Source organism: Balaenoptera musculus, chromosome 2, assembly GCF_009873245.2.
Source record: "Balaenoptera musculus isolate JJ_BM4_2016_0621 chromosome 2, mBalMus1.pri.v3, whole genome shotgun sequence".
Classification (NCBI taxonomy): Eukaryota; Metazoa; Chordata; class Mammalia; order Artiodactyla; family Balaenopteridae; genus Balaenoptera; species Balaenoptera musculus.
The window spans coordinates 167,196,073-167,257,020 of record NC_045786.1 but is presented as its reverse complement, the minus strand read 5'-3'; the positions used below and the strand labels follow the sequence as shown (position 1 = coordinate 167,257,020).

The following is a 60,948-nucleotide window of genomic DNA, read 5'->3' as shown; positions in this document are numbered from 1 at the left end:
TGGCCAAACCAAGTTTACAGTGTGGGTGTCTCAACTCCCTGCCCACCCTGCACACAACTTCGAGACCCTCTGGATATTCTCCCCAGGGCAGCTGAGAAGGCAGGAATCTGCTCAAGACAGTGTTCAGTTGGGGCAGAGAGAGCCCAGAACTGATGGTCAGGAAATGTCCCTCCTGCTCTGACTCCTGCCTTTACATGCCCTGGGACCACAGGCAAACCACGTCCCCCTCCCTCCCACCCGCCAATCGATGAGGTACACACACCACATCCCTAAAATTCCGTGATTTCTCAGGGAGGAAAGAGCATCTTCAGTGGGTGATCTAAAGAGTTAACTGCCGGGCAGATCTAATTTTTAAAGGCACCTTCTCCTCTTTTCGCAAAGAAGAGAAAGTCCATCCAGCAGATAAAAACCACCACCACTACCACCCCTGAAATCCACGTCACCAGGAATCCCCCATCCTTGGGTTTCGTAAGGGGCCGGGTGTCTGGTAACAAAGATGCCATTTCCAAGTCAAATGAGGAACGTTCTATGACCCTTCAAGTGACCACCACCAATATTCCGAGGGGCTGACTGGGAAACCAGATTGGGGTGGGAACACTCAAGTTCTGAGGGCTGCCCTTGCCCTCAGGTAAGCTGGCAGAAAAACAAGACACAGAAGTGATTATTTAGTGCCAGCAAGGGATCATCCAACCATGTCTGTATTTTAAACTGACTGGCTTCCCTCTGGTCTCATGTTCGTGGAATGCTGTTTCAAGACCTCCCCAGTCTACTCCTCGAAGGCTCTGCCCCGGCGTGCCTCCGGAAGCTGGAAGCCCAGGCTCCCATATTTTCTGGATCAGCTGGACCCCAGCCTGGAGTATCTGAGATCAAGGCCGCTTGGGGAAATCCCAGACGCATGGTGGCTCCCCTTGGAGAGACCGCGCACCTGGTCAGAACTCCTGGTTCTAGAACGCGGGTGCAGCCAAAGGCCAGCAGCGCCAGTGCCCCGCTGTGAGCCCAGCGCGGGGGGCGGGGGGGGGGGGCGTCCCGGAGCTCCCGCGGCTCAGAAGGTGAAAGCATACACCACCCCCACCACGACAATGTTCCCCAGCGTCGCTATGATGGCGATCCAGAGCAGGACGGCGTCGTTGGAGGACCTTGGCGGCTCCTCTGGCTGACCTTGGCCGTTGGAGGCCGCGTGCACGTTGGTGGAGGAGTTAAAGAGGGAGTACTCGGCGCTGAAGTCCTCGTTGGGCGAGTCCATGAAGGCGCCTCCCATCATGGGCAGCTGGGAAGAAGGAGAGAGAATTAAGCAGAGCCCGCGGGAGCTGGGAGGCTGCCCGCGGAGGGGCAGCAGGCTGGTAAAGCAGCCCCCTCGAAGATACAGCCCCGAACTGGGCTTTGCTTTGGGTCTTTTAAATAAATGACAGTGCATATTTTCACCTAGAAAAATTAGCATTCACAGCAACCTTCTGAGGCAGACACTCACGCCCACTTTGCAGATGAAGAGGTTAAGGCCCCGAGCAGCTCAGCAGACTATCTCAAGGCTAGTTGGCAGCTCACTGGGACTTACAGACCCTCCCTCTTTAAATGCCAGGCCCTCCATGACAGCACACATCGTCAAATGTCTTTATTCTTCTAATTGTAAAAATAATATCGGCTCAGCATAGAACATTAAGAAAATACAAAAGAGGAGGAAAAAAAAGAGAATCAGAATCTCACGACTTTGGGATAATCACTATTCACATCTTCCTTTCTTTGTGTGTGTGTGTGTGTGTGTGTGTGTGTGTGAGAGAGAGAGAGAGAGAACTTTTAAACATGTGGTTTTATATTCCTGTATTTAAAAGCCTATCAAGATACTGTTTTACAGTTGTATAATACTCTATCATAAATACAAACCATAATTTAACTGTTCCTCTAGAATTGGAGATTTAGGAATTTTGATGCTTTCCTATTATAAATAATGTACTGGTAAACATCCTTGTACATACACTTGGGTATGCATACATGCTTGCACATGCATTATTTTTTTAATATCAGTTGCTTATCTTTATTTTATTTTATATTTTTTATTATTTTATTTATTTAATTTTTGGCTGTGTTGGGTCTTCATTGCTGCACGCGGGCTTTCTCTGCTTGTGGCGAGCGGGGGCTACTCTTTGCGGTGTGCTGGCTTCTCATTGCGGTGGCTTCTCTTGTTGCGGAGCATGGGCTCTAAGAGCGTGGGCTTCAGTAGTTGTGGCACATGGGCTCAGCAGTTGTGGCTCGCGGGCTCTAGAGCGCAGGCTCAGTAGTTGTGGCGCACGGGCTTAGTTGCTCCATGGCATGTGAGATCTTCCCGGACCAGGGCTCGAACCCGTGTCTCCTGCATTGGCAGGCGGATTCTTAACCACTGCGCCACCAGGGAAGCCCTGCACGTGCATTTTTATTTATTAGGCAGACCCAGATACAGAACTTCCCAGTCAGCGGGTATAATGCTTCAGAGCTTCTAATGCACAAGGACAAACTCCCCAGAAGATTGACTAATTCCCAAGGCCTTGCTTTGCTGCACAAGAAGCAGCTGGTTTGCACTCCAGGGACCAGGGTTTCCTCTTTGCGTTTGTAAAGCCCCTTATTCCTGAGACTCAGGTGCGCAGGCGGGGGTGAGTTGGGCTGTTCAAAGGGAGGGCCTGGCCCTGGATACAGTCCAGAAGACCAATGTCCAGGCCATCCAGGCCCATCCAGGCCCATCCAGACCCATCCAGAGGCTGACACGACTTAAGCCCCAGGGTTGGCTCTGGCAAGTATGAGGCCCATAATAAACGTGTTTTTATTAATGGTACATGAATGAATGAGCACTAAACAGTTACGCCTTCCTTCAATACACATTTATTGAGCTACTACTACTACTACCAGCATGGAGGCCCAGCTATGGTCATGGAATGTGCTAGAGATTTTAAAATAGTCTCATTTAATCATTCAACTATCCTGCTGGAGCATACCACGGTACCCCCATTTCAGATGGGTAAGCAAAGGTCAAGGCCACTGTACTCGTCTGTGCCGGGGTCAGGGCAGAGAGTCGGGTGCGTCCGACTGTGGAGCCAGGGTGCTTCCCGTTCTGCCCACAGCCTCTCCGACTCCCAGGTCAGACTCAGTACTGGGACCCAGAGATGCACCAGCCACTACCCCCAGGGGCCACGCTCTGGCCGGGCCTATGTGCACTGCCCCGGGGGGTGGTGGGAGCAGAGCGGGGTCCACCTCACTCAGCCGCCCGTCTGACTTGTATTAGGGATGGTTAACTAGGGGCCTAAGTCCTAGACTCTGCAGACAGTGGTGAGCCAGACGGGTGAGGGCCACGCTCCAGGTGGGGATGAGAGCAAGGAAGGAGAAGGAGCGAGAAAGAGGGGAGGGAGGGAGGGAGGGAGGGAAGGAAGGAGTAAAAAAGAAAGAGTATCTGAAGGGAACACGAACTATCAGAGAATTCACACAGAGAGGCTACTTTCAGGCAGCGCCATGTGTGGCCTGCTCTGAATCTCAATGGCCTCTTTTGAAAGGATGCCCATGACTGTGTCAACGGGTGCTTCCGAGCACCTGCTTGGGCTGAGAAGAGCAGCCTTTGACAGACTCGTGCTGAGAGGAGCTTGGCATTTCATCAGTAACACAGCTTGGTCCTTTAGTTCAGTGGGGACCTGGCAGATGTCATCTGGGGCTGTAGTAACAGGAAGAGGCCAACAGGGGGCGCTGAGGATAGGCCACGTGCAGATCCTCGATGGGGCTGCTGGTTACAGGGGTGAGTTCACTTTGTGAGACTTCATCCAGGGCTGCATTTATATATGGGTCCTTCCTATATGTTTATTATAGTAAATAGTATATTAACATATGTAGTATATATTAAGAGATATGATGACAAGCACAAATGAGAATGACAATTAACATATATTCTATTAAAAATACAATTGAAAGTTTAAATAGGAGAACTGTGACCTCCTTTTGTCCCCCCCGCTGGTGATGCAGATGAGATGGGTTGCAGATGAATCAGGCACATCCGTCCTAAGGGGGCAGCAGAGGCAGCTATGCTCTGGCCTGCAGGGAGGGGCCCGGGCTTTCCCATTAGACCTACTCATCCTTCGAATCTCAGCCAATGGTCCTGTCCACTGTAGCCTTCCCTCCCAAGCACCCCCAAGACCACATCCTTTCCTTGGGGGCACCCACCCCAAGATGCAGTTCCCATCTGCGTCCCCCTGGAAGCTCTGCGCGGGGAGCAGATGAGTTTATTCTCATCGTGGAACTCCTAGAGCCTTGCCCAGGTCGGGAGCACAGTCGTGCCTGATAAATCCCTGTTGAGTGACGGATGAATGACACCCACCCTCAACTTGGACCAACAACATTGTTGGCTGATTCTGCCTCTCCAGCAGCCCCCCACTGACCCCACCCCTACCTGGCGGGTACCCTTTCCTCCTGCTGCCCTGAGACGGCACCGCCCTTCTCTAGGGGAAATCGGCAGAATCTTCATCTGACCCACCCACAGCGAAAGCGTCACTCAGGTGAGCGCATGGAGACTATCTGTCAGAGAGCGGGGATCAGGCCAGACAGGAAGCTGCCCTTCTCCCTCCCCTGCTGGTTCCACAGCCCCCTCCCCTGGCGCCCCTGCTGCACTCCCCCTCCCCGGAATTAATCACATGCCCGTTGTTCTCTGCCCAGTGGCCCGCCTCAGCCTCTCCTCCCTCCCCCAGGGCACCGGGGTTTTGGACAGATGCCCCCGCCTCGACTTCACTCTTCCGTCCTGTTGAGATCTCTGGACGAAAGCCTGCTCCGCCCTCTCCTTTCTTCAGGACATATGTGGGTTCGATGAGCATTTTCATCCAATTCATTGGGGGGAAAAAAAGGGGGCACTGGACAGAGCCTTTGGTGGGGGGAGGAGAGAGCGGCCCCCAGGCTGACACAGCCCTACTGCCAACCTGCACGGGGGCAGCTGCCCTCCCCCTGCGCCCCTCTCCTGTTCTCTGCTTCCCTGTGGGTAGTTAATACCCTGCGTCAGTTTCCTATGGCTGCTATAATAAATTGCCACACACTCAGTGGCTTAAAATGACACACATTTGTTATCTTACCGTTCTGGAGGTCAGAGGTCTGACTGCGCTCATTCTATTGGGCTCACTTGGATCGTCTCCCATCTCCAGATCCTACACCTTCATCACGTCTGCAAGGTCTCTGGCCACATAAGGTGACAACCACAGGCTCGGTTAACTGGAGGTAGGTCTCCCACCACACAGGGAACTCTTGAAGGCAAAGCCATGGCCCACTCATCTCATGCTCCCTCAACACCATTTGTAACACAGAAAGAGTGACAAGTACGACCGTGTGGAATTAATGAACTTGAAATCAGCAGACAGCCTCCCCATCGGCTGCACTTCATACACCGGCTCTCAGAGCTCCCCGGCGCTGAGCCCCTCTCTGCCCTGCACCTCACTGACAGGCAGCCCAGCACTGCCAGAGGTCACAGCCAGTGGCGTCCAATTCTGCCGCCTCAGTGTGAGGGATGGAGTGGGTTCTAGTGTCAGAAAGACTCGGGGGTGAATCCTGCTTCATTACAGATAGTACAGCCAAGCGAATCATTTAACCAACCTGCTTCCATTTCTGTCCCTGTAAGTAATGAAGATGATACCGTGGAACCAGCAGGACCCTCGCAAGGAGGGAATCAGATCATATGTGATAAATCAAACGTGGCACCAGTCGCTCAGTCATTCCTAATGTTCTTTCCTCTTGTTCGTGTAGTAATTCAAACCCGAGAGACATGCATCTCTTATCCAATTGCTTAAGCTAAAGTGAGGGAATCGGGAACCTGGCATTTCCAGTTGTGTGCTTTTGTGCAATCAATTAATCAGACACTCATCTGCATACAGGCGGCCCTCCACTCCCACCAAGTTCTGTTGAGTTCAGCCAGCACTGTCGCTCAATCCAACCCCTCAGGTTTGTTGGTTTTGATGTTTTTTCCTTTGTAAAACAGATTCTACTTCAAAGTGCCGGGTTACACATGAAAATAACTTTACACGGCAAAATCCCACGAATAGAAAACCAAAAAAGGTCAGCCTCAATTCTGCCATTTGGAAGTTGGGAAGACTTGATCAGAAACTGACTCATGGTAAGAACAAAGGAATGATGGCTGAAGTCACTTCAGAAGCAGGTGATGGCAGAAGCCTCTGGAAGGTCTTTCCGAAAGGCCCTCCAGCCGGCCAGGTCTAATTTTAAGACATTTTTGGAAATGACCTCCGGGTGTCACGCCCTTACTGAGATGAGCAACTGGGCCTTCTCAACCCCGTGGGCAGGTGTAGTCACTGGACCCCTGAGAATGGGGATGAGTGGCTTGGATGAGGTTACGGCTCAGAGCAGATTTGAGGGCGATGATTCCTAACTTCAAACACTAGGAGGTCCACCATGCAGAAGAGAGTGTGACCCGAGGAGGCAGAACAAGAAAGAAGTCTCCTCTTGCTCAGTTAGACATTAACAATCAGAAGGACACAGGGTGGGGGACTCGTCTCCTCATCAGAGATGATCTTGTCAAGATCAGAAAAACTCTTGTTGGCTTGTTGAAGAGGGGACACGAGGAGAGAGTGTCAAGGTCAATGGCCAGTGTTCAAGGTCAATGTTACCTATACAGGCCTCCCGACTGTAACTGCCAGGAAGGCAGGGACCTTCCCTCTTTCCCACAGTATCCTCGAGCCTACAAGAGAGCCAACACTCAAAACATACTTGGTGAGCTTCCCTGGTGGCGCAGTGGTTGAGAATCTGCCTGCCAATGCAGGGGACATGGGTTCGAGCCCTGGTCTGGGAAGATCCCACATGCCGTGGAGCAGCTGGGCCCGTGAGCCACAATTACTGAGCCTGCGCGTCTGGAGCCTGTGCTCCGCAACGGGAAAGGCCGCGATAGTGAGAGGCCCGCGCACCGCGATGAAGAGTGGCCCCCGCTTGCCACAACTAGAGAAAGCCCCCGCACAGAAACGAAGACTCAACACAGCCAAAAATAAATAAATTAAAAAAACAAAAAAAACCAAAAGGACAAAAAGCATACTTGGTGAATGAATGAATTCTTGGACCATCAGCCAAGAATCCTGAGGGCAAGCTGAGATTTGGGCCCAGAGCCAACATTTCCCCTCTGTGGGACCGAGACCCATTTCTTAGTTTGTCATTTAAAAATGGGGAAAATAATATAGACTGCTTCAGAGAAGAAGGGAGATGCTGGGAGACCCTTACACTACATAAAAAACACTTTCTGGGGAGAAAGGCGAGTCACAAAATAAACTCAGTTGCCATCCCTGAAATTAAAAACACGCCTAACAGTAATATTATATATTATGCATGGATCCACATATATGTAAACGCACAGACATGGATTGTAAATACATCAGCCAGATTTACAACAGCAGCTGCCTCTGAGAAAGGGGGAGATGGGGGGAAAGAGACTGATTTTGTTTGTAATATTTTATTATAAGAGAAGATGAATAAACATGATAAAATATTAAAAAGTGGTCTATTCCGGTTAGTGGGCATATGGATGTCTGTCACTTTTTGGTGTTTTAAACTTTGTAACATTAAGAGCAACTCTTTGAACACTGGAGAGCATCACACACGAGACGGTAGGACCAGCCACCCTTGGAAGCAAAGATGGTACCCAGAGATCCGGGTCCCCATCCTTCAGTGTTGGGGTCACCTCATGGCATGTGTGGCCAAGCGTGATGTGGAGGGGCTCCAGGAGGGCGTGGCTGTCATGGACACTGCGGAACCATCCTCCAGGGTGCCCACCCTGCCCCCCACAGAAGCGCCGCTCCATGGAGGTGGGCCCTCCAGGTCCCCATCTGTTCCCACTGAGGAGACGGAGGTTACATAAATCTCCCCTAAGCTGGGCCCCTCCAGGGAAAGGAACAGAAGATGCTTTCAAAAGGAAATCTTCAAAGCACGGTCACCGGAGGTGGCCCAGCCAGACACTTTCCTGAGTAATGAGCACCTTTCAGAGGAGGGGAAATGAGAGAGGATGGGCATTTGTTGGTGGCGGCTCTGTGAAGGGGAGCTTGTTGGCTGTACCCTGGGCTCCACCAGACTCTTTTCCCTAGAAGGCTGTCCTCAGGTCCCTGGCACTGCAGGATCCTGGCCGAGCCACAGCTACATTCACTGCTCCTGGGCTGTGGATTTCAAAGTTGTACCGCAGTAAAAACATTCGTATTGTCCCCTGTCCCTTTGGGGCCAGGAGACTTGGGTTCTGGCCCTGCTGGAGCCCTGCCTCCCTCTCTGAGCCTTACTTACCAGGGAGCAGCTCAGATGAGTGACCGCCAAGGTCAAGCCCAGTGCTCAGAAGTCTTGCCAGATACTAACTGACCAGAGTCAGTTATAAATGGCCCTAAAGTGAGAGCCTGAGTGGTGAGGATTGTCAGATAAGCCCTTAGATAAAATCCTCAGAACTAATAAGGACCTACTGTACAGCACAGGGAACTCTACTATGTACTCTGTAATGGCCTATATGGGAAAAGAATCTAAAAAGAGTGGATATACGTATATGTATAACTGATTCACTTTGCTGTACACCTGAAACTAACACAACATTGTAAATCAACTCTACTCCAATAAAAATTAAAAAAAAGAAAATCCAGGCTTCCCTGGTGGCGCAGTGGTTGAGAGTCCGCCTGCCAGTGCAGGGGACACAGGTTCGAGCCCTGGTCTGGGAAGATCCCACATGCCGCGGAGCAACTGGGCCCGTGAGCCACAACTACAGAGCCTGCGCGTCTGGAGCCTGTGCTCCGCAACAAGAGAGGCCGCGATAATGAGGGGCCCGCGCACCACGATGAAGAGTGGCCCCCACTTGCCGCAACCTGAGAAAGCCCTCGCACAGAAACGAAGACCCAACACAGCCAAAAAGTAAAAAAATAAAAAAATAAAAGATCCTTAATTAAAAAAAAAAAAAGAAAATCCTCAGATAAAATACAGGACACCCAGTTAAATGTGAATTTCAGATAAACAACAAAATAATTTTTAGTATAATAATAGTAAAGTAATTTTATATAAGTATATCCCAAATATTGCATTGGACATACAGCAAAAATTTATATTTATACTAAAAAATTATCTGACATTCAAATTTAATTGGGCCTCTGTCTTGTGTTTTTATTTGCTAAATCTGGCACCTCCATGGAATCTGAGACAGAGCTGCAATTTCAGAATTTGTACAAAGAATCATCCCCTCGGTTTTGTCTCTGCAGAAGCCTGCCATCTGTGGCCCAGGCTCCTGCGTGACCTCGTTCATCGGAAAATTCCAGGGACGCCTCCAGCCAGACTACAAACATTATAAAGATAATTTCTCTCATCTCTAAATTCTTGAGGGGTCTCTGTGTTCCAAATATAAAGGCTGGATAGATACAGAGGGTCATTCACCCATTCATTATTCATTCAACATGTGCTGAAGCCCACTCTGCTCCAGGAGGTGTGGGACAGACATGAGGGATGCCAAGGGGTAACCCGTGACCTCGGACCTTGCAGGGCTCACACTTTAGAGGAATACAGACTCAAACACACTGTCATAAAATGGAATTACCTGCACTTTAACAGAGGTAAGAACAAGGCAAGTTGAGGTCAATTCCGTGGGCTGAAGAATCAGGCATGAGGTAGAGCCCCAGCTCTGTTCCTTCCTGGCTGTGTGACACACGCAAGTGGCAGACTCTCTCTGGACCTCAGTTTCTTTATCTGTAAAATAGGCTAATAGTGGGACTCCCTACGCCCACCCCAGGGTGCTCGTGTCTGAAATATGCAATGTCCCAGCTGTCCGTACCCAATGCTCACGAGCCATAATTGTGTCATCCTTGTTGTCATGGCTGGGTGGACCCCAAGGGCCCAGGGCAGAAAGCCGGGCCTGCTGTCCTCTCACTGTCCTCGCCACAGTGAATCTCTTTTGATTTTCTCCATTTTGTGCTTTTGGATCTGGTTAATTTCCAGTGAATTCCATTGGGAACGTGAGAAAGGGAATTCAAGGCCCACTGCAGGATAAACCATGATCCCCTTCCAATGCATTCTGAAGGTGAGGCTTAAAGGCCCATAAGGGCAGGAGAGAGAAAGGGGCCAAGTTTCCGTTTCCTGCCTGTGGATATTACTAATCATAACGACTCCCAGGAGGTCTGGGTTGAAGGGTGCACCACGCTGGCCACAAGGGCGCTTTGCCTCCAGACCCGGGGAGGGGAGTAACCACGCGGCCGTGACTGGGCAGGGATGCCTGGAGATGCCCCAGGAAGACATGCCATCCTGGTTCCAGGCCCAGCTGGGCCACTTCTACTGCTGGGTACATTTCCTGTCTGAACAATAAGGATTCTAGCCCCGGACCCAGGGAACCCTTATAAAAACATTAAACTACAAATGAAAGGCTTCTGCTGCCAAGACACAGCACAACTAGGAACTCTGGGCCCCAGGACTCTGCCGAGGAAGCACAGCAGGTGGCCTGGGCGAGGGGACCCTGAAGGCAGACAGCAGGGGATGCTTTCTGGGGCTTTCCCTCCTTCCTTTCTGGCTTCCACAGAAAAGCCCTGGGAGAAACCCCTCTTTCTAGATGGAGGACTGAGAGGAGGGGGCTCCTGGGAGCCGGGGGTTCTGGCAGAATCTCCAATTTCTTTCTTTTTTTCTCTTTTCTCTCTCCTGGACTTGCCCCAGGGCCGGTCTCAGTCGCTGGACTGTGCTTGGATGGCAGTGACGGTGGCGGCTGTGACATGGGACCTAAAACACAAGAGAAAACCCTTCTTTCTGGCCAGCAGGACAGAGAAAAGGGTCCCCATAGTCTGAAGAGTGTGGGGAGATCCCCTTATCTTTTCTTTCTCTTTTCTCACCTGCTTTGCAGAGCAGGCATCCTGGCTGTGCAGAGCTGGGTGACAGCACAGGAGGAGAAAGTTGACAGAAACATTGACTTTCTAGCTAGAGGGTTAGGAAAGACCATTCCTGGAGCCAAAGAGCATCCCAGGGGGTAAATTTCATGGGGGAGAGAGTGGAGAAGGGGTCCCCTAATTCCGTGTGTAAACCTCACACATTCTGGGCTCGCTCCAAGCTGTGCATGCACAGAAACGAACCAAGGAATCGTAATAAAGGCTTTGAGAACAGAACTAAGACCCTTGCCCAAGCCCAGACTCACCCCTGAGTCTGAACAACACTGCAAAGGCGTCACAGTCAGAACTGACATCAGGACCATTGCTTACATAAAATGAGGCAAGATTTCCAAAAAAAGGAATCTCTAAATGGTTTCACTGACAAATTCTATCAAAACGTGTAAGGAAGAATAATACCAGTTCTATACAATCTCTTCCAGAAAACAGAAGAGAAGACACTTTCCAGTTTATTTTTTGGAACACTTCCCAAATTATGTTTATGACGCTAGCATTATCCTGCTACAAAAATCAAAGATATGACAAGAAGAGAAGATGGAAGATCAATTTCCTAATTGAACACAAACAAAAAGTAGACAACAGATATTAGCAAATTGAATCCAGCAACATATAAGAAAGGATAATGCAAGACTGGGTCAACATTCGAAAATCAATTAATGTAATTCACTATACTGACAGAAGTAAGAAGAAACAAAACATAATCATATTAATAGATGCAGGAAAAGCGTTTGACAAAACTAAACATATATTAGTGGTAAAAACTCTTAGCAAAATAGAAATAGAAGGGAACTCCCTAAATCTGATAAAGAGCACCTACAAAAAACAAACAAACAAACAATCTAGAGCTAATATCATACTTAATGGTGAGAAACTGAATGCTTTCCCTCTAAGATCTAAGGAATAGGCAAGGATGTCATACTGGAAGTTCTAGGCAGTGCAATAAAGCAAGAAAAAGAAATAAAAGGTACATAGATGGGAAAGGAAGAAATAAAATTGTCTCTAATTGCAGATGACATGATTGTCTACATAGAAAATCCCAAAGAATTTACAAAACGATCATATAACTCATAAGTGAGCTTAACAAGGTCACAGAATACAAGGTGAATATTAAAAATTAATTATATCTCTATATTCAAGCAATTGAATATGGAACAATTGGAATTCAAAATTTTTAAAGTTTCATTTACAAAAGTACCATAAAACAGAACACTACTATAAATCTAACAAAATATGTACGTGATCTGGCACACAGGAAAGAAGGGAGGGAGGGAGGGACAGAGGAAGGAAGGAGGGAAGGAAGGGAGGAAGAAAACATAGACTTTGATTCGAGGGCTGGCAAGTTTAACATCCAAATCCTGCCACCTTGGTCAACACATAACATGGGTCAGAAGAACATTCTGATCAAGGAAAGTGACAATCATGTGAAAAGTCATCAGAATGGGAACTGCTGCCCGTCACCCTCCCGCCAGGGCCCATCTTGGAGTACAGCATCCCAAGGTTGAGTGGTCCCATCCCCTGGGGCTACAGGGCTGGTCAACAGGCTTCCCCCAGACCCCATCAGGAGAGAGCACTCAGTTGTGGTGATGAGTTGGCCAGAGGCTGGGGGGTCCCTGCTGGGCAGTGTGGTGAGTGTTAGTGGCTTAACTGGAGTGATGCACCAGCTGTGATGGAAATCAGAACACCGGAGTTTATGCCACCAGGTCCAGGAGAAGGCTGAAGGGGGCAGGGGTTTAGCCAGGGCATTTCACCATATGAGGAAGTTCCCTTGTGATGGAGGCATGGAAGCCACATGGGGGCTGGCAGGAGAGGCAAAAAGACAGCACAAAACAGACTATACACCTAACAGAAAGGTGTACATGTGCTCAACACCTGTACACAAATGTCCATAGCGACACCATCCAGAACAGCCCCAAGCTGGAAATAATCCAAGTGCCCATCAGCAGTAGAAGGATACATAAATTGCGGCATATTTACACAATGGAATTCTACACAGCAATGATTATGAACCACAATTATACACAGCAGCATGGATGAATCTCACAAACACGATGATGACAAAAACAAAACAAAATACCCAGACACAAATAAGAACACATAATGTGATTCCATTTCTATCAGTGGTTCTCAACTGGGAGTGATTCCGTCCCTTAGGGGACTTTTGGTGATGTCTGCAGACATTTTTGATTGTCTCAGCTGGCGGAGAGGGGGTGCTACTGGCATCTAGTGGGATGCGGGCAGGGGTGCTGCTCCACACGCTATAGTGCACAGGGCAGCCCCTGACAACACAGACTCATCCAGCCCTAGGCGTCAATAGTGTCCAGGCTGGGAAATTGTGGCTTTTATAAAGGTCAAAAACAGGCAAAACTAATGTCCTGTGTCAGAGTGAGAATTGCTCCTGCGTTGGGGGTGAGGGCTGGCTGTGTTCTGATCTGGGTGCTGGTCACGTGGGCGTGACTGTGAAAGCTGCCCACTTTCCTGCGTGTCTATCTTACTTCAAAAGTTGTCCTTTAACACATATATATGGAATCTAAGGGAAAATAAAGGTCATGAAGAACCTAGTGGCAAGACGGGAATAAAGACACAGACCTACTAGAGAATGGACTTGAGGATATGGGGAGGGGGAAGGGTAAGATGTGACAGGGTGAGAGAGTGGCATAGACATATATACACTACCAAATGTAAAATAGATAGCTAGTGGGAAGCAACCGCATAGCACAGGGAGATCAGCTCCGTGCTTTGTGACCACCTAGAGGGGTGGGATGGGGGGGTGGGATAGGGAGGGTGGGAGGGAGGGAGACGCAAGAGGGAAGAGATATGGGAACATATGTATATGTATAAGTGATTCACTTTGTTATAAAGCAGAAACTAACACACCATTGTAAAGCAATTATACTCCAATAAAGATGTTTAAAAAAGAAAAAGTTGTCCTTTAAGAAGGTGGGAAGAGTGAAGTTCGTACACGAATCTTGAATTTGATTCAAATGACTTTTGAGATGGAACCTCTATTCAGACAATTCACACTTCATGGGATGTTGTTTCCCTTTCTCAACAGATCAGAGGACGCTCAGAATGAGCTCGCCCGTCCCTGCAAACCGCCCGTCCCTGCAAACCGCAGGCAGAGAGCATCGCGGGATGGCAGTCATTCACCCACACCCGTTCGGCTGCCTGCCAGGGACCTGCGGGCCGGTGGAGAGGCCAAGATGACACGGGGGCATCCTGAGCGCAGAGGCTAGAGCCGGGTGTGGGGTGTGCGGCCACTTCCCCGCACGCCTTCAGTCTGGATCTTCAAACTGCTAATGGGCCTGGCGCGGGTCACTTTTATTAAGGCCTTCAACAAAAACGGATGCAGAAACCGCCTCCGGAAAGGGTTAAGGAGTTTGCCCGAGGTCGGTCCCTTAGCTCGCAAGAGGCAGGAGTCAGAAGTGTGTGTGTGTGTGTGTGTGTGTGTGTGAGAGAGAGAGAGAAAGAGAGAGGGAATGGCTTCCAGGCCTCTGGACCACCAATCCTGAAGGCCTTCTCATGAAGTCACGTGATACCTGGGGATGATATCCTGGCAGAGAACTGGCCTGAAAACTTGGCTATTTTGTTGAAAAAGCACAAGGAGAAAAACAGTTCTGCCCTTTTATCAAACTTGACAGCACACAGCCAGCTACCCACCTTCCTGTGTGTTTCTTCCATGGAGGCTGAAGTTAACAGCAATATTTGCTTCCTAATGTCAATACCTGCCACTCTTGTTGGCTGAAGAGTTTTTAATTAAAAACAAAATGAAGGAACTAAAAATAGAAGCTAATATTTACTGAGAGCCTGCTCTATGCCAGGTATGCACTGGGCATCTTATGCGCACGATCATATTTTGTCATGAACAATCCCTCGGGTTGGGTACCATCATCACAGTTGTTGGACAGGCGGGGAGAGGAAACGGAGGCACGTGCTGAGAGGGGGAGAGTGTGGTGAGGCATCGCCCCACAACCATCTCCATAGCTGCTATATGTGGATGCCTTCGTGTGCCAATGCTGCGCTGGACCAAGAGGAGAGATGCTTCATTCCCTCAAAGAGAGAGGCGGAGATCACGCCTGCAGCACCCCCAAATGTGACAAGGCACAATGCCATCAGGACCAGTGCTGAGTGCACACCGAGAACTGTTAGCACAGCTCCTGTGTTTATTTTGGTACCTCCCTCAGTAGCATGGAACCACTGTGACATCAGTCTTGTGCAACGGTGACTCTCAAAAAGCTTCCTGACCAGGGATGGTGACGGGTCAGATCCCCTCACCTGCATGGGCCACACTGCCCTTCTTACCTCCCCCTGAGCTCTACTCGCCAGGCAGTTTCACAAAGCCACCTCGCGGCTCAGGCTGCTCACCTGCCCCTCTACTGCCTGTGGGTCCTCCACCTCCGGTGTCCTCTCCTGAGGCTCTCCTGAGCACCCAGGGGCCCAGCAGGGATGAGCAGGAAGTCCCAAGGAAGAGCTGCTCTGGGCTGGTGGGTGCTCTTTCACCCTCACACCAGCCCAGCACCAGGGGGATGACAGGGGGCTCAGAGAGGGGCGGTCATTTCCCTGAGCTTGCACAGCTATAAGTAACTGATCAGAAATCAACATTCATGTCTGCCAGCTCCTAACCCTTGTTGTCATTCTAGGCTGAACGGCTTTCTCCACTAATTTATTCCTACAACTGATGAAATATTTATTATATTACATTACATTTCTTATGTTACATCGCATTATATTATATCATATTGCATTACATTATATTGTTACGTCATATTATAGTTCACTATGTACTAACATTACATCATGTCATGTTACATTATATTATAGTTAGCTATGTACTAGTGTTATATTAGAGTATATAATGTTAAGTTACATTATATTACATTGCATTATGGCTAGCTGTGTACTTGTTTATCTTTTTTAGGGGCTGTGAGCTTTTTAAGGACAAGAGCTGAGTTTAATTTCTCTTTGTATCCCTGATGCTTAGCACATCAACTCACACAAAGTAGATGCTAAAAGTATATATATTTTTTAAATGTTTTCTCAATTACTTGCTGCACCTTGCACTCTTTGACACAATATCTACATAGTGGATGAGGTGGTCCTACTTGCTGTGGCAGAATATTTCTAGACCCACATAAGGCCCAGAAAAATAAGGATATTTTTGGAAAGCCTGAGAGCATTACAGAAGGAAGAGGAAAAATCAAATTCACCATCTTTGAAACCGTTGCCATAGGAACTCAGCAGGAGAAAATGCTGTCTCGTCAGAACACATCATCTTTGATTACCAGGAATAAAGGGAACACTTGCCTTGGAGAGAGAAAGGCCAGACATCATTGTGGTGGTCCCGGGCTCCTAGGACCCTATCCTTCACAGGGCATCCACATGGACCGCAGTGAGAATTCAGGGGCCATCACTTGTTTTTAGAGGACTGAGGCTGAGAACCTCAAGGAGAAACAGCCAAGACCAGTTCGGGATGATGCCACCTTCACTGGCTATTTGCAGTTGAGCAAACACAAAACAAAGGGGAGTTTTGAAGTTCTCCCTTAGGGAATAGTTGGCAAAGCTTGTCATAAATTAGTACCTATTCTGCCCCAATGAATTCAGTAGCATCTTTGGAGTGATTCAATAGCATCACTGTAACCAAATGAGTGTCCCCTGTGGGGACCCATGGACTGAGGGTGATGGTGGGAAATTTGTTCCGCTGTTCACTCATTGGCTAAACAGGCATCTACTACATGGGGGCAGGGGGTAAGGAGCGGGGGCGGTGTGGAAGCCAGAGGTGCAAAAAGAAAAACCATGTGATCTTTATTTTGGAGGAAGAGAGAGGGAGAAAGGGAAAGGGAGAGAAGGAGGGAGAGAGAGAGAGGAAGGGAGGGGGTGGGGACAGAATTAACCAATGAAATAAAATTAAAACAGAGTGCGTTTTACATCTGCGAGTGTGTGCATCCCAGAGAGAAGGCAGGATGGAGTGACGGCACACCCAGCATCTTTACCCCCTAAGTGGATCCTTTTGGGTCATTTTTAAAATCTCCCCTCCTCTATAGGACAAAATGACAAAATCATTTTCAGTAGTAATCATGACATGAAACAAATAACAACACTGGAGAGAGACACTGGGGTCTCCACGGAACGTTTCTAAGACACCAGTCTCCTCCAACCTATAAAGGTCCCAGTGAATCGCCACACCCCTCCTCCCCAGGGAAACCTGTGTGTGCAGGAAGAAGAAGGGGCAGACACAGCACAAGGCAGGGTATGACAAGGAAGCTTCCAGGTTTCCATGGGGATGAGAAATGGACTATTTCTTGCCATATCAGTAAACAAAGGATGTCACAGTCGTCAACGATTGCAGCCCTCCAACGTGAGCCAGTGAGCCGAGGAAACTCAGGGCTGAAAAGAACGCCTGTCATCTAGCAGCCGTCAGGCTGCAGCCACTCCCTGCGGTGAGCCCTGAGGGAACTCAGGATCTGTCAGGATGCTGGCCCAGAGAGCTGAGGCGCACATCTGAGGAACGATTTCAATGAGCCCAGACTCTTGCATCCTCCCACACACAGAAAAGCGCTAAGTTCCTGCACTTGAGATGTCTGGTTTTCTTTAACTAACAACAACCTCTTGACGTTCCCGACTACCTGCCCTTTGTTGCAAAAACTCCTATATATCCTCCCCTCGCCTCGCCCGCTCAGAGCAGGTTCTCAGCGTTATCTGAAATGCCGTCTCCCGCGCTGCGGTCCTCATTTTGCCCAGATAAAACTTAACTCGCAACTCTCATGCTGTGGATATATATTTTTTAAGTCGACAAGGAGCTGTCCCTTGAGAAGGGTCTTGATAGATGAACAGGAAGGAGTCTGTCAGGCAGAGAGAGGGGGTTGGTCTGTCCAACTCCTTCTGACATTATGAGCTGGGACCTGGTTAGTAGCAATCTCGCCCCATCCTTCATTGGCTGTGCCGGGTACCATCTTGGAAAGCTGGCTCTGGCTCACATAAGCCCACTCAGGACACGTACAGCCGCGCTGACAGGTGTTTCTGGTCAGAATCCAAAGACCGTTCTCGCCCATTGAGAAGCCGTGTCAAAGCCCCCGCCTGAGCACGGGAGGGAAAGAGAGCCCAGTGTGTTGTGAAGAAAACAGGGCACAGAAGAGACAGAAGGCCAGTGCCATATACGTAATCCCTGCCAGAGAGCACAGTGGTTCCAGAGTCGGCCCAAACAGTATCTCAGTGTGCCAGGAAAGCAAATAAAGACCGGGCCATGACTTCTGTTATCCCCCAAAAGCCCCACAGTCCTGTTCTTGGGTCAAGAGGACTTTTAAAGAAGTAACTGCTTACAAGGAACCTCAATTCCTTTTCAGCTGGCATGGCCAGTGAGAGCTACTCCTTCTTCTGTCCCCGAGGGTAACCATCAACCGTCGGGGGTCTTGCAGGGACCAGGAGGGCTGAGACCTTGTCTGCAGCTGCAAATCAACAGCTGCTTAAGAACCTCTCTGGCCTCAGCTTACCAAACAAACATCTCCCACCTCCTGATCTCTGCCTCATCTACCTCCCAGGGTTTTTTCACGCATCAGATGAAAAGATTTTTCTTTTCATTCGATAAGAGTCATGGTTTTACTGTGTACTGACACCCTCTTGTTTTGAGGTTCAGGGCAGGAGCACTTGTGCTATTTTTGATCCTGAGTGTTTTGAAACACAGCAGGAACTCAATAAATGCTCACTGGCTTGTTTGGGCAAAATCAAATCTGTATTATGCACCATAGGAAACCTGCCTGTTGGAGAGAAATCATCTTAGAAACAAGGTTGTAGTCTTCCCAAGAGTATTTAAAAACACTCGAGGACAAACGAGGCCCAGGGCACCCCAAGAGAGGGTGTGTTTGACAGCCAAGAGCAAAGAAAGCACTTCAATCCTCTTTGGAAAGACCCTGGTCCAGTTTAAGCTGAAAAGGCATCTGGGCCTATTCCCTAAGGGGTCTGACAATGATGCCGGGGCGGAGGACTGGTGTTAAGGGTATCTGATTGTTACCAGCAGCTGGAGGGAACAGGGTGGGGATGGGGGAGGAGGAATTTGCTCTAAGAAGAGGCAGAAAACGCCTCCTTCCCAATCGAAAAAGACAGTCCTGTTGTTTCAAATAATTAATGTAAAGACACACGTGGGTGGCTGTAAACTCCACATCAGCTTTTGCAACACGCAGGCAAGAAAGAAGAGCAGATAAATGAAGGGGTAAGAGAGACAAAGATCCATTGGTCCTTTTGGCTTTCTGTCCTGATGAATCCGGAGCAATCAAAGACCATGATGCTCATCCCATAAGTGAAGTGGAAAGAAGGGCTGGGGTTCAGGTCAGGGTGCAAATTCAGTCTCTGTCTCCCACGGATGGTGTGGCCACAGGCATGCCACTTCACCCCAAGCTCAATTGCTTCACCTGACCTGCGGGGCAACACCCCGACTTCCAGACCGTGGGGAAGTTCAGAGATGATGTGTACACAGCAGGCACTCAATAAGTGAAGCGACTTGCTGGAGAAACGCAGCGAGCAGATAAGAAAGCTGCCTGCAAGGGCTTTTGACTTCAAAACGTGCCAAAGGTCCAGGCTCCTTGGATAGAGGATTTGTCATCAGGAATTTTGATTAACTCCTCATTAAGGAGGGATGTGGTTACCGAGAGAGAGACTCAGTATTAGAGGAATTATCTCACTGAGAACTAGTGAGAAAGCTAGGGAATTAGGCTGAGGCGTTTCTTTAAATGTTGCTCACCCGCAGTTGTCATCTGTTACATACTGGTTCTACTGTGGCTAACGAGCTCTACTTAAAAGAAAACACAGGAAATGAAACAGCACCCACAAACATCATATTTGCTACTGTAGCTTCGATGTTCATCACACCCAGCGCCAGCAACCAGCAACCGCTCTGGGCTCTCCTGGTGGCCCTGTTTGCTATTTGTCAAACACTTTTAACCAAAAAACAGGCAGCTCTTTGAGGGAATTTACGGACTGAAATCTGGGGCAACAAATACACATGCCCAACGGCAACAAGTTATACCAAACCCCAGCTACTCCAACAGAGAGAAAGCGCAGGACAAGGAGCTGGGCCATCTGATGTCAACATCTGATTTGGCTACCAAGCAGCTGTGTGACCACGGACGAATCCCTCACCCTCTCTGAGCCTTACTTTTCTCACTTGTAAAATGGGACCAATGAGAGCACTTCCCTCCTTGTGGTGCTGTGAGGACTTCATGAGCCCACAGATATAAAGACCTGAGCTCAATGCTTGCAACAGGGTGTTAAGCACAGGGCCTGGAACTGCGTGAACAAGCATTTAATAGTAACCATATTTCTACCATATTTCTAGTAACCAGTGCTACTACTATTATTATTAGCAGTAGTAGTTGGTGGTTCTTTCCACTTTATTTTTACTACTTTAAGGTGGTGCATCTCTGAAGAGAACCTTTTCAAACTCTGGAATTAGGAGCTCAGCATTTTCCTTCCAACTCAATCATCTGTAGCAAACAATGAGCTGGGGAAATGGGCTGGAGGGGTGTGTAGGGGGATCAGGGAATCCTTTGCCCACCCCCTTCCCAGATGGCATCTTGGACCCTCTGATGTTTGGTGGGACGGATGGGATGTAGGGCTTACCCCTCTTTGGACAGATATGTGTTTGTTGATTGGCTGGTGGTGAGTGGAGGGAAGAGGCGCCTGGCCAAGGAGGAAAGCAAGTGAGTGGGTGAGACAGGCGGAGGGTGAGTCCCCAGCTAAGAGCGAGAGAAAGAGAGCATGGGGAACGCAAACCATCTGCTGGGATAAGCTCAACCTATTGGTTATCCACGGGCCCAAGAAACACGCACAACGCTGGAAACTTCTACACCCCACGAAGCACATCTCCACTGGCTCTGCTCATTCAGCGCTCGCTGTGTACACAGGGCCACTATCCATCCATACCGGCCAAGAGACTGCAGCTCTGGGGGGTGAGAACTTGCCTGAGGTCCCGCACCGAGTGTGGGGGTCCAGCTCAGACCTGGGCAGTCCCACCTGCCTTCATGCCAGCCCCATGTTCCACGCTGCGGAGGCTGGGAAGAATGAAACAGTTTGGGCCACAGGAGATGCACCTGACATCCCTCTGCACCAACGCCAGCCCAGTGATGGGAGGGAGCAGTGCCGAGATATTGGTACAGAAGAAGAGCACTGCCTTGGAATGAGAGGTCTAAGGCATCTGGCTTCCCAGAGGGGGTTCTGAACCTGGCCTTGAAGGAGGGGAGGGGGCATTCCGGGGAAAGCACGGAGGATTCGGGCGGCACCTGGCGGAAGCGGGGACCAGGAAGGTGCACATGGGGCCCCAGGTCTGGAGAGGACGCCTGGGTCTGCTCACGGGGATGGAGAGTCAGCCCAAGAATTGGGATGTTATCCCATGGGCCGGGGGCGGGGGTGGGGGTGGGGTGGGGAGGGTCACTGAGGAACCTTAGCAGGATAAAGCTCCTCTGGCAGGGGTGAGGAAAGGAAAGTGGATCAGGAAGGAACCAGACACAACCCATCAGTTGAGAGGCACCTGCAATGGTCCCAGGAAGAGACGAGGCTTGGCCAAGAGCTGCGGCAGCCTCATGGGAATTTGGGGATGAATGTTCCCATGTCAGGAAACATCCCACTCTGCTAGCGCCCCCTCAGCAGAGGCCGCCCCCAGGCAGACAGTATCCTACAAGTTATGCTGCGGTTGACAGGTGAGGATGGCACAGGGGTTGAGAGCTAGGAAGTCCAACTGCAGACCTTCAAACCCCCTCTGCCACTCATTCATTGTAGGACTTCGGCAAGTGATGTAACCTTTGAGTCTCAATTTCCTCACCCGCAGAATGGGAATGATGGTAAAAGCACTTCCTGCTCCAGGGTGTTGTGAAGATGAACACATATAAAGTGCTTAGAGTAGTACTGGGCACTTAGTAAGTGCTCAATAAATGCCAGGCTGCATCCTTACTGCCACTGTTATATCTGCAAAGCTGTTTGCGTACATTAGTGCATCAATGTTCAGAATAAAGTGGGATGGCAGGTAGTACTGAGCCCGTTTTCAGACATATGAATGGACTCAACTTGCCCAGGTACCCAAGGATCGTGGCTGAGCTGGGACTGTGGGCTTGGGGCTCCCTGAGCAACCTGTGGCCACTCCGCATGCAGGATGCATGCTGCTAGCAGCGTTGCGGCTGCACTCCAGAGGCGCCCAGAACCCTGGGAAGGCTGGTCCTTCCGGCTCCGTTTTATGTCCATTCTCTCTGATCCATCATGTGTCTGGATGAGCCAGGCGGCTGTTGGTCCTCACCCCACAAACCTCTCTGCCTGAGAGGACAGACTCACTTGGCATTCCCCAGTGTCACACGCAAACCTCTGCAATGTGCTTGAGTGTCTGGCTGTGTGGGAAAAACCACAAAGTTAACTTCAATTAAAAACTGTTCGGATAAATCCTGCTCTGCTTTAAAATGTTCTCAGAGCAGGTGAAGGATTAGAGCCTTTTAAGAAGCCTCAAGCAAGAAGGCAAACTTTTAAAACCCCTGACGGCATTTTAATAAGGTGCATCATTTTCCATAAACCAATATTCACAAGGTTTTGAGAAAGTCAGAAGGGGGAGTTAAGGGCTGGGGGTCAGGGGAGAGGCAGGCAGAAATGGTGTCATTAAGAAACATTCTTCCAGTGGATAATATGTTCTGGTATAATGTTATAAGTCATAATTCTAGTTATTACTTTAAAATGTATATCTCAGAAATAACTAAATTTCCTTGTCAATTGCATTATTATGAACTTTCATCAAATCTTTAACCGTGGTCATTTTTAAGTCTTTTGTCATTTACAGACAGTTCTGGGTGTACTCTGATGTAAATATGTTCCTATAAAAGGGTTTCATCTTCAAGGAATTCATGGAAAAGACTCTGACAAGTACAGGTTCCTGGTAACTGACTGTACTGCTGAACTGAATGAATAAGCATTTTCAGAACTCTAATGGAAAACTGATGAATTCATAAAAGTGCTAACAAAAGATCAAGATGAAAAACAAATTAATTACATGGGACTGAGTGAACTGATGAGGAGGATTGTAATTTTTGTGACTTTCTGTTTGAATTAAAAAAAAAAAATCCCACAAGGACTCAGAGGCAAAGAATATACAAATCAATTTTCACTGCAAAGTAAAGGAGCTGTTACAGTGGAGGATTACTGGACTGAATATCAGTATTATGACATAGTATGAGTGTGTTTCATGTTTGGTAATTGCAATCATTGTTGCTTTTGTTGTGGTCATCCATTTACAATGCTTGGTGTCATTCTATCTCTTGTAAAAATAAAATACAGTGTGTGTGTGTGAAAAAAAAAAAAAAGAAACATTCTTCCAGTGGATAATGGGACAGGGCACAGCTATTTCCAGGAGACAAAAGATGCGCCCCAAGAACTACTGGCAGGGATGGGGGGATGGTCAGAGCAGTGGGTGACAAGGGTCAAGTCCTTGAGGACACTGGCTGGGGGAGGACATAAGGAAATCTTCCACTTCTTGATCTGGGTGGTAGTTATTGGGGTGGCTACATATGTATGTTGGGGTCCCCAAGACCACCCCAGGTTCGGAGATTCTCTGGGAGGACTCATGGTTCCCACAGCACAGGACACAAAGCCAAACCAGCAAAGGGAAAAGGCATGTGGGGTGAAGAGGCCACAGGAAACCAAGGACAAGCTTCCAAGATCCCTCCCAGTGGAGTCACACAGGATGCACTTAATTCCCCAGCAATAGGTTGTGATGCAACGTCTAAGATGTAGCCAACTCAGGTTACTCAGCGCCCAGGGTTTTTACTGGGGGCTAGTCAGTAGGTACCCTCTGCCCAGCACATACCCAATGCCAGACTCCCAGAAGGAAAGCAGGTGCTCCACATAAACTGTACTGTTTGCGTGAACAGCGTAGGCACAGAGAACCATCCTTATCAGTCAGGATAGAGGGGACCCCAGCCAAGGGCCAACCTTGTAAGCAGGGCTTTTCCAGGACAGCAGTCAGGCTTGTTATGTAAATTATCTGCACAATATGTAGGTTCATTGGGCTGGGCGCTTAAGATCTGTGCTCTGTATTGCCTGTAAGTTATCCTTTGATTAAAATAATAAACCCAGAAACAAACAATAAAATAAAATTCACAGTATGTCTGCGTGAAACTTGAGACACACTTGGGCTTTTTATCTTCGTTTAAACAGATAAAAGATTATTGAGTATTTACATAAGAGTTACCATAACATTTAAGTTAAAGCTGTACCAATTCTGCATCTGTCCTCAAAAGGTCAAGCTTCTATTTGCCAAGGAAAGCCACCAGCTTTGCTGTTATAATGACTACTTTAACAATTCTAAGGGCTGCTGACTTATAACCTTGAGTCTATGAATGTTTGTTATCATTTGTTAGAATATCTGCTGTAGAAAACTCTTTGGCCACCCAAGGTTATGAACTGTTTGCTTCGGAAGGATTTTCTCCACCACCCTGGCTGTAAGTAGCCTGATAATGGCCAATTCTCTAAACTGATGGGAATCAGCTCAATAGCGCTGGCGCTGATTTTCTTAAAAACCAGGATCACAGCTAAAGGCTTTTTGCTTCCTTGCACACAACTGTTTTGCAAGTAAAACAATGTGGCTGACAGATGAGCTTCTAAATGCAATGCGATTCTTACCCTACCACCCAGCACCACCTTTGACCTGCAGAAGGAGCTCAAAAAATGGGAACAGATCATCATATTTGAGACGAAGTCCTGGGAGAAGGGGCTGGCCTGGGTGAGGAGCCTTCGCCAGCTGGCGCCAGGCTGGTCAGAGGGAGCACAGGGCAGTCAGAACACCCAAGTATGGGCGACAGGCAAGCCCAATGCCATGGGCTTGTGTCCTTGAACCAGTGACGGCACACAGCCTTTCCCCTCCCTGGGCCTCCCTTCCTTGCATCTAGATAAGGCTCAGTGCCAGGCCTGTGCCAGGCACTGTACGCCCGATCTTCCTCATCTTCGCCCAATCTTCCAGACCAAGGTCATTCGCTCGGTTTTGCAGGCAAGGAAACAGTTCTGGAGCGCCAGGTGGCTGGCTCAAGTCACGCGCCAGCCTGGATGACGGAATTTGAAGGCAGGTATGTCTTCCTCCAAAGGCAGAATCACAGCTGAGGTAGGGGTCACAGGTGAGCAGCTTGTTTCCCCGAACTGGAGGCTTTTTAGGGGATTGTGAGGATGGGACAGTTGCTAAAGCTGGTGAAAGGAAGGTAGCAAACAGCAGGTGGCCTAAGAGGGCACCTCTTCTAGAGGCCAGCTCCAACCCAGGGCGCAGACCTTGCCCCGGGTTCATTCCCGCACCCCCAACGCTGTCGCACGCAGGACTTGCACTGGCTCTGTGCGGACGCAGGCCCAGCACCTCAGGCCAAGGCCCTGCTAAGGGCGGCAGGATGCAAGTGTGTGACTGGCGGTCTGAGCCCGACTCACTTTCCCTTGTAGCGTCTCCTGCCTGAACGGAGAACCAACGTTCCCAGGTGGCAGATGCCCCAGGGCAGACACCCCGAGACCAAGCATCCACACAGGGGTCTCAGGGAGGAGCCAGGCCAAGTCCAGAGTGAACCTGGCAGGCATGGGGCCCCCTGGGCTCAAAGCTGGCCTCTGACAGTGGGCCTTGTATATTACGGGGGGTGGGGAATGAGGAGCGGGGTACAGGCAGGGGTTCTGAGCCTCACTGGGTGGGAGAAGATGGGAGAGACAACCCAGACTTCACTTCTGCCCCAGCCTGCCTTCCTTCCTGAGGGGCCCTCACCGCCCCAATGTCAAAATGTGGGTGCCCCAAGCCAGACTGGCTGGAAACCAGAATACAGAACTCAGGGACCTGCCAGCCTGTTCCCTCCAGAGCCCTGGCCACACCAGAGCTGCCGCGACCTACGAGGAGGGCTCAAGTGTGCAGAAGCAGAGCAGCAGGAGAGGAAGCCCTGTAATGGCAGGCTTGAGATGACACCTCCTCCAGGAAGGTCTCCTACAAAGCCTGCCCCTGCCAGCTGCCTGAGGTGCCCCCTCTGTGGCCCAGCCCCACCCTTCTCTCCGAGTACTGTCGGTTCTCTCGGCTCCTCTGCTATCCCTCCAGATGGCTGGCCCCTGGGTGTCAGGGGCTGTCCTTGTCACCTCTTCTTCCAATACCCAGCACAGAACCAGGCCCAGGGGACCACTGTTGAATGAATTAAGTGGCTTAAGGAATGAAAACAAGGCTTGGCAGGAAGCCCTGAGTGGCACGGTCGGCTCATGCTGTGGTCTGGGGGGCTCATCCCCAGTGAGCCCTGAAGCCAAAGGATCCAGCACGTGTCCTGCGTTCGGTCCATCAGTGCAGCTCTCTCCCACCAGCCCCCGCTGCCCCCTCACCGCAGGGCTCTTCTCTGCAGGCAGAGAGCACCCTTCAGATGCGGCTCGGGAACCTCCCTGAGCCACTCACCAGCCGTTTCCTCAGCTCCCACGGAGCAGCTCCCTGCACATCCCACTTGCTTCCCTTTCTATCCCTGTCTGCCCCCTTTGGAATGGCCGGGATCCAGCCTGGCATGGAGGTGGCATCCCGTGTGGCTAGACGGTGCCCGTTTCTCCCCTCTGCACCTTGGTCTCTGCTTTGAAAACGAAGGCGGTAACCCCTGCTCCCCTCTCAGACTTGCTGGACTCAAAGCTCTGTGTTGCAAATCACGGTGGAAATGTAAGGGTGGCCAATTATTGCCACTCTCCGATTCCCTGCTCAGGTTGAGTTCAGATCGAAGAACCAAGCAGCCCAACTGCAGAGCCACTGAGTCCAGAGAGGAAGCCACGAGAAAGAGTCCGTGGGTGCCTGGCGGCCGGTTCAAAACGCAACCGTGCTACTTATTTCACCTCTTCGAGCCTCAGTTGCTTCATCTGAAAAATGGGCAGAATTGGAATTTCTACTTCAGAGTGTGGTGGTGAGGCTTGGCTGTGTTGATGCAGGTAAAGCACTCAGAAGAGAGCCTGGCACCCAGCAAATGGTGGGAGTTATCGTGGTCGGCACTGTCACAGTGACCCAAGGGACTGCCAGCCCCTAGAAGGTCCATTCCTCCAATCCACATGACGTGAACTGAGAGGCAGAAGGAGCTCCTCTCTGCAATGGAGCCGCGTGCTCCCCTCCCCCGGAACACGCATGAGCGCCACTTAATTTTCCTGACCAGAAGTATAAAAAATGGACTTCACTCCCTGAGAGCCCAGTAAACATCATTTGTCAGGAGAAGGCTGAGCAGATTTTCCTTTTGCAAAAGATGCCGCTCCTCCCCGTCTGCCCATGGGATGGTCCACCCTGCTTGCCACTGGGGTGCCACAAGCTGCAGGGACCATCAGCCTAAGCCACTCCAGTGGCTCCAAAAAACATCCCAAGGACTAATCCTTGGGTAAGGACAGAGCAACGGGCAGCTCCAGCCATTGGGACCTGCCTGTAGCCCACTTTAACAACCCTGTGTGCTCCTCTGGCCCACCCCATTGTCCCGTGTGTGTTACCTTCCTGCTCGGTACATCCTAAATACACAGGATGCTCTCTGAAGCTGGCAGCCTTGCAGATTGACAAGATCAGAGCTGAGAGGGGCCCTGAGCACTGACCAGGGTCCCAGGCCAGGCATGGTGACTAGTGTTTTCACCATACATGGTGGAAGGAGACGTGATGAGCTGGACCCATGGATGGTGCGGTGCAGAGACGTAAAGCGACTTGTTCAGGTCACACACAACCAGAAAGAGGCTAAAGAGAATTTGGACCAGGATTCTCTGACCTTGATTCCAGGAGTCTTCCATTGCTCCAAGCAGTAAGAGATTCTGTGCTCCCACCCTCCCACTCCATACTGTAGACCAAGGAACAGAAAATAATGCAGCATCATGGTAGGCACCATCTCCTGGGCAGGCTCTGCACACGCATGGCCTTGTCGGATCCTCTCAACAGCTCTGCGAGGCGGGAAAGGTCATTACCCCACTTTAGAGATGAGGAAACTGAGGCTTAGGAAGTTGTATGACATGCTGGAGTCTTCCAGCTGGTTTCCAACTCAGGATTCAAAGCCAGGTCTGTCTGACTCTGCATCTCAAACATTTAACCATCAAGCTACACTGAGTTCCTAAATGGAGCCCGGAGAGGGTATATTAATCACCCCGTCCCAAGGTCAAACAGTAAGTAAACAGCCATTGCCAAGGCCAGAGAGAAGATCTGCAGAGTTCCAAGCTCCTCATCTCTGGACCCCAAAGAAGGATGCGTTGGGCAGTTCAATCTGTATTCCCTGCAGGAGGCAGAACACAGAGGGTCCTGCCATGCGAATGCCCATAAACTGCTACTGAGTGCCGCCAGCATGCTGAGCGGATCTGCAAGAAGCTTGCAAAACAAGCTCACACCCCACAGCCTTCTTTCTTTTGCTTTTCCTAATCAGCTCCCTCCAGGGAGCAGCTAGAATGGCCACTTTTCCTCACCAGGCAGCAAGCTCCTGTCTTCAACCCCACACTGCATTCAGGAGTCTCAGGCTACCGAAAGGAAAAGGCATAAAAGGCATCATAATGGCTTTGCTGACCATCTGTCACATGCGTTCCAAACAGTCTCTGTTTATCATCTCCTTTCATTCTTCCTTAAATCCTAGGAGGTGGGTTCTGTGTTACAGATGAGGAAGCTGAGGCTCAGAAACTAACTCATCCGGGTCCCGGAGCCCCGATGTGAACCAGGCTCTGCTCTCTGTGCTCTGGGCTTCCCGACACCAGCTTCCCAGGTCCTCGCCACTGGCTGGTGGGCTCGGGGCCAGGATGGCAACTCTACTCCATTTGACAGGAGCCACGAGGACTAGGTCGGGGAGGGATGATGACAGACGGGAGAGAATCAAGTATCGGAAGGATGACCTCCAGATCATGGTGACTGCGGTTCTGCTGCCTTCTCTCTGTGGTCTGCTCTATACCAGGCACAGTGAGGATGCTTCAAGGACACGACTACAAAGAACTCCTTATAGCACTTTGCGAAAGTAGGAATTATGCCTTTTGCAGGCTGCAGAAACTGAGGATCAGAGAGGCTAGGAGTTTGCCCAAGGTGGCACAGCTCTGGAATGGCCAAGGGAGATGCAAGCCCAGATCTGTGCAGTTTCGAAGGATAAGTATAAACACATTGTTGGGAGACAATTCTTCATGTGTCTTTGTGTTCTGCACGCCTTCTGAGTAAAGGCATAACAGCGCTTGTTCCGGACTAGCTTTTCAACGTTTGTACAACAATGATGTTTGTACAGCAAACTGTGTCTCCTAAGAAAGAGACAGCGTCCCCTCTGGGGCAGAGGGCACATTTATTTCCCAACCAGGATGATTATCTCCCTCTGAGACAAAGGTTGGGCAGGTTTGCTAGCAGCTCCCTTTGAAAGAGCGGAGTTTCCTAACTGTGGGGTTCCTCACTGGTACACAAACCCACTGAGCTCACAGAATCCACCCGGGCTGCTCTTCCTGGCCCCCGTGGGACCTGTGGGGTCAGAGGCACTGATGTGAACACGAAGTTCATGCTGCTGACGGTGCTGTGAGCAATAAAGCCCTCTGTCTGTGAGTCTAGGGTCTTTGGTCAGCATCTTCTACGTCACGGCAGGCTAGCCTGCAAGCAGGTAAAATTTCACACCCTTCACCGTTCTTGACATATCTGTGCTAAGGTTCACAAAAATCAGCTGCACCAGTCCTGGAAGGGAGAACTGGTTGAACAGCAGCACTCAGGAAAGAGGGACCTCTCATTAGCATGAGGCAAGGTACGGCATTACACAGGGCAAGATTCAGCTCCCAGTGGCCATATTAATGGGTATATCAGGGCTAGATCCAAGGAGGTGATAGGTTCTTCTGGAGCATCATGTCTTGTTCTGAGAAAAGCGATCAACAAGAAGACTGACAGACCAGAGCCTGACCTGGTTCTAGAGAGAAGAGTCATTTGGAAAAACAGTTGAAGGAAATGGCCACATTTAATCCCAAAAAAAGGGATGACGCAGGAGGATGCAGAATGATGGTTCAAACGTAATAATTGTTACCGGCATTTGTGCAGTCCTGTACAGTGGGTACTTTTACATCCATCATTTCATTTTATTCTCCTGCCCATGCTGTGAGCTAGGTGTTACTATTCCCATTTAACAGACAGAGAAACTGAGGCTCTAAAAAGTTAAGTATCTTGCTCCAAGTCACGAGGGGCAGAGCCAGGCCTGGGACTTGGGCATCCGGCTTCCCCATCTCAGGTGCTCTCTGCAGCCCCAGGCAATTACAGCCCCAGGCTACCACATGCAAGCAGGATTAGACTCGCTTCCGAGGACCAATGGGCAGAGTTAAAGGGAAGATGATTTTTGACTCAAGAGAGGAAGCTCATAATGAGTAATTCCCATTTACTGACCCCTTACAAGGTGCCACGTTACCATATTTAAGCCTCAAGATCCTGACATCGTAAGTTACCACAACGACCATCATCCCATTGCACAGGTACGAATGCCGAGGCTTGGAGAGATGGAGTGATTTCCCCAGATGCACAGTGGCAGGGCCATGTCTGAGCCCAAGGCTACCTGCCTCTACTGGAAGTCACTGCCTTGCGAGGTGGTGTGAGCTCCCCACCGGTAAAGATACACAGAGAGTGACTCAACCTTCATAGGAATACTGGAGAGGGATTCTGGCATTTCAGGGTAGATCTGCCCAGGTGATCTGGCCAGGGTTCGAAAGCAATGCAAACACATGAGTCAGAATTCACATGCACACAGGTGAGGCAGAAGCCACCCTTAGGTGGTAGAAGAAGGAGGCAGATGGTGTAGACGAACTCGAGCACCTGCTGAGGGGCGGGCTCTGTGCTGCACGCCCCCCTGTGAGGGCAGCGCTGTTACACACCCATTTTTCAGAGGGGCAAAGCGAGGCTCAGAGAGCCTGAGGGTCTGGCCCGAAGTCACCCAGGCAGGAAGGGCTAAGACAGGCTGTCTTGTGCTGAATGGAAAGCCCTAGCCCTGGGTACCACATGTGGCAGATACCCTGCAGAGGGCAAGGGAGTGCGCTGGGGCCTGGGAGTTTGAGGGACAGGATGCGGGGTGCGGTGGCAGGACTCGGTGTAACTGGTGCCTTCGGGGAAGGTACGACGCAGGCGAAGGAGGAAGGGCCGGCAAGGTGACGTAGCCCATGGTTTTCTATCCAGCTTTTCCCATGCTTTTATCGATTCCCTGCTCTCCTTTGATCCCTTTATTAATGGTTTACCAGCTCTGGCCCTGGACTGGGCAGCAGCAATGCTGGCATAAATGAGACACGAACCTTTGCCTTCGGGGACCCTCAGACACACGGGCGCTCTGAGAGAGAGCAGGACGGAGCGTCAGGGGCTCCGAGGAGGAGGGAGGGCCAAGCACTTCCAGAGGGAGCGAGCCTCCACTCCCCCAGACCCCTCCCCGCTTCTTTGTACCTCCTGTGGACTCTGCCTCTGCCTCCGGCGACCGCCTGTCTGAGCTTTGGAACAACTTGCTTCAGCCGCAATCCGCTCTGCCCACACAGGCCCAGGGAGGGAGACGCAGGCTAACAGAGGGCTGGGCCGCGGAGGTCTGTGACACAGAATCACACCTGCTTGGGGCTCAGGTCCCCCTCCACTCCCACTTCAACGCTCTGCAATCTGTCAGCTGTTATTCAGCTTTGGTATCCGGGCCCTGGGCACAGACCCAGCCTGTCTTAGCCCCTCCTGCCTGGGTGACTTCGGGCCAGACGCTCAGGGTCTCCAAGCCTCGCTCTCCTCTTCTCTAAAATGGGCGTGCGAGAGCACCGCCCTCACAGGGGGGTCGTGCGGCACAGAACCTGCCCCTCAGCAGGTGCTCGAGTTCATCTACACCATCCGCCCCCTTCTTCTTCCACCCGAGGATGTCTCCTGCCTCACCCGTGTGCTTGAGGTTGATATTCTGTATGTAATCTGTGCTCACATGATGCTGGTGAGGGTGACAAAGATGACGAAGGCTGGTGATAGCTTCTTTCTGGTTCCTTGACATCCCCCAACACAGCACAGGGGGTGTCCCACGGCATGGTGCCTCCATGGCCCTCCCTGCCGGATTGATTTGGTTACTGGGATACACAGCGGGGCCTAGGTGGGATCTCCAGTGGGAGGGAAGTTGGCAGGATGTCAGAGAGGGGGCAGGAGATGCAGGCAGCAGAGCCGCGGCTCAGCCAAGAGAGGGGAGGGTGCAGGGGGCCCGGGGAGCGCATTAGTCACCTCCCTCAGGTCTCCCTCAAAGCTGCCGGAAGCCAAGTCTTAATACATTGCTAGTCAGCTGCCAGAGCTCCGTGCTGAGGAGATGGATGAGGGGCTGTAACGGGGTCTGGAGAGGACAAACGGGGCCCCAGCTGTTGGCTGCCACCCTGGGTGGGCCTGAGGCTGGAACAGCCTGCTTCCCACCCCCTCACTTTCATCCCCCTGGGGAATGAGGCTCCCCCGAGCCCAGGTGCCTGGGATGGAGGCCCAAGGAAGCCAGCCCTGCTCAACAGGCTGCCCAACGTCTGGCTGCCAAACCTGGCACCCGGATCACTCCCTGGCTCTCACGATGTCCCATGGAGCATCTTGTCACAAGACTCTCTGAAGGAACGCAAGTGACAATGGCAGCGCAGAAAGGAATTTGGGCAGTCCACGCACTGTTTGGCTTTCTAAGTCTGGTATCAGAGACTCACCTGTGAGCTTCCATACATTACCCACATTTTATGACATTCAGAAGAGGCAGAGAAATGCCAGATCAAGGTTCCACAGAGGGGAGGGAGAGGCCGTGGGCCAGGTTCAGACTTAATGTTATATTCCTTTTCCCACAACGGGAGGAAAGGAGTAGGGGTGGAAGCATACTTCTGAAAAACACAGGGTTAAGAAAATTCTGCTTCCAGCCAAGATGGAGTAACAAGGACTGGATCTACCCTCCCAACGGAACCAATAAAAAAATGGACAAAACATAGGGAAATGGTTTTCAAGACGTTGGACATCAGGCAGTGAGGGACAGTGACCTTTGAGAGATGGGAAACAAGTAACTGACTCTGTTTACTGCCTGGGAAGAGTTTCCAGGCTGTGGAGCAGGAAAGGGGAACCCAGACAGAGCCCAGTGGACTCTGGGGTTGAAGAGATGGGACTGAGAGTCTGGGGAGACCAAGGCAGCTGGAGACCATGAGGGAGAGGATGCAGAGGAGAGAGCTAAACAGAGATCTGCAGAAGGACCGTTCAAATATTCAGCAGAGGACTGGTGAGCACATGTGCGTGAGGAAAACAGCTGAGGCAGCAAAGAATCACCCTGAAGGATGACAGGGAATAGTACCTGGCATCCATACAGGCCAGAAATAGTACCTGTTTCCACCAGCCATTCTGAAAAATCTCATAATTCACAGGGCATTGGGTAGAATACTCAGAGCAGTCTTGCCTCGGTAGTGGGAAAATATTACTCTTAGACTAAAGATGGCTCTGGTCCTGCCTAACAGATCTTAAAAGCAAGACCCAAAAGGATCAAACTGTTTCCAAGTAACATAACTGCATCTCAGAACAAAGCTTGAGACTATTTATAAGAACACAGAAATATCTAACATCCAACAAGGTAAAATTCACGATGTCTGGCATCCAATCAAAAATTATCAGGCATGCAAAGCAGCAGGAAAATATGATTCATAATGAGGAGAAAAAGCAATCCATCAAAACCAGCCCAGAGCTGATGCACATTTAGAATTAGTATATGAGGACTTTTGAACAGTTGTTATAACTGTATTCCATATGTTAAAAAGCTAGAGGAAACACTGAACATGTTAAGAAGAGGACTGAAAATATAAGAAAGACCCAAATTAAACTTCTAGATATGAAAACTACAATGTCTGAGGTCGAAAATACACTGGATGGGATTAGCAGAGATTAGATATTCAAAAAAATATTGCTGAGTTTGAAGATATGTCAATAATAACTATCCAAAATGAAAAAAAAAAAGCCTCAAAAAAATGAACAAGCATCAGTAAGCATCAGGAAGCTGTGAGACAATGTCAGGCAGCCTGATATACATGCAAATAGAATCTCCAAAGGAGCGGAGAGAGACAGGGGAAGAGAGAATCTGTAAAGAAATAATGGAAAACTCACAGAACTCAACAATAAAAAATAATCTAATTAAAAATGGGCAGAGGACCTGAATAGGCACTTTTCCAAAGAAGATATTCAAATGACCAACAGGTACATGAAAAGGTGCTCAACATCACAACTCATCAGGGAAAAATACAAATCAGAACCACAGTAAGATATCATCTCATGCCTGTTAGAATGACTACTATCAAAAAGACAGAGATAACAAGTGTTGGAGAAGATGTGGAGAAAAAGGATCCCTTGTGCATTGTTGATGGGAATGTAAATTGGTGCATCCACTATGGAAAACAGTATGGGGGTTCAAAAATTAAATTAAATAATTAAAAACAGAACTAACGTATGATCCAGCAATTCCACTTCTTGGTATGTATCTGAAGGAAAAGAAATCACTGTCCTGAAGAGACATCCACACACACAGTACAATAACCAGGACACTGAAACAAACTAAGTGTCTATTAACAGATGAATACTTAAGGAAAATGTGGTATATTAATATCTACATACATGTATATATGTGTATATATAAAAGTCAGTCATGAAAAAGAAGGAAATCTTGTCATTTGAGACATACTAGATGGACCTTGAGGGCATAATGCTAGGTGAAATAAGTCAGAGAAAGATACTCTCACTTATACGTGGAATCTAAAAAAAATAAACTCATAGGAACAGACCAGATTGGTGTTTTCCAGAGGCAGGAGGTGGGGAACTGGGTGAAAGTAGTCAAAAAGTACAAACTTTCAGTTATAAGATAAATAGGTTCTGGGGATATAATGTACAGCATGGTGATTATAGCTAAATACTGTATTTTATATATGAAAGTTGCTAAGAGAGTACATCTTAAAAGTTCTCATCCCAAGAAAAAAAGAATTGTAACTATGTGAGGTGACAGATGTCAACTAAACTTATTGTGGTAATCTTTTTTGCAGTATATACATGTATGAAATCATTGTGTTGTACACCTTACACTTATACAATGTTATGTCAACTATATCTCAATAAAACTGGAGGGGGGAGAAAGAATGGCAGAGAATTTTCCGAATGTGATGAAAAGTATAAACTCACAGATACAGGAAGCTCCCAAACCCTAAGGACGAGAAGCAGGAAGAAAACTACACTAAGGTACATTATAATCAAAGTGCTCAAAAATCAATACGGAAAAAACTGTAAACATAGCCAAAGGAAAAAAAAGACACATTATGTTCGAAGGAACAAGATAAGGACGGCAGCAGATTTCTCAGTGGAAACAAGGGAAGCAGGAAGATGGTTGAATAATACCTTTAAAGTATTGAAAAACAGTCAATCTAGAATTCTATGCCAAGTAAAAAATAAACATTCAAAAGTGAAAGCCAAAAAAAAAAAAACTTTTTCCTCAGACATACAAAAACTGAAAGAATTCATCACCAGCACTTTTGAACTACTAGAAATGTTAAAGTCCTTTAGACAGAAAGAAAATGATAACACATAGAAATATGGACCTACACAAAGGAATAAAGAGCACTGGAAATAGTACCCATATGGGAAAATATTTAAGTTTTTCCCTTACTATTTAAATCTCTTTAAAAGGTAATTAACTTTTAACAAAAATGATAACAATACAATGTGAGGTTTAAAACACACATAGAAGTGAAATGTGCAACAATAATAGCACAAAAGTTTAGAGGGGAGAAATAGAAGTGTATTGTTATAAGGTTCTTACACTGAATGTGAAGTGGCATAATATCATTTGTAGATAGGCTGTGCTAAGCTAAAGATATACACTATAAATCCTAAAGCAACCACTAAAATAACAAAACAGTTATAGCCAATAAGCCAAGAGAGGAGACAACATGAGACAATAAAAAATTCTCAACGAATCCAAAAGAAGGTAGAAAAAGAAGAAAAGGGGAACAAAGAACAGGTGGGACCAATAGGAAACAGTGAGATAGTAAATTTAAACCCAACTATTAAAAAAACACATTAAACATAAATGGTTTAAACACTCCAGTCAGAAAGCAGAGATTGTAAAATTGGATTTAAAAAATAAGCTGAAGAGGCACAGAGATCTGGGTTTGAATCCCAGCCTATGTGCCCTGGGGCAAGTGACTTTGCCTCTCTAAGCCTCAGTTTTTTCATCTGTAAAATGGATCTTAAAATTGCCTATTCCATGGGGGTGTCATAGGATTTAGAAGTGAGATTCTATGTATTATTCAACCCAGGGCCTGCCTGGTACCTCCTAAACATTTGATAAAAGGCAGCTATGATGGGAAGGTACAAGGACATCTTGAGGGGACAGAACCGGGAGGGAGTAAACAGAGATGGGTTTCCATCATCTCAGAGTAGAGAAGCTGGAGTTTGGACCCCCAAAGTTGGGCTGAGTTCACAGCAGGTGCTCCACAAACACTCAAGTGTTCAATTGGAGATTTGCAATCCACTTCCAGACGACCTGGTTCTCTTAGCTCTGTGAGATATAATTGTTTCAAGTCAGATGGAATGTCTTGACTCTTAAAACACTATCTAGAAATTTGGTCTACAAAATGTACTACAGATTTTTATTTCTTCTTTAACTTCTCATTACACCCCTGCAAAAATGTAGTCTATATGCTCTCCCGAGGCAGGTCTAATTAGAATGATAAAATATTTAAATCTTTAAAATCGGAATTCAAAGTTCAAGACAAGCCCTTTGGTTGAAAACATCTGAGATAACAGACAATTTGTATTTTAATAATTCTTGCTTAAAGAAAAAGGAGCAGGGCTTCCCTGGTGGTGCAATGGTTGAGAGTCTGCCTGCCAGTGCAGGAGGAACGGGTTCGAGCCCTGGTCTGGGAAGATCCCACATGCCGCGGAGCAACTAGGCCCGTGAGCCACAACTACTGAGCCTGCGCGTCTGGAGCCTGTGCTCCGCAACAAGAGAGGCCGCGATAGTGAGAGGCCCGCGCACCGTGATGAAGAGTAGCCCCCACTTGCCGCAGCTAGAGAAAGCCCTCGCACAGAAACGAAGACCCAACACAGCCATAAATAAATAAATAAATAAATTTTAAAAAAAGAAAAAGGAGCAGTTGCTGGCTGGGGAAAACAGTCTCGAAGTAGCAGATTGCCAGACTCCCTAGAATTCTCTTTCTCTGGGAAGCGCTGTGTTCCTCTGGGGAGGGAAAACTGCTGCTAGTTTCTTGCAAATCTTCGGGAATGCTCCCACTGGCCCTTGAGAATAGCTACGACCATTTCAAGAGATAACAGAATCGCCTCTTCAACTTGACCAGAAGTCTTTTGTGGATTTTCCCCCTCCACGAAAAATGATTAAAATGCAAATTAACCGTGAGAATCCCAAGGCCCAGGGGGAGGGAGGGTGGGAGAAGGGAGACGAGCAGTGGATGTTATCAGCATCTCAGCTATGATTAGACCATGCATCTTATCTTCCAGAAAGACCCACTCAGTGGGACATAATATTCCAGGTGGGACTGTGTCCTCCCACCAGCAAGGCCAAGGTTCTAAGAGCTGGGCTGAAGGGGGAAGTCAGGGGAGGGCCCTGCTCCTTAAACCCACGAAGCCTCCTCAGATCTCCCCCCAGCAGGTAGTGATCCCCCTTCCCACGTCTCCTCACCCCATCCCGTGTCCCACAGCTCTTCTTCCCTCCATAACTCAAGGAACCTACTGTCTTTCCAGTTAGTACCTATTAGGCTGAACTCTATGAAATTTTCATTTTGTAGGTCAAAATGGTCCAACATCAGCAACTTCGTATGGTTCAGTCTAGTAAAGTTATGGTGCAGCTCCTTAGGAATAATTTACTTCTCTCCTGGGCTTGGAAATTTTTTATAAGGTTTTGTCAAGCTCCACACACATCTGTCTAGTCTAGAAATACTTATCACAGTGGCAGTCCCAGGATGAATCCAGCCCACATACCTATTCTGTTTGGACCAGGTGTAGCCTGTGTCCAAAGATGTTTGCCATTCATCCCTCCCTCCCCCTTGGACATGCATGCTGTTTCCTGCATCAAGAGGTAGAATCTGGTTCCCTCGTCCTTAAATCTGAGCTGGCCTTCGGATTTTCTTGACCAAACGATTGTGGAGTTAGTGACATTCTGGGACTTCCCAGTCTGGTTCATAAGAAGCTTCGCAGCGTCTACCTAGGAATGCTGATTCGAGAGGGAAGGCGGTGCTACACAAGAAGTTCGATGACCCTGATACCACCATAATGGGAGGAAGCCCCACTTGCCTAAAGAAACATCTGCAGGATGTTTCACTGAAGATGAAACATTTGCATCTTCAGACACGTGTGTGAAGCTGTGAGACCCCAGCCCCAAGGCCCCAGCTGATGCCATCAGGGCAGAAACAAACTGCTTAGCCCACTTCTTCCTAAATTCTGGTCCCACAAAAGAAATTATTGCTACCACGGAGTAACTGAAATGGTAAGCAATAAGTAATTATTAAAACAGCCCACATTAGTTAGTTTAAAATTTTTGATTAGTTGCCAACATTTGAAAATCCAGACTGCTTATAAGCATCGGAGTTTTCAGTTTTCTTAAAAACCCACAAGCACCCGCAGCCCTGGGCCTGTGAGTTTGCACAGCATGGGCAAGTTGCTGGAGCTCAGAGACACTGTCTGTGCCCCCTCCAGGCCACAGCCCTGCTCTCCGGGTCACCGCAGCCCCCCACCCCACCCTGCTCCACTCCATGAGGCCACCTGCCTGGCCCTGGGCCCTCCAGCTTCATCTCCGCTCCCTCCCACCTGCCCCTGGGCCCAACCAAATGGTCACTTGCAACCTTCATTCCCAGTAAGAGACACTATTCCATTTCAAGCCATTTCATGTCATTCCCCCCCGCCTGGAGTGTCCTCCTTCGTCTATATAACAGCTATGCATCCTTCAAACTCAGCTCAATTCAAACCTCCGGAAGCCTTCCCCGACCTCCAGAGCTGGATGAGGTGCCTCTTCTGCCGTACCAGGGCACCTATGTTTACCTCCACCCTGTCACATATCACACAGCAGGGCCTGTGACCCTCTGCCCCCCAGCGCTCCACGTAGGGAGGGCCTAGCACACAGGAAATGATTGTTAAATGACTAGATGAACAGTTCCACGAGGTAGGCCATTTGTCCCCATTTCACAGATGATGAAACTGAGGTTTAGAGAAGTGATCTCTCCACTGCCTCTCAAAGACCAGTGACCACCAACACAAAAACCAAGATCCTTATTCTTCAGGGATCTTCAGACCCTATTATAGGTTGAGCTGTGTCTCCCCAAAAGATATACTGAAGTCCTAATTCCCAGTACCTGTGAATGTGACCTTATTTGAAAATAAGATCTCTGCAGACGTCATCAAAAGAAGATGAGGTCAATAGGGTGGGCCCTAATCCAATATGACTGGTGTCCTGATAGGAAGAGAAGAACAGACAAGCTACAGAACACCAATGATTGCAGACCACACCCACGAGGCTAAGAGAGAGTCACGGGCTTGTCCTCCCCAGAGCCTTCGGAGAGACCACAGCCCTGTCGACTTTGGACTTGGAGCCTCCAGAACTGGGAGAGATTACATTTCTGCTGTTTTAAGTCACCCAGTTTTTGGTAATTTGTTATGGCAGCCGTAGGAAATGAATACAGATTTCTTTAAAAACTTGTTTCAAAATGTACGTAAACATGCTACTTTGTGTACCTCGGGGGCTCAACGATTCCCTGAAGCTGATCCGTGGAAGGGTCCCGGGTCCTCCCACCGTCCCCCAGCACTTGGACTGCTCTGGGAGGTGGTATGACGACGTGAAGGGTGCTCCTGTGTCAGCCCCACTCATGGCTCCCCAGCCTGTCAGCCGAACCACCTGGGCTCTCCATTTCCTCCCTGTCTGTACCATGATAGTAATATGGGCACCCATTCCAACTCTAGGTTTCCCACCTGTGCCAGGTGTGGTCTGGAGGAAGGGAGAACCTCAATTTTCTTTCTTTTTTTTAAAATTTATTTTATGGATGTATATAGTTGATTTACAATGTTGCGTTAGTTTCTGGTGTACAGCAAAGTGATTCAGTTATACACACACACACACACACACACACGTATTTTTTCACATTCTTTTCCATTATGGTTTATCACAAGATATTGAATATAGTTCCTTGCGTTATATAGTAGGACCTCGTTGTTTATCCATTCCATATTATATATTATATATATTCCATATATATTATATAGTTTGCATCTGCTAATCCCAAACAAGAACCTCAATTTTGGAGCAAGCTCCCAGGTTACATTATTTTGGGCCTGAATATTTTAATTTGCTGAATTGGTATTGGAGTGACTTCCAGGGACGACATGACTTTTTATGACCTAAAAGGGACCAAGGACCGGCTCCATGCAAAGACGGGGGAGGGGAACAGCCCCACAGTGTGGGTTTAGGGTCCGGGTCTCAACCTTGATCGCACACTGGAATCAATTAGGGGATGAAAAGAAAACACTGATGCTGGCTCCCAGCTCCAGACTCAGATGGGAGTGTCTGGGGCAGGACCTGGACCGCAAGACCCTTAAAAGCTCCCAGGTGACTCTAGTGGGAGCAACATTTGGGAACTACTGGGTTTAAACTAATCACCGCAAGGACAATGCAAGACAAAAATGAGAGCGAGCTCTTATGCCATAGGCATGCTTCTTCTACAGGGAGTTACAACCTAGAAACATGTAAACGGGGCTCCTTGTCCCTCTAGCTCATTCCATGCGCTGGCCCAGCACACAGTAGGTCTCTTAAATGTTCATTCCCTTCCCGAGGTCTCAGGGTCTCTGAATTTCACGCATGATGCTGGGCTTCCCCCAGAGCAAGCGCTCCAAGAGTCCCAGGTGGAAGCTGCAGGCCTCTTACAAACCAATCTCAGAATGTCAAGCTAATCTCAGAATGTCACTCACACTGCGTTGCCTTGGACAGAAAAATCACTAAGGCCAGCTCACATTAAGGGGAGGGGAATCAGATCTTAAACTCCCTCATGGGGGGGCCAACATGTACCTCCAGGAGGTAGGGAAGGAATGGATGGGGCCGTCTTTGGAGACAGGCTAGCCCACCGACAACGAAGGGATTTGAGGATCAGTCTTCAAGATCTGTGACTCTCCCCTCCCCTCCAGCTCCTAGGGGGTCCGGGTAGCCTTGCCCTCCTGGCCATCCCTGGCCATAGGGAAATGCATGCCCCTGTTTACTATTCAACCCTCCAGAATCTCCAGGGACTCAGGGACTGTGTAGAGCGGGGCTGGGGTGTTTCCAGGGTGGGGGAAAGAGAGGCCGAGTGCCTCCAGGGCTCAGGGTCGAGCTGAGTCTTTACATCTTCAGCGACCACAGCCTCTTCTAAGCCCAAACCCACAGCCCGGTGTACCTGCACCAGGGAGGGCACATCTGCATAAGAGGATTTGTTGGATAACTGATGTCCACTCTGTACATCCAAGAAGAGTGTCTTTTTGATGCTTAGCTTTTGAGAGGGAAACCTATCTAAAATGGCATGTATCCTCCAGGTCTTTTTAAGCCATGTAGAGGAATCATATTTCACAACTTGGTGAAGGGGAAGAGACTTGGGTTTTGGAGCCACAAGAATATGGTTTTTTTTCACTCCATCAGTGAATCAAACAGGTGTGCACTTCCGACTCCATCCATCCCTCCAGCTTCTGGCCTCTACGGGGTCTGGGGTTTTCCCAGGGCACTGCTTCAATTATAAACTATTCTTGCTCAGTCACCTACAGTGGCTCCCACCGTCTACTGATTAAACGTGAACTTCTCATCCTGGGCAGTTAGTACCTTACAACCAGGCCCTGGCCTCTGTCTCCCAGTTCTACTGTGCTCCCTACCCTCCAGTTTCCTGAAGGATTCTGTGAACATATTCTGGGCTTTCCTACCTCCATGCCTCTCTGCTCATTTTTTATTTTTTTGGCCGCTCCGTGTGGCTTTCGGGATCTTAGCTCCCCGACCAGGAATTGAACTCGGGGCCATGGCAGTGAAAGCGCCAAGCCCCAACCACTGGACCACCAGGGAAGTTCCGTACCTCTCTGCTTAGAATGCCCTTATTCCCAGGCCCGCTAGGGGAAATCTGCCTCTAGTTCCCACCCATCAGAACCCCCAGCCTCAAGTACCGATGAACAGGTGTTTGGGGGGGGAGCGGCATGTGACACCTCAAACTCACTATCTTTTCCTGTTAATGGCTTTTCCTGCACATACATCTTGTCTTATCCTCATCCAATCATCTAACAGATGCTTGTGGAGGGCCTACTTTATACCAGGCATTTTGGTCGCCCTTTCTAGGAATGGCCTGGTCCATCATTTCTCCACTACTCTCCAAGCATCCAGAAAGAAAATCTACATCCCATTCAACTTTGTCCCCCAGCATCCCTGTCCCAGTGCCTGACACAGAGCTTGGCACAAGGCAGGCACTCAACATTAGCTGAATAAGTGGATGGAGTCCTTCACATGTCTCTATCAACCTGCCTTCTGCTGACACGTGGGGACATCGACTTGGTCACATGCAGCAGTCACTGTACACCCACAGCATATGCTGCGCACTCACTGTGCCCAAGCACTGCTAAGTGCTACAGACAAAGACGTAAAAGTTCCCACCCTTGTGAGGATAAGAGGGACAGAGCAACACCAGAATGAAATCCATTAGATCACGACGCACCACGAGGAGAGCACTTCCTGGGGGAAGGAGGAGAGATGAGTCATCTTTAAATATGTCCTTCCTGTCCCTTATTTTGTGTCTTTCTCAGGGGGAAGCAATAAGGTGGAAACCCAGCAGCTTTGCAGATCCTCAGACCCAGATCTGAAACCCATTTTCCTCCTTGCTAATGGTGTGTCCTGGGCAAATTGTTTCATTTCACTGAAGTTTGGTGTCCTGATCTGTAAAATGGGGATAACAGTGCCAATGTCACAGACATGTAAGGATTTACTGTAACCAAGTGTGTAAGCGCCCGCGTCTGGCACATAGCAGATGCTCAGCAAAACGTCAGCATCTCTCCCCGTTTGGTGGCACTTCACGTTTCTGTCCCTGCAGCTAACCCAGGACTGAGTGTGTAATCAATGCCCAAACATCTGTCCACAGTAATAAATTGACCACATTAAACTTGAATCGTAAACAAAAAAGAAAAAAAAAAACAAAAAAAACAGAACTCCATCTCTGCGCAGGCTCTGCCTATAGGTGCTGAAAAGCCCTACGTTTATTTTGTCAAGTTACCATAGCAACTCCTGATGCTCCAGCCAGCCCCAGGATTAGCAGTAATCAATTTATCTTGTAACCATGGAAATGCCAGCGGTTTGGTGGGATCCAGAGCTGGGAGGCAGAGGTAGATGTTGTGTGAGCTCTTCTCCCCTCTAGAAATAAATCCGGTGAAGCCTCCTCAGTCATCACGCAGTTACAGTCAGCACTATCTAAAATGATGTCCATATGACAATATTTATAAACATGGGTTTAGGAACAGGAGACAGAAAATTAGGCAAAAAAAAAGACCAGCATGGCTCATGGGAGCAATTAGCATTATGGAAAACCTGTTAAGAGACTGCCAAGAGCTGGAATCTGGGTTCCCTTGAGCCAACCTGGGGATCCTGCACCCATTCCTGCTTGCGCTGGGAGCTCACTGTCCTTACAGCCTAGATTTTGCTGTTACTTTTTAAACAGATTTCCACCATGGTGAAGTTTGGGGGAAAAGGAAAGTGTCCCCTGAAACTCCACTCCCTGGAAAAGTAAACAGCAGCCAGTGGAGCCCCTGCCACATGCCCAGGGGACAGAGGGAACCTGGGGGGCCTTCCTACCACTGGGCTCCCAACATAACCAACTCGATAGAAGGTGCAAGGTCTGAATTTGGTACATGGGGACTTACTTCCCTAGCCCAAATGCGGTGGCCCTTCCCTGGAGCCAGACTGTAACTCCAAAAGGCCACAGACAGCTCCAGCTCCGGAAAGCAGGCGTCTGCCTTTGTTCTGGCTCTAGAGTTAAGGCACCGAACATAAAGATCACTCCACGCGCAGAGCTTCAGGGGATTCCCCTGGAGAAAAAATCCAAGCGATGAGAGGTCATCTGTTTTGTCTGCCACTGGGAACCTGTTTTGTGTCGAGAGAAGAGTTATGGTCGCGCCAGGCACTGATGGCTACAGACTCAGCACAAAGCAGAAAAAGGAGAAAGCGACTGCTGCGCTCTGGCGCTCGGCTGGTCACAGAGCGGGTCTCGCCGCCTTCCTCGGGCTACAGAGTCTGTGGTCTCCACCACACGGGAGAAAAGTGAGGGGGGAGGCGCCCGAGGTCGGCAGCAAGTGACAGATTACCCGGCGCCTCGGGAAGATACAGAATGGGGAAGAGCGAGGTTGCCTGCCCAGCCGGGTACGCACGGATCTGGGCTGCCCCGCCTTGGAGGGCTGCGGGGCAACGGAGGGAGGACCGCAGGTGGGGGATGGGCAGGGAGTGGACCCCTGCCGAGGCCCCTCGCACAGGTCGATCCGGGGAACACTGGGCGCACAGCCTGCCCCACCCCCGGGAGCCATGCTCGCCGCCCCAGACGCGCGCACCCAGTGGGGATGCCAGCTCCGGACAAAGGACCGGCGCTCGGATCCCCGGCGGGCGCCACCGCCCGACCTGAACCCTCCCGGTGCGCTCAGCCCCGGCGGGGAAGGCGAGACCGTGGCCCCGAACCTGCCCAAACTTGGCGGCCCGGGGCGCGCGTGGAAGGAGCCCCATTACCTGTGCGGCCATAAAGGACAGATCCATGGTGTCGCTGCTGCCGCCGGCGCTCGAGTCCTCCCTGCCGCTGCTGGTCCAGCCGCCCGCACAGCTGCCCGGGAGAAGGCCACGCAGCGAGCAGGCCTCCCCGAAACCCCGCGGCGGCGACGCCGACCTCGGCAACCGGGTGGGGGCGGCAGGTCCGGCCGCGCGGCGCCCTCAGCTCCCTCTGCGCGCACAGGGATGAGGGCTTGGAGCCTGGGGGCGGGGCGGGGCGGGGCTCGGGGCGGGGAGGGGGCAAGGCGCCCCTTCACGTGACCACTCCCTGTGCCACCCCCGAGGGCGGGGCTCGGTGGAACCCCGGAAGGCTCGCAGTCGCTTCTCTTCGCGTGCTGGAGGGAGGAACTGAGGCACGAGGTCGCCTGTCTGGTGGGTGCAAGAACCAGCCCTGAACCCAAGTCCAGTGCTGTTGGCGCCCTGCCCCGTGCTGTTGAGCCTAGTTCCCTGGGGGGTGCCAGCGGTGCTTTCGCGGGGCTGGCCTGCCAGGGTCAGGGTTAACAGGCTTTTTGTGCCGACACTGCGCCCAGAGTCCGGTGTCCTCGGGGCTCTGGAACTGGGCAGAAGAAGGTTTAAATCCTAGCTCTGCTCTTGCGGCTTGGGCAAGGTAGTGGCTCTCTGAGCCTGGGTTTTGTCATCTGTAAAATGAAGAAAACAGAACCAGAGAGTTTAATGAGATCATGAATCTGGTACATAGTGTCTTCAATAAATGTGAGCTCTAACATGGCTAATAACGTAACAGAGACTAAGCTGTGAATGGTGCCTTCTAGAATTGCACAGTGCACAACTTCCACAGCTGGTACCTTATGGCCCTGTTTTAATCTTTCCGTACCTCCAACAAGTATCCCAAACGTGCGGCTGCAATATCTAAAATGAGGACAATGGCAGAGATGCCGGAAGGAGCCCATTCCCATGTGTGCATGTGTGTGTGTGTGTGTGTGACACCCCAGACCTGGTGACTGGCCCACAGGAGAGCAGGTGGGAGCTTTGTCCATCGTGAAGGGCTCACTGGTAGGGACTGGGTTGTGCGTTACCTGTGCGGCCATAAAGGACAGGTCCATATATGTCCCTACTGCTGCCTGTGCCGGAAACCTCGCTGCACAGCTGACGGGGAGAAGGCCATGCAGCGAGCAGGCGTTCCCGAATCCCCTGCGGCGGCAGCGCTGACCTCAGCGAATTGGGACCAGTGCCTTACTGACAATGCTTGTGTCCCCTCAAAATTCATATGTTGAAACCAGTCTGATAGTATTTGGAGGTGGGACCTTGGAGAAGTAATTAGGTCACTAGGTCATGAGGGTGGAGCTCTCGTAAGGGGATTAATGCCCTTTTAAGAAGAGACGCCAGAACAGAAGTTCATTTTAATTGAGTCAAAGTTTATTAATATTTAACTATACACTTAGCCCTTGTTGAAGAAATCCTTTCTCAACTTGAGACCATAGAGATAGTCTCCTGTAGTTTTTAATTTTTATTTTATTTTTTCATATTTCGGCCCTTTTCTTACTGATTATTGTTTTGGTACGGGTTAAGGAAGAAATTTCATCTTTTCCATATTAATAATCCATTATCCCATCCCTTTTATTGACCAGTCCAGCCCTTTTTGTTTGGTGTTGATTAGCAACATGAAATTTGTCAAGCTTCAATCTAGGTGTGGGCCTGTTGATGGGTTGTCTATTCTAGTCCATTGATTGTTCCTCTATTTCTACAGTAATGCTATTCTGACTTAGTTACCATGGTGGTTAATTTTATCTGTCAAGTTGGCTGGGCCACAGGATGCCCAGATAGCTGGTTAAACATTATTCTGTATCAAATTGGGGAGAAATTACATCTTTACTATGTTGAGTCTTCCAATCCAGTATGTTCAGAGACATACTGAAGACAATATGTTCCTCCATTTATTTAGATCTTTTTCGATTTTTTTTTTTTTTTATAATCAGTGTTGTGTAGTTTACAGCATACAAGGCCTGGACATGTTTGTTAAATGCTCACCTAAACATTTCTTTCTTTTCTTTTCCTCTTTTTTTTTAGTGATTATACATTTTTAGGTATTACACTTTTAATTTTGATGTCCATGTGTTCATTACTAGTATATAAAAATATCATTGATTTTGTATGTGTGTCTTGCATTCTATGACCTAGAACTTACTAGTTCTTGGAATTTTTTGGTAGATTCCTTGGGATTTTCTATGTGGGCAATCATGTCATCTGCAAATAGGGACCATTTTATTTATTCCTTTCTGATCTGTTTTTTCTTTACATCCTTGCTTTGCCTTATTGCAGTGACCAGACGTCTAGGTTCAGTAAGAGTGCTGGGAACAGGCACCCATGTTTTCATGTTCGCACATGGACCCTGGGAGGCAGGGAGGGCAATGATGAAGGTGGGGAGACCAGTACGAGGTGGTGTCAGCTGAAAAGCAGGGCTCACGGTCCTGTACCCTCACTGCTTCATGATGACGGTGTTCTCGGATGGGGTGGCTCTTCTCTGCAGAAGAGCAGAGAAGAAGAAGATGCTCTTGTGCTGGCTGGTTTGTGCAGTTACCAGCCTGTAGACCTTTACCAGCCTGTAGACCTGGCCTTCCTCAGGGGAATCCAGACCTCTCCCAGAGCTCGGCTCTGAAGAAAAAGAGAGACGGGACCAATGCAAACTGTCTGATGGCTTGTTTTGTTTTTATGTTTTAAACCCAAACGTCCCCAAGCGACACGTTGTAGTCAAAACCTATATAACGCTGTGTGTCCTTGGATGAGTCTCTCTTACTCTCTGGGCCCCAGTTCCCTCATCTCTAAATAAAGGGGCAGGCATGGACCCCCGCCAATCTTTTTTTTTTTTCCTTTGGCTGTGTTGAGTCTTCGTTGCTGCATGCAGGCTTTCTCTACTTGTGGTGAGTGGGGGCCACTCTTTGTTGCGGTGCACGGGCTTCACATTACGGTGGCTTCTCTTGTTGTGGAGCACGGGCTGTAGGCGCGAGGGCTTCAGTAGTTGTAGCACACAAGCTCGGTAGTTGTGGCGCATGGGCTTAGTTGCTCCGCGGCATGTGGGATCTTCCCGGACCAGAGATCGCACCCACGTCCCCTGCATTGGCAGGCGGATTCTTAACCACTGCACCACCAAGGAAGTCCCGACCCGCCAATCTTGAGTCCATTTTTTTTTTTATAAGTATATGACTTTATTTATTTTGGCTGCACTGGGTCTTAGTTGCAGCACACGGGATCTTCGTTGCTGCATTGCTGCATGCGAGATCTTCATTGCAGCATGTGGAATCTTTAGTTGTGGCACGTGGGCTCTTAATTTTGGCATTCAGGATCTAGTTCCCTGACCAGGGATCGAACCCAGGCCCCCTGCGTTGGGAGCAGAGTCCTAACTGCTGGACCACCAGGGAAGTCCCCTGAGTCCATTTTTTAACACCCACCATGTCCTGCAGGTGGACAGAACTATTTAATCATCACGTCCTGAAGAAAGAAAACATTCTTACCACACTCAGAGTGACAAGGAGGACCAGAGGACTGGTTGTCAGCTGAAGCCTGAACTGAGGTATTTTTAAGTCACTCTATTGATGCATAATTTACATAAATGTACCCATTTTACATATACAGGTTGATGAGTCTTGATACACATGGACACCTGTGTAACCAAAACTATAATCAAGGTATAGAGCATTCCACTCACCCATAAAAGTTCTCTTTTATCACTTTGCAGTCAACCCCCAGCCCCCAGCCTCAGGCAAACATTGATCACGTTTCCGTGACTGCAGATTACATTCGTCTTTTCTAGATTTTTCTATAGATGGAATCATACAGATTGTACTTTTTTCTTTGTCCAGCTTCCTTTGAGAATCATCCATATTGTTGCATGTAACTGTAGTTCCATTTTTATTGCTGAAAAGCATTGATGTCTGGACGTACCCCAGTTTGTTTATCCATTCTCCAGTTGATGGGCACTTGGCTGTTTCTAAGTTTTGGGCTGTTATGAATAAAGCGCCTGTGAACATTTGTGTACAAGTCTCTGTATAGACATTTTGTTTTCATTTTCTTGGGTAAAAACCTAAGAGTGGAACTGCTTAGTTGTATGTTTATAATAAACTGCCAGACTGTTTTATAAAGCATTTGTACATTTTACATTCCCAGCAACAGTGTTTGAGAATTCCAGTTGCTTCATATTCTCACCAGTCCTTGGTATTTTCATCGGTTTTAATTTAAGCCGTTCGAGGGGCTATAAAGTGGTACTTTATTACGGTTTAAATTTGCACTTCCCTGATGAATGTTGATGCTGAACCTCTCTTTTACTTGCTCATTATTGGCCATTGGTATATTTTCTTTTGTGAAGGGTCTATTCCAATCTTTCTCCATTTAAAAGGAATTGGATCAATTGTCTTTTTATTACTGAGTTGTAAGAGTTCCTTATGTGTTTGGGGTACAAGTCCTATGTCAGATATATGTACTGCACGTATTTTCTCTCAGTCTGTGGTTTGTTAAATTTTCTTAATGATGTTTTTCAAAGGAAAGTTCTTAGTTTTGATAAAATCCACTTGATCTTTACTTTCTTTTATGGTTCATGCTTTTTGTGTCCTATTTAAGAAATCTTTGCCTATCTCAAGGTCATGAAGATTCTCTCTGTTTTTCTTTCCCCCAAAGTTTTATAGTTATAGCTTCTGTGTTTAGGTCTGTGATCTATTTTTGTTTTTATATATGGTGTGAAATAAAGGTTGAGGTTCTTTTTTTTTCTTTCCCAAATGAATTTTCAATTGTGCCAGCACCACTGACTATCCTTTCTCCATTGAATTACCCCAGACCAGGACTAGATTTAAGAAGACACAAAATTTAAGATGGCAGGTACTCTCAGGTGCCAGCTTTGCACTTGTGTGACCTTGAGAGTGCCTCCTTAAATTTTAATTCCTAGGCACCTTGCTGGCCTCACCCACTGACTAAGTGCTTCGCAGGCAGATCTGCATGTTAGAAATATCACTCTGTAGCTCTCGCTGGGCGACCGCATCCAGGCATGTGATGATCCAATGAGGACACCCAGACTTCTGTCCTGAGCTCCAGACAGGCCTATCCAACTGTCTGTTCAGCAGCTTCTCCTGGGTGGCTAATGGCATCTCGAATTTAACCTAGCCAGCCAGCACTGAGCTGTGATTTCCACCCTGCTGCATCACAAGCAGATAGCGGCTCTACCCAGGTCCTCCATGTACAGTTCTGCATGTTGCACACTGCACAAGGGTGCCTGGCAGGGAGTCAGGTGGGGTTAAAATCCAGCCATGCACCTCTTGTGGAATCCGGTACGTGAGTTAAGGTCGTGTATGTCCAGAGGAAGGTGTGCCTTTGCTAATTCTCCCAAAGGCCTCCCAGTAGACCCAGGAGTCGTCCTTCAGTCCTCTCTCCCTTACACCCCACTCTCAGCTCACCAACCCTCTCGTTCACTATGCTCTGGCCACACAGACCTTTTTTTCTATCTCAGCACCACACCCAGTACATTTCCCTGCAGGGACATAGACTTTGCTATTCCTTCAGCTTGGAACTCTTTTACTGCAGATCTTTCTTTTGATGGTTCAGGTTTCACTTCAAAAACCACCTCCTCTAGGAAGCCGTTCCGACCTTAAGTAATCCATCCTTAAAATAAAAACAGCTTATTTAATTTTTCCGTAGCATCTCTCCCTTTTTGAACGCATTTACTTGTTGGGAGAGGCAATCTGCCGTGCGCTCTGAGTGTCCTGGGCCTCAGGCCACCTGCATGCTCTCGGTCCTGGCAGCTTGGCGTGGGGACAGGGCAAGGGAATGCGTCTTTGCACTGCAAACTTAGAGGATTTGGGTTCCAGGAACAGTCTCCAGACTGCTGTTCTGCCAAGTATTGGATGCATAATTCATGTGCGCCAAGAACTTGGGATCCTGTGAAGAGGAAAATTCCATTCCCTAAAAGGCTCTCGGCCTGTAGGCTACAGCAGGGGGACCTGACCCTGTCATTTCACCTCATCTGGGACCCAGATGGACAGGGCAGGGGACCACTGAGACCCTGGAGCAGATGCCCTCTCTTCCTGGGAGGGCTTTAAAAAGGGTTTAAGAATTCATGAGCTTCTCACTAAGCCACTTGATATATTATTTACAGCACATCACAGGGGTGGAGATGGCCCAAGACCCACCCCTCTTTTAAGCAGGCAGAGAAAATGGAAAGCAGCAGTGGGGACAGCAAAATGCCCAGGAAATTCCTTTGAAGTCAGGCCCCAACACTCCCTCCCCTGTCAGTTCTCACAGCGAGACATGTTTCTTTTGACCGGTCAGCAAATAGGGGCTGATCCAGGATTTGAACCCAGATCCATCTGATTCCAGATTCCACATGTCTTGTGCACTATGGTTCCTGCCCGTAAGGAACCTATATGTTAGACCAATGCAAAACCAAATCATTATAAAGTGAGGAAGAATTCATCCATTCATTAGTTCTTTAATTCAACAAGTATTCCATCCATCCATTCAGTACGTGTTTCCTGAGCATGTCCTGTGTGCTGGGCACTGCATGTCTGGAAAGGGTGGAGAGAGCTGTGTAGAGCTTCAACAGCAATGACAAGGGGTCCAAAGCTCCCTGTGAGGGGAGGCTGAAGAATCGGGTTTGCATCTTGTCTATGCCACTTGCTAACTGGGTGACATTAGGCAAGCTACTTAACCTCTCTGAGCCAGAGTTTTTTCTTCTGTAAAAGTGGAGGATTGAGTGAGATGATGGAAAGAGTGCCTAGCACTGAACCTGCACATAGTAGGTGTGTTGTCCATGGAAGGAGAGAAGAAACATTAAAGTCCATGGGGAGGGGGGTGGGTGTTAGTTTGATACAGAGATTGCTCGTTTGCTTATATTTATTCTAGTTAAACACATGTTCTGCTAGAACAAGTACTCCAGGGGATTACAGAGCAAGAGGAAGGATGGTTTCTTACTTATCCATGAAACACACCAGCACCTAGCAAATGCCTGGCTTAAATAAAGCGCTTTGGGAATGTTTCCCGAATGAACAAACTAATGAGTTAATAAGCATTTTATGGTTCAATAAATGAATGGATGAAATTAAGTAGGAGGATGCAGGAAGTAAAACGTCTCCCTCTGTCCCCTCACCTGCTTTCCTTTGCCTGTGCACACACATCAGGTCTGATGTTTAAAATGAGTGATCGCCAGATCCTAGAAGCTCCGCTGCCCAGCCCTCCTCTGTTTCCTCGTTGGTGTGGAGCTCCTACAGCATGGGAAGGAAAACCTGGAGCAGGATTCCTGGGCCATTGCCACGCCCAGAGATAGCTAGAGACCCACATCTCCTAACATCACTTGTAGATTTTTTTTTTTTTTTTGGCCGTGCTTCGCACCTTGCGGGATCTTAGTTCTCAGACCGGGGATTGAACCCGGGGCGTCGAGTCTTGGCCTCATCGAGTCCTAACCACTGCACTGCCAAGGAATTCCTCTAGCATCACTTCTTAATACAAAGGCAGAGAGACCCCTCCTACAATCATTCATTCAGTCCAAAACAATTACTAAGTTCCTCCCAAGAGCCAGGCCTGTGCAGGGCTCCCTGGAGGGGTGAATACAGCCTCACTGGGCCATAGTTCCACGGGAGGGAAATGTACCAAGTTGATAAATGGAGACAAGGCCATCACCCAATGTCAACACCATACAGACCTGCACTATCTAATACAGTAACCAGTGACCACATGTGGCTGTTGAGCATATGCCTGACGATCTCATTTTAATTGAAGCTGTGATTGCGTTGGGAGGGAAGAGTTGGGGATGTGCGGGTCTGCTGGGGAGGGCGGCGGGGCTGTGTGCAGGAAGAGGCTTCTTCCTGCAGCTCTGCCTGCCCAAGGCAGCCACATCCACGAGTCCGCCAGGAACAACAACCACCAGAATGGTGGTGATGAGAGTGATCTTGTGGTTGCCAGGCTGCTCCTGTTTTGCCGCATGTGGATTTCCCAGGTCCTTTCGGTCACTGCCGATAGCAGCCCTGCCAGGATGAAGTGTCTGCATGTTAGAGCCACTGTTCAGAGGGAAGCAACTTCCCTGACGTCCTGAGCTAATGAGCAGAAGGGCAGGACTTGAGCTCAGCACTCTGGTGGTCTGTCCACTGTCACCACCTCATGTCCCAGGTCCCAGGAGTAAGGGGATCCTCAGAGCTTGGCCACGTTCTGCCTCTGCCTCTACCTAGCCCACTTGATCTCTGGCAGTCTCAATTTCTATGTTGTATAAAATGGGGTTAAAATCAGCCCGTCCATTGGAACCCCGCGCTTGTCCTCCCACGGCTCCTGGTGATGCCCAGGACAGAGTGTGGGTTCCTCAGCATGACTCACCCACCCTCCCAGTTCTGCCCCCACCAACCTCTTCAGCTTCCTCTTCCAACTTCCCTCCTGGACTTCTCTGCCCTGGCCATGCTGAACTCTTTGGACAGATCCAAACAAGCCCCGTTCCCTCTCTCCCCCAGCCTCTGCCCATGATTTCCTTCTGCCTGGGACACACGCCTCCCCTCCCGTCCCAGCCCTCCTGCTTGCGTTCTCCTCATCCCTCATGGCCCCATGCAGTCACCCCCTCCCCTGGGAACCTGCCCGGGACAGAGTAGTGTGCAGTTTCCGTGACCACCCTCATCAGCACCTTCCTTGCTCACTACACAGACAATGTCTCCCTATAGCGCAAAAGCCCCTGGGAGGTACACACTCGGCTGTCCCACAGCTGTGACCCCAGGAGCTGTGTCCCAGACTTGAGGCTAGAGGCAAGCAGGGACTCTGGAGCCAAGCCTGGCTTGGATGTTGTTGTGGGTTGAATTGTGTCCCTTCCAAAGATATGTTGAGGTCCTAACCCCCAATACCAGTGATGTGACCTTACTTGAAAGTAGAGTCTTGCAGATGTAATTAAATTAAAATAAAGTCAATGGGCCCTAGTCCAATATGATTGGTGCCCTTATAAGAAGAAGTGAAGAGACAAAAGAAAAACACCTGGGAAGAGGATGGTCATGTGATAATGGTGGCAAAGATTGGAGGGATGCAGCTTCAAGCCAAGGAAAGCCAAGGATTACCGACCACACCCGAAGCCAGGAAGAAACAAGGAAGGATTCTCTCTAGAGTCTCAAGGGAGCAGGGCCCTCCTGACACCTTGATTTCAGACTCCTAGCATCTAGAACTAACAATAAATGTCTGTTGTGTTAAGCCACCCAGTTTGGGGTTCATTGTGACAGTAGCCCTAGGAAACTAATACAGATGCCCAGCTCTACAACTAACTAAATAATTTGCTCTCTGCTTCAGTTTCTTGTAAAATGGGGATATAATTACAGTACTTACCTTGCAGAGCTGTGAGGTTTAAATGAATTAAGTGTGAACCCTAGTAAACAATAGATGCTATATAAGAATTAGCTGTTATTATTTATCATAATAGGTGTTCAAAAATTTATGTTGAAAAAATAAGCAGATAAAAGACACACAGTAGGTGTTCCAGAATTGTTCATTCCCTTTTTCTTTGTACTCTCCAGGAATAGCTGCTATTTAATTCTGGAAACATACAGTGCGTGTATGTTCTTTGTGCCTTGCCAGCATTCCTTCTCTTTCTTCCAATGACAGTGCCCCAATTTTCCTTGGACAGCCCCCAGTCTCAGCTCTCTGCCCATGTGGCTCAGCTGGGGCTGTTCCTACCTCCCACTACCAAGGAATTTGATTCAGGGGAGGACATGTAATCCCAGGTTGGTTCAGTGAGAGTTAGCCCTGGAATTTTAACTGGAAAGGGAAGCTGTCTTTCTGTGAAGTTGCTAAACTGGTAGAACCTAAATCTGGAGTTGCTAGTAGCCATCGTCCTACCAAAGTTAACCCACAGGGAAGCAGAGCTGAGAGACAAAGAAAGAAAGTATCCAATACCATCATATGAGCACCTGGATCCAATGGTACCTGAAGGCACATCTACCTCTGGACTTTTCAGTCACTGGAGGAAATAAATTGGAGTTCTGTCTCCTGAAGCCAAAATATCTGACTCAATATTGAAATTAGCAGCAGAAATGGGGTGTTGTGACAGAACCTAAAATGAGGGATCAGTTGAATGGTGAATGGCATGGAGCAATGAGGGAAGCTGGCAGCCCTGTGACACAGGAAAACACCAGCTGGCTGAGAGTCACTTGCTTGTCTTGGGACTGGGTCCATGTTCCCATGGGTACTGGACTTGAGGACACATGGCAGGAAAATGATATTAGAGCATGTTGGCTCCCTCTTGTGGATTTCAGTAAGTTCTTACAAGAAAGAGACAAACGTTGATGGAAACTGGCCCATTCAAATGATAAGTGAGAATAAAATCTGACTTCCCTAAAAGAGGTTTATTCTGCCTGTGGTCAATAATCCAAGTTGACTGAGACAGATAAGCTTCCCCCTCATAGGATTAGAAAAGCCAGATCTGCCTCCAAAGCAAGTTCATTTGGCGGAAAGAAACAGAGCAAGCTTATGTAGGGATCCTAAAAATGTGTGACACTCACCCTCCTCCCCCGATCCCTCCCAAGTACCACCTTCATGCCCTCTGTATGCCACTGACAAGGGTGAGCCTTGCCCTGGGATAAAGAGATATCCCTGAGATTTAGCCTGAGTACAGAGCAGATGAGCACATCTGTCTGCCTAGGCTTTGTTGGCAAGGTTACCTGGCCAAATGGGGTATACAGGGAATGGAGGGAGACTTGTTTCTAACCTGTAGAATTTCCCAAGCCACAGCCTGGCTGCAAGGACCGCACTTCAAGCAGAGTTCTGGCTTTGGATGCTGGTCCAAAAAGTTGTCCTGAAACAAGCAGGATCTTTTTTTAAAAAAACTGAGATATAATTGATATATAACACTATATCAGTTTCAAGTATACAATATAATGATTTGATATTTATATGTGTTGCCAAATGATCAACACAATACGTCTAGTTAACATCCATGACTATGCATGGTTACAGAATTGTTTTTCTTGTGATGAGAACATTTAAGATCTAGTCTCTTAACTTTCAAATACAAAATACAGTATTTTTAACCATAGTCACATGCTGTACATTATATTCTCATGACATTTATTTTGTAACTGGAAGTTTGTACCTCTTGAGCCCCTTCACTTATATTGTCCTACCCCACCCCCTGCCTCTGGCAACCACTACTTTGTTCTTTGTATCTATGAGTTTTGTGGGATTTTTTAGATTTCACATATAAGTGAGATGATATGGTATTTGTCTTTCTCTGTCTGACTTATTTCACTTAGCCTTAATGACCTCAAGGTCCATTTGTGTTATTGCAAATGGCAAGATTTCCTTCTTTTCTATGGCTGGAGAGTATTTGTAGTATATACACCACATTTTCCTTATCCATTTATCCACCAATGGACACTTAGGTTGCTTCCATGTCTTGGCTATTATAAACAATGCTGCAATGAACATAGGGGTGCATATATTTTTTTCAAGTCAGTGTTTTCATTTTCTTCAGATAAATACCCAAAGTGGAATTGCAGGATCATATCATAGTTCTATTTTTAATTTTTTGAGGAACCTCCATAATGTTTTCCATAGGGGCTGCATCAATTTACACTCCCAACAAAAGTGCACAAGGGCTCCCTTTTCTCTATATCCTCGCCAATACTTGTTATTTCTTGTCTTTTTGATAACAGCCATCCTAATAAGTATGAAGTGATATCTCATTGTGGTTTTGATTTGCGTTTCCCTGATGATTAGTGAGCACCTTTTCATGTACCTGTTGGCCATCTATGTCTTCTTCAGAAAAATGTATATTCAGATCTCCTGCCCATTTTTTAATCAAATTGTTTGGGGTTTTTTGCTATTGAGTTGACTAGAATCTTAATGAGATTGTAATGTCATTGAATTTCTAGAGAAACCCCAATCCTGGGAAACTAAAAGCCTGAGTTGCTCAACCCTCAAGGGAATCATGAAGCCTTGTACCTACACCAACAGAAACTGGATTGCCAAAGACTTATAGCTTCCAAAGGAGCATTCTTCACAATCCAACAGGGAAGATAAGCAGATGAGGGGGGTCTTCTCAGGTAGTAGAAGCAGGGCAGCCCAAAGTGGCTGACCAAGGAACTCGTGCATCACCAGGAGAGAGTCCTTGCTATTATCCATAAGCTAAACACCATGGACAGTGGCAGTCTTATATTGTTTCTCCTTATCTTCTTTCGCAAAGGGAGTTTTGTTGTTATTTTTCTTTTCCTTTCTCCACTGTTGTATAAGAGATGTGTTAAGAAAGGGAGTTAATTTATCATTCAGCCATATGCTACTGCACCTCTAGAAACTATACTCAGATCTAATTGAGATTAATGAAATTCACCCAGAAACAATGGATTCAGATCTAGATAAAGACATGCCTTTAAGTTGTCTCTATTTTGGGGTGGGACAGAGGACAGTGTTTGATTGTACATGATTTTGTTGCATTTTGGTAGGTGGAGGCATTTTTGAAGGGGTGGTACGTGGAAGTGGGTAGTCAAAACACAGGATATAATTGACATCTATTATTTTATTTGCCCAACATCCACCCTTGCCTTTTTTGCTCTCAACACCCTGTTTTCACCTTGGGGAACAGACTTTCCCAACTGTCACACAGAATGATTAGACCAGGTCTACAACTCCCTCACTTTCCAATTTCTCTGCCTTAAGGATTACTCTATGACCCAAACCTGGACGATCAGTTATCCTAATAGATCCCACAATCTATTAGGGATAGACATGTTATTCCAATAAGAGTCAAGCAAATACGTTTTCTGGAAATACCAGGGAAAAAGAGATTCCCTCTCCCCTGAGGCTATGAAGGTGGTAGAAGGCAAGTCTGGACTTGCTGGTAGCATCTCAATCCTATGAAAGGAAATCCTGTCTGGAAACAGAAGTATCAGAATTGAAAGACTGAGTGAGACAGACTTATGACAACACCCTCTGGACTCCTGGCACTCTGGAGCCCTAGAACTTGCAGCTAAGTGAGCCAATAAATCTCTCCTGCTAAGCCAGTTTGAACTGAGTTTCTGCTATTTGCAGTTGAAAGAGTCTTGACAAAGAAGAACTCAACTTGATTCTTGGAGTGGGAGTGGTTGGCATATTAGAGCACTGGGAATTTTTGTAAGACTTTGGATTTCAGCATTTGCCTTCAACTACATGTAAATGACTTGGGAAACTCCCCATCGCCAACTGCAGTATTTCCACAGCTGTGTGAACCCAACAGAAATGTGGACCTAGTTAGCTACTGAGGTGTGGAAATCTTTAGTTTGACTGAATTTAGCTTTTTTTCCATTACATGTTGGAGGTGTATAGGTGAATATAGTTAACTTTGGACTTTATTGGGTAGCTCTCTATTCTGATATGTATTTTCAAACACCAAAAATTTGCAATAGTACCAAAAACTCCCTATATATGCTTCACCCAGATTCACCAATTACTAATATTTTGTTGCATTTGCTTTATCATTCTCTTTCCATATATAAATATACAAATTTTATTTTTTTCTGAACCATTTGAGACTAAGGTTGCAGATACCATGCATCTTTACTCATAAATAATTATTGTGTGTTTTTAAGAACACGAATATTCATCTTACAGTATAATGATCAAAATCAGATAATTTAACATTAATGTAATACTATTATTTAATCTCTAGGACTTATTCAAATTTCACCAATTGTCCCATAACAATGCCCTTTATGGTCATTTTTATTCTTATCCAGGATTCAGTTTTGGGATTAAGCATTGCATTTAATTTTTGTTGCTTTTTAGTCTCCTTTAGTCTGGAATGGTTCATTAGTTTATTTTTGTTTTTCTTTTCTTTTTTTTGGTGGGGGGGGAGTTAAGTTTTATTTGGGGTAAAATGAGGACTATAGCCCAGGAGACAGCATTTCAGATAGCTCTGAGAAACTGCTCCAAAGAGGTAGGGGGGAAGGTCAGTTATCTTCGTTTTTCTTGACATTGGCTTTTTTTTTTTTATAGTGTAGAATATTTGTTAGTTGGTGTCTCAGTTCTTTTGAGCTGCTATAACAAATGCCACAGAATGGGTGGCTTATAAATAATAGAAATTTTTTCTCACAGTTCTGGAGGCTGGAAAGTCCAAGAGTAAGGTGCCAGCATATTCTGTGGCCAGTGAAGGCCTGCTTTCTGGCTCATAGATGGCTGCCTTATTACAGTGGAAAAGAGAGCAAGTTCTTTCTGGTGTCTCTTCTTATAAGGATACTAATCCCATCATGAAGACCTCACCCTTATGACCTCATCTAACCCTAATTACTTTCCAAAGAATCCACCTCCAGATACCATTACATTGGGGTTTAGGGCTTCAACATATGGATTTGGGGAGACACAACTTAATCCAAAACAACTACATTATTTTGATGTTCACCTTGTCTCAGATTTGGTCATTAGGTGCACCTCTCCTTCAGGTTAGTTCAAGTTGGTTTCTGTGTCCTTTTTACATGTTCTCATTTTTTTCTTTTTAGCACTTACTTACTTTTAAGATACAATTTGATGTTATGGACCCATCTCATACTTTTTTGGACCAGCTTGGGGACCAGATATTTTTCAAAGAAGCCTTGGTTTCCTTCATTGGGACTGATGTTTAAATCAAGATCTAGCAATTGTTGGGCTTTTGAACCTAAAGTGGGACAACACTGGAAACTCTGATAAACTTCTCTGGAGCTCAGAGATCTTGGGGAAACGCTTGGTCTCTCGTATGTAAAATGCAGACAATTGCCAGTTGTTTTAACCATTTTATTTCTAGCATGGTACGTTGCTCAAAAAAAAAAAACCCCAATGGGTAAAACATTTGTAACAGGGTGACTGTTTGAGAAATCAGTTGGTGTCTGGCTTCTTTGGTTGCTGAGGACACTTCAGGAAGAGTGAAAAGGGATTTGTCCCCTCCCCTGTCCTGATATTTTTCCTTTATTGCTTATGCTTTTGGTATCATATCTAAGAAACTATTGTCTAATCCAAGACCACAAAGATTTAGACCTGTGTCGATTTCATCTAGGTCATCTAATTCATTAGCATACAATTGTTCATAGTATTCCCTTATAATTCTTTTTATTTCTCAGAGGTCAGCAGTAATGTTCCCTCTCTTTCCATTTCTGATTTTAATAATTCAAGTCTTCTTTTTTCTTGATAAGTTTAGCTAAAAGTTTGTCAACTTTGTTAATCTCGTCAAAAAAAACTTTTGATTTCATTAATTTTCTCTATTGTTTTTCTATTCTTTACTTTATTAACTTCCCCTCTAATTTTTATTCCTTTTTTTTTTTTTTTTTTTTTGCTTTGGGTTTAGTTTGCTTTGCATCTAGGCATTCAGAGCTATAAATTTCCCTCTAGCACCATTTAGCTGCATCCTGCAACTCTTGGTATATTATGTTTCCATTTTCATTCATCTCAAAATAATTCTTAATTTCCCTTGTGATTTATTCTTTACTCCATTAATTATTTAGGAGTATGTTGTTTAATTTTCACATATATGAATTTCCCAAATTTCCATCTTTTATTGACTTTTAATTTCATTCCATTTTAGTCAGAGAAAATACTTTGTATGATTTCGATTCTTTTAAATTTGTCAAGATTTATTTTATGGCCTAAACTTATGATTTATTCTGAAAAATGTTACATGGAACATTTGTCTTTCTCAGAGACAGACCCAATAGAGCTTATAGTATTATTCAAGTCTTCTAGTTCCTGTTGGTCTTCTGTATAGTTGTTCTATCTATTATTGAATGTTAGATATTGAAGTCTTCAACTATTATTGCTGAATTATTTATTTCTGTCTTCAATTCTGTCATTTCTTGGTTTATGTATTTTGGGATTCTGTTCTTAGGTGTATATACGCTTATAATTTTTATGTCTCTTTGATGGATTGACCCTCTTACATAATGTCCTTCTTTGTCCCAAGTTACAATTTCTTGTCTTAAAGTCTATTTTGTCTAGTATAGCCACTTCAGCTCTCTTTTGGTTACTCTTTGTATATTATATCATTTTCCGTCCTTTTATTTTTATCCTGTTTGTGTCTTTGAATCTAAAGTGTATTGTTTGTGGATAGAATGTACTTGGACCATGTTTTTTATTCATTTTCCAATGTCTGCCTTTTGTTTGGAGTGTTTAATCCATTTACAATATAATTACTGATAGGGTAGAATTATGTCTGCCATTTTGGTATCGGTTTTCTATGTCTTAGGTCTTTTTTATTCCTCCATTATTTTGTATCAAATAGATATTTTCTGTCCTGGAAATTATAACTAAAATCTTAATTTATAATAATCTAGTTCAAATTAATATCAATTGAATTTTAATAGTGCACAAAATCTTTGCTCCTATTTGGCTCTGTTCATCCCCCACTTTTGTGCTATTATTATACAAATTACATCTTTATACATTTTATTACCATAAACACAGATTTATAATTTTGGCTCTTC

General features: G+C 47.6%; 1 protein-coding gene across 1 annotated transcript; it reads right to left on the bottom strand.

Annotated features, from left to right (window-relative positions):
* Positions 1–246: 246 nt before the first annotated feature.
* Positions 247–44,749, bottom strand: C2H14orf132 (chromosome 2 C14orf132 homolog). Its single transcript, XM_036844861.1, has 2 exons — positions 44,543–44,749; positions 247–1,267 (listed from the first exon to the last, which is right to left on the bottom strand). Exons 1-2 carry the CDS (start codon positions 44,567–44,569, stop codon positions 1,043–1,045), a joined length of 252 nt encoding a protein of 83 aa, XP_036700756.1. The 5' UTR covers positions 44,570–44,749; the 3' UTR covers positions 247–1,042.
* Positions 44,750–60,948: the final 16,199 nt, after the last annotated feature.

Excerpts from the sequence above, each read along its gene's own strand:
- C2H14orf132 (XM_036844861.1), bottom strand. The coding sequence starts at position 44,569 with ATGGATCTGTCCTTTATGGCCGCACAG. Across the intron at positions 1,268-44,542 it reads TGTCCTTTATGGCCGCACAG|CTGCCCATGATGGGAGGCGC; the intron begins GTAATGGGGCTC and ends CCTTCTTCCCAG.